General features: G+C 39.5%; 7 protein-coding genes across 8 annotated transcripts in view; 2 read left to right on the top strand and 5 right to left on the bottom strand.

Moving 5' to 3' along the window:
• The window catches only part of LOC307250394 (ankyrin repeat and SOCS box protein 13-like), a 4,607-nt gene extending 3,802 nt beyond the window's left edge, over nt 1-805 (top strand). Inside the window, exon 6 of the mRNA XM_080027465.1 lies at nt 1-805. This exon is cut by the window's left edge and continues 453 nt beyond it. The gene's annotated coding sequence lies outside the window, so the exon portion shown is untranslated.
• Nucleotides 806-4,351: 3,546 nt separating this feature from the next.
• Nucleotides 4,352-13,606, bottom strand: LOC307250238 (neuroepithelial cell-transforming gene 1 protein-like). The gene is made up of 12 exons (XM_080027264.1): nt 13,406-13,606; nt 11,747-11,813; nt 11,410-11,469; nt 10,703-10,810; nt 10,338-10,511; nt 10,153-10,215; nt 9,957-10,053; nt 9,772-9,848; nt 9,414-9,671; nt 9,095-9,265; nt 8,812-8,998; nt 4,352-5,267 (listed from the first exon to the last, which is right to left on the bottom strand). The coding sequence occupies exons 1-12, from the start codon at nt 13,525-13,527 to the stop codon at nt 4,918-4,920; spliced, it is 1,734 nt and encodes a 577-aa protein (XP_079883390.1). The 5' UTR covers nt 13,528-13,606; the 3' UTR covers nt 4,352-4,917.
• A 16,980-nt stretch (nt 13,607-30,586) lies between these two features.
• chchd3b (coiled-coil-helix-coiled-coil-helix domain containing 3b) lies at nt 30,587-38,921 on the bottom strand. 2 transcript variants are annotated; one of them, XM_080028662.1, is made up of 9 exons: nt 38,762-38,921; nt 35,152-37,351; nt 34,944-35,058; nt 34,353-34,533; nt 33,933-33,947; nt 33,614-33,697; nt 33,359-33,429; nt 32,985-33,120; nt 30,587-31,077 (listed from the first exon to the last, which is right to left on the bottom strand). In XM_080028662.1, exons 1-9 carry the CDS (start codon nt 38,837-38,839, stop codon nt 31,054-31,056), a joined length of 2,904 nt encoding a protein of 967 aa, XP_079884788.1. In that variant the 5' UTR covers nt 38,840-38,921; the 3' UTR covers nt 30,587-31,053. The 2 variants fall into 2 exon arrangements, with proteins under 2 accessions (XP_079884788.1, XP_079884789.1); XM_080028663.1 differs by lacking the exon at nt 33,933-33,947.
• A 1,226-nt stretch (nt 38,922-40,147) lies between these two features.
• slc35b4 (solute carrier family 35 member B4) lies at nt 40,148-44,286 on the bottom strand. The gene is made up of 10 exons (XM_080028245.1): nt 44,073-44,286; nt 43,135-43,248; nt 42,952-43,054; nt 42,822-42,871; nt 42,650-42,731; nt 42,482-42,542; nt 42,052-42,161; nt 41,889-41,964; nt 41,729-41,804; nt 40,148-41,333 (listed from the first exon to the last, which is right to left on the bottom strand). The coding sequence occupies exons 1-10, from the start codon at nt 44,147-44,149 to the stop codon at nt 41,084-41,086; spliced, it is 999 nt and encodes a 332-aa protein (XP_079884371.1). The 5' UTR covers nt 44,150-44,286; the 3' UTR covers nt 40,148-41,083.
• A 945-nt stretch (nt 44,287-45,231) lies between these two features.
• golt1bb (golgi transport 1Bb) lies at nt 45,232-48,293 on the top strand. Its single transcript, XM_080028656.1, has 5 exons — nt 45,232-45,354; nt 46,213-46,304; nt 46,405-46,583; nt 46,795-46,876; nt 47,859-48,293. The coding sequence occupies exons 1-5, from the start codon at nt 45,330-45,332 to the stop codon at nt 47,895-47,897; spliced, it is 417 nt and encodes a 138-aa protein (XP_079884782.1). The 5' UTR covers nt 45,232-45,329; the 3' UTR covers nt 47,898-48,293.
• A 4,583-nt stretch (nt 48,294-52,876) lies between these two features.
• Nucleotides 52,877-58,268, bottom strand: ldhbb (lactate dehydrogenase Bb). The gene is made up of 8 exons (XM_080027262.1): nt 58,186-58,268; nt 56,069-56,205; nt 55,525-55,642; nt 55,178-55,351; nt 54,881-55,054; nt 54,489-54,606; nt 53,818-53,941; nt 52,877-53,180 (listed from the first exon to the last, which is right to left on the bottom strand). The coding sequence occupies exons 2-8, from the start codon at nt 56,195-56,197 to the stop codon at nt 53,013-53,015; spliced, it is 1,005 nt and encodes a 334-aa protein (XP_079883388.1). The 5' UTR covers nt 56,198-56,205; nt 58,186-58,268; the 3' UTR covers nt 52,877-53,012.
• Nucleotides 58,269-59,506: 1,238 nt separating this feature from the next.
• On the bottom strand, nt 59,507-65,336 carry tmpob (thymopoietin b). Its single transcript, XM_080028244.1, has 6 exons — nt 64,752-65,336; nt 63,991-64,108; nt 62,481-62,636; nt 62,133-62,242; nt 61,942-62,042; nt 59,507-61,495 (listed from the first exon to the last, which is right to left on the bottom strand). The coding sequence occupies exons 1-6, from the start codon at nt 64,980-64,982 to the stop codon at nt 61,111-61,113; spliced, it is 1,101 nt and encodes a 366-aa protein (XP_079884370.1). The 5' UTR covers nt 64,983-65,336; the 3' UTR covers nt 59,507-61,110.
• Nucleotides 65,337-70,821: the final 5,485 nt, after the last annotated feature.

Genomic DNA, 70,821 nt, shown 5'->3' with positions numbered 1-70,821 from the left:
CGTAGAGTCAGCTTATCAAGTTGGTATGAAATCATCTTTATGGCAACCAAATAAGGGCGAAGTCCACATTTTACTCTCTTCTTTTTTACCCCTAGTTTGATATAGCAACTTCTTAAACAGCAACTAAATAAATCAAATTCGGCTGCTTCTTCATGTTGCAGCAGTAACTTTTTTTTTTTTGTAAGACGAATGGTTTAAAAGAGGTGAGACACCGACCACACCTGTGTCGGGCACCTCATTCCTAGAGGTTTTGGCAACACTACAGATCATTTCACAAAAAGGCTTCCAAAAATGAGTACAAAAGGTTTCAAAATAACAAATAAACTACAAACTAAACGAAAAAGCTTAAGTTGCTGGAGAAAACAAACATTTAACTTTGAGTGGTCAAAATTATATGTAACCACAGCTTCTACTCCAGGTTGTGACTTGGCTGGACTCACCGGCTGCCATTCTAACATGCAATTAATAGGTGGCACAAACCACGCCCCCTGCCATCTAATTATTCAATTATCATAATAACACAACAACTACACATTGTCAACAATTATTACACTTTTAACTAAAGAACGGCTGTAACAGTAAGTCTGTGTCACTAACTGAAAGTCGGACTTGAAATATATAAACATGGTCAACAACAGCTGGTCTTGTTCATCATGATCAAGTAAGTGTGAATGTAAGTGTGATTTGATTTCTAGGATCATATTACTGTATTTATTTGTATATAGTATATATATTGAAAGTATTTATTTTTAATGTAAATTTGTATATAATACAGATGGTTTAAAATTTGTGTAAATAAAGAGACCCCTACTTCAATATAAAAATGAACAATTCTTAATTGTTTTCTGTACTACTTAAATCAACTTAAGAGGCCATTTAGTCTGACTTTGAAAACCAATCTAAATGGAAAACGTTCATCTCCTACTATAATGATGTATCATTATCATAGCATACTGTACGAGCTCAACAAAACATGTTTTAAGAGTATGCTAATTGATTTTCATAACGCATTTAAAAGAATGGACACCGCCCTGGAACATTTCAAATAAAAAACTGTTGTATTAAGTTGAAATGATGAGACAAAAATCTAATGAAAGATAACCAAGAAACATAGAATGAAAGGAACCAGTTGAAGATTAGATGAGAGCAGCCACAACCCAAAATGAAAATGAGACACGCCCATGCTCAGATAATAACTTCACCCATTCAGTCTGACTTGTACTAAAACAAGTTTGAACATGAGCTTCTTCTACAGAGCATGTAACATGTCTGATTTTGCTCGGTAATTAGGTCAACAGAAACATGTTGTACAAGATATTATGTGAAGATGCACTGTATTGTGTGTTATCTGCATAATTCAAGTTATGCATCCTTGTTTACAGTCCACAATTTAAATTGTATGGTGGGTATTCTTTCCCGGATGTTTTGACAAATTATAACAACCTTTAGGCCATCAAACAATACATTAAGGACAAAGCTTTTGTTTTCCTATCTAACAAGATATATCAAACTGCTGGAGCGATACATCTCTAAAGACCACATTATTGTTGGAGCAGAAGTAATCAGCCAATTTTACAATAACCAAAACTAGAGGAAAACATCAATTTCTTTTGGGTGATGGACAATGTTACATAAAAAAAACTTGCTTGGTTCAGTGAAAGAGTATGAAGATCTACTTAAAATGTTAAAAAAGTATTCAAAATACACAACTAATTAAATTTCGCAACATGGCCATTTTGGACAGCCATGCTCGGTTTTGTTAAAGGCATTTGTAAATTAAAAAAGTTAAATAAAAATAGATGCCAACAACTATTTTGAGTTTTTAAATTACAACATCTGAAAAAAGATTGAAATCCTACTCCCCATGTGCAATTTCCTGTATTTATACAATACAAATGATTAATTTGAGGCAATTTAGTTTTTTGTTTACTAATTCAAATGCAAAAATTATCAAATTCAATAAAAAATGCTCGACACCCACTGTAGCTGTCAAATGGAGTGGATATAACATTACATTATGTTTCCCTATTGACTTTTACAATGGTTGGATTCATTCAAACTAAAACTTTAGAATGTCTTGAATCAGTAGGGTGTTCACTATACTGTAGCAATACATTTAATTCCATTGAGCTGTTTACCGACAAGAATAATCAGAAGCATTGGTGAATAGATAAAGGAGACAAGTCCCAAATGGTTGTAAATTAACCTTTTAAAACTGCCAGAAAGACGGCATGGACACCCAACATTGCCAGCCATGAAGTACAGTGTCTGTGTTCAGTAGATATTTTGAGGAACACGGTTTCAGCGAGGTTGTCGGTGGTGGCAAACCGTGAGCTATAAATAGTCGAGGTTAAACAACTGACACTGTACTTAGTCAAATTGGTGGATGTGGCTTTACTAGTAAAAATTCTGGTTGTCCACTCAAAGATAGAATTATGATAAAGGTACTTCCTCTTTGAACAGTTTTATTTCGGTTCCTTCAGTAAGTTGTTTTTCGTCATTAAAGACTGCATTCGTTTTGATGTCTTCATTGGTTTTAAATACTTTTTTCAGCATAAACAAGCCGGAAAAGTCGGTTTTGATAAATCATCTTCTCTTATCTGCAGTGCAGCCTGTCACCAAAATGTTGATCATCGGCTTTAGTCTGTTTATACAAAACAAGCTTGAGAGCAGGGGCCTATTGCATAAAACTAGGATAAGGGATTAACCTAGGATATTTCGGTTATCCTGGCTTGCGTTAGCCATGATCCGGTTGCATAAAAGTGGAGGGACATAAATTACCCTGGAGATTTATCCTTTACGTTTAGCTGGTAAACTTATTCTGTTGCCTGATAGGCTCAGTCAGCTGTCACTCCGATCTGAAATCAAGGTGTTTAACAGTTATTCCAAGATCTTCTGTGTATTGCTTTATTTGCATTAGCCTGTTTTAAGGTACCACATAAAATCTGCATTGTCATTTAGTTAAATAGTCCTTCTTTTTTATTTATTTAACCTGAACCATTTATAATTAACTTAATTATAATTAGATTAAGATGCAATGATATAAATTATAATAATTGATGTTCAATATTGCAGGCTATATTTATACAATTGATTATCGATGGCAGATGACGTTGCAAGTGTGGGTCAAATAAATTCACTTTGTACTTATCACTATATCGAGGTGCATCTGAAACAAAATTCAATATCAATGAAAAATTCCTTTTTTCTGTAATTGAATTCAAACAGTGAAACTTAAATATATTCTAGAAATTCATTACACATGAAGTGAAATTAATCTAGAATAAACATACTTTTCAGAAGGTCGACATTTCTGTATTATAAATCCTTTTTCTGATTGGTTGTATGTAACATTCTAATATTTTGAGATACTGGATTTTTTATTCCATGATCAATCAATCATCCCAAAAAAAGGCCTGACATATTTCACTTTGTGTAATGAATCTATGAAAGTTTAACTTTTTGAATGGACTTTCCATGATATTACATTTTTTAGATGCACCTGCAGACTGCTCACTGTCAACCATTTTATCATAAAACAATGCAGGGACATCAAGAACAGTTTGCAGAGAATACATCTCCTGTATGAAATGAACTGCCCCCTCACTTACGGTTTAAACTAGCAAGGCATTGTGGGAAAATGGGCCGTCTTTTCCATTTTTCCATCAGTAAATCTGTGTTCGATCTTTGGGTCTACTTCTGAAAGCTGTGGGCTGGCACTTAACAGAATTACTTACACCTGGCTTGACAAAGCAGCCCCTTTACATCCTGGATTGGCGTTTATGCAACTGACTAATCCAAAGTGCCCAGGCTAGACTTTGTCAAGGCTGGCTTTATCAATCATCCTGGATGTCTTTATTCCACTTTTATGCAATAGGCCCCAGATATTTGAGCCATTGTTTACCTTCATGTAAATCTGGCTTTGCAGGTGTAAAAGCAGCAACGTTAATGCAAATAATTCCGTATCCCCTGCTTCAGTATTTAAAGTCTTTCAGACCAAAAACGAGCTTTACTAGAGGACTTGTATATCAAGAAGTCTTTTTTTAACACACAAAGCAGAAAAGAGCAACCTTCATGAGTTTCTCAGCATTTGTTATCTCGACAAATGTTGCAACCGACTGTTGAACAGCTCTGTCAACAGTAAAAAGGAAGTGACTCAGGGACTCAATGTTCAACTGAGAGGACATCAGTGTGTTGTGAAATTCAGTCACGCAGTAAATTCAGTCAGGAGTCATTAAAAAGTACAAACTAGATGTTTTATTTTTTTTCTCCAATTAACAACTTTACACTGAATACATCTAGATTGGAATTGTTTCCCTTAAATATTTTTTTTTTAACCTTATCATGTTCTTACTTATGTTCTTCTCATTATCTTACACCTAAATCGCAAAAATTTTACACTTGTCTCACATGACAGCTTCCTGCTTATTCACATTGGAGGCCAACGCAATTTCTCAGTCTCTTGATCCCTTATCTTGGCACAGATAACACACACAACTGACATTTGCACCACATGATTTCTATAACACAGAAACGTAAAAAAAAAAACTGAGAGAGATTTAAATGTGTCGACACTGGAATGAGTGGTAAACAGTAACTTAGGTAGACACATAAAACCCCCATTCCACACACATTTAACTGGGGTAAACATTCATTTCAGTTACACTGTCACATGTCACTTTTTTTTGTAAACTAGTTACACTTGTTAACGACTAAAATTTGATATACAATTGGACGGAAATTATTGGATGGTTTTCTTTTCAGTGCAGCTACAAAGACTAAACAAAAGTACAAAAATAGTGGTTGGTTAAATGAAAGCTCACTGATAGACACTGACAGACACATGTGACATGGACAAAACAGGACAATGTTTAGCGTACATGTGACTGAGAGGAACCATTGTATCCGGTTACATGTTTAGACTCCAGTTTCCTTCCTCTTTTTTGTGCCTTGTAACTTCTGGTCCAGTCTGGTTTTGGAGAGTGTCTGAGGCCTGAGTCTAGGGCCAGAGGTGGGCGGACAGTTCTCGTCTGTCTCCTTTTCATCGGCCTTAGCTGATGAATCGACCTTGGCTGATACATCGGTGGAGAGACGCTTGGCTAGGACGGTTTCTTCCAGCTGAACTCTGGGTGGAGCCTCCTGCTGTTGGGACATGGCAGTACGTAGACAGTTGAGCCACTGCTGCTTGTGGTAGACATCGTTGACATGCAGTGTATGGGACTGGCCATGGGATGGATCCAGAGAGCTCACACGAAAGACATTCTTAGCTATAAGGGCACAGAAAGACAGGAAATACAGTCAACTTGATTTTTCAAGCAGTCTGGGAGAAATCTGGGACTAATTCAACATTTAACATTTTTAGCTTTTTGCCTCATTCCCCGGCTCAAGAAAAGACGACAGAAACCGTTCCTGTAACTGTGCATGCATTTTTGCTGAAGAAATGGCCAAATATACTAGCCTGGAAATCCATACCCTGATATCTTGAACGATAGAGGGTCTGGCCACGATCAATAGTAATTTCCAACTCAAGGGGCGGCTCCTACTCGTGCATTTCAAATGCCACTGCACGCAGTTGGATAGCACTACAACCAATCAGAGCGATGCACAAGGTGACGTAAACCCCATTTGTTTAGCGAACAGCTGTTAAACTGTTAAATTAAACGTTTGCCGTTGTCGGTCGGCAAAACAGAACATTCCACTTACTTGCTAATGAATGATTTGAGTGCCGTCTTCCAAATCGTTAAGGGTCGAGGCCAAAGCAGTCTCAAACTCACACAACATATCCGCAGCCATCTTTGATGTTTACTATCACGGCTTCGACGTCGCATGCACGTCACTGTCGTCATCCGGTTACGTCCTCCCCAGAGTACCATATAAAAGGGCTCTGGCGCGCCCATATTAGATAGAACCAATTGAAACGTGAGACCCAGATTTCTGGTCTTCTTGATAAAGCTTCAACGGAGCGTGGCCAGACCAACAGGCGCAGCAAATTTAATTTGCCAGCGCCTAGTGGCAGGTCTGGGAATGCCAGGCTACAAATATACAGTATATATATTTATTTATACACGTTATGTAATTTAAGAATTAAATACACACATGACTATAACGGGCACTTCCTGGTGACCTTCTAGTATGTATTTCGTTTTTAAATGACATAACGTGTAAAAAGAATATATAGAACACAACATAACGTGGCAAATAAACCAAGTCCCAACAAGCCCACAGGAGCGTTTAGAGCTGTTGTAAAGTTTATCTTTTGCCCTGCTCCCCTTAACTGCCAGTGTTTGAGCTAAGCTTACCTGGATGAGGGACCTTTGCCCAGTTCTATAGCAAAAATGTACGCAAAGTTACAGGAACGGTTTCTGTCACCTTTTCTTGAGCAGGAGAGTGAGGCAAAAAACAAAACATTTTAAATGTTGAATTATTCCTTTAAATGGTTCCCCATAGCATCAATATTGTGAACTCTGATAGTTTCAGGGCCCTGAAAACTAGGGTAACTCACTGCCATAACTCTCCTACAGTTGGGAGTGTAACCAACAAACTGTTTGCTAACAAGTTGTCAAACCTTTAGAGATATGCATGAGTTTTGTGTTGACAGCATGGTTCTGCTGCCCACAAAACGAGAGGCACCTATTTGCGGACCCATGGGGGAGCGGAGCTCCACCGGAAACATGAAACCTTCTTCTTCGTTTTGTTTTACTGGCGGCGATCACCTAGCGGTGAATAATACCAAGACACAGTTTCCACCGGCTATGGTGCTAGTAGAGAGTAAAATAAGTCAGTTTGTTAAGGGTCCCAAGTGGCCAGGACGGTGGTAAAAAGTAGATGTTGTCCGAAATCTGTCTCTTTAATTCACAATTCTCACAAGTAGCTCCATCACATACAAATATAAATTCTTATAAATAAAACACAAAAAGTGCCACCACATTAAAATAAACCACTAATTTTAATAAGTGGGGAGTGAAAGACATTAACGTCTGACACATAAGGTGACAGTTTCCATTGTAGATCCTGATTGATGTATTACCAGATCCCTTGTCCTCTAGTGATCACAGTTTTAATTATTATATAATTTCTATATTCATATTAGGCTATTTAATGAGGCTCGTCTCTGACTTTTTGATCACGCAAGTGAACAGTAACGATCGCGTGCAGCCGCAGAATTACATTTCAACCTGACATAAATAGCCTATGTTCAGTCGCACAGACGTTAAAAAAACTTGTGTTAATAAATAAATAAATAATGAGATACTTACAATACAATAGGTTTATTAATCGGAATGTAGAGCATGTTCACGATGTGTAAGCTGGCCGCATATGAACGGCACGAGGGCTGAGAACTATGCTACTGATCAGATAAATGATCGATCAAACGTAAAATCATCAGGAAATGATAAAAACATCCCAAAGGAGATTTCTATGGAGTGATTTTTTAAAGTAAACTGTACAGGGTCATGTTGTGGCAGTGACACTCTTTCTTCAGTCGGAGCTGCAGCGTAAAGTGAAAACAAACTCAGAGTAGGTAAAATCACCTATCCAGCAGGTTAGACCCACGGCGTATGTTGCCGCAGTAAACCAGCTACCTGAAATAGGCCCCTGGCCACTTGGCCGCCAGTAAAACAAAACGAAGAATAAGGTAGCGTATTTCCGGTGGAGCAGGTTTCGTGTTTCCAGTGGAGCTCCGCTTCCCCATGGGTCTGCAAATAGGCACTCTTGTAGCCTGGCATTTCCAGACCTGCCACTAGGCGCTGGCAAATAAAATTTGCTGCGCCTGGTGGTCTGGCCACGCTCCGTTGAAGCTTTATCAAGAAGACCAGAAATCTGGGTCTCACGTTTCAATTGGTCCTATCTAATATGGGCGCGCCAGAGCCCTTTATATGGCACTCTGGGGAGGACGTAACCGGATGACGACAGTGACGTGCATGCGACATCGAAGTCGTGATAGTAAACATCAAAGATGGCTGCGGATATGTTGTGTGAGTTTGAGACTGCTTTGGCCTCGACCCTTAACGATTTGGAAGACGGCACTCAAATCTTTCATTAGCAAGTAAGTGGAATGTTCTGTTTTGCCGACCGACAATGGCAAACATTTAATTTAACAGTTTAACAGCTGTTCGCTAAACGAACGGGGCTTACGTCACCTTGTGCATCGCTCTGATTGGTTGTAGTGCTATCCAACTGCGTGCAGTGGCATTTGAAATGCACGAGTAGGAGCCGCCCCTTGAGTTGGAAATTACTATTGATCGTGGCCAGACCCTCTATCGTTCAAGATATCAGGGTATGGATTTCCAGGCTAGCACTCTTGCACAAAACGCCATAAAAATCAGGCAATGCAGGTTCAACAGTAATTTAAGTTGACTGCGGCATGGCCATGGATCTGATAAAAGAAGGTCTGGCCCATCTTCATTGCCCTATTAGTCTTACATTTTGTTAATGCCTTGTCTTTATAATTAAAAATGTTTAAGAAATATAGCCTATTTACATTGTACATTCTGTTTTGTGATGATTGATAATTTACATATACAGCTGGATAGATCAGTAGATAACACCACTGACTTTGATAAGGTTCGATAAAAAAGTCAGACAATAGAAAAATCTCCAGAGCCTGACGTGAGGTCTTCAAATCGCTTTACCTGACCAACAGTCCAAAAAACCCAAAACCCATCAAATTTCCAATGATATAAAAAGCGAGAAAAGCAGCAAATCTTCACATCCGAGAAGCTGAAATAAGAAAATGTTGGGCGTCTTTGGTGGTTAAAGAAAAAAGGAGAAAGAGAGAGAAAACTGAGCCACTGCAGCGTTTCCGCCCACCTTTCTCTCCATTGTTGAATGCCCCTCTGAAGGACCCTCCCATGCGGATCTCCCCGTCCTGCAGGTCCTCTAGAGCCAAGTCCCGAACTGGGATGGGCTGTCGATACACCTGGAAGCAGCTCCTGTCGTTCCGGGTCACCGGTCGAGTCAGAACCAAGAGCTCGGAGAAGAGGAACACGTGCAGTCGCTGTGGGGGAAACACACATTTTATAACCATGCAAACGACATGTAGATACTAAAAGTGTGGATGGTCATAATAAGTAAGAGTAATACAAATTCTCACCGAGCCACTCTTTGTCCGCAGCTCACCATGACAAAGCAGAGTCTTACAGTCGTCTATGAGAGGATCCCGCTGCTTATCGTCCAGATACTCCAGCTTGTCTATGTAATACTGACACTCAGACTCCCCTTTTCTCACATTGATATCAGACAGAATCTCCTGGATTATAGTGATCTGGATGATTAAAGAAAGACTTATCAGTTGCCTAATTGAAAAAAAACACACACTTAATAATATGTTACACAGTAGCCGTGTTATTTATCGGAGCCACAGCTAAATATAAGCAACAGGTCCTATGAGCTATGTAATGTGGATAACATACAGCTCTCTCCAGACAGGGCACGTCTGGGTGATCAGGAGGACTGTGTCTGAGGATCTCTCGCAGCAGCAGTGGGTATTTCACCAGGCGTGAGCGTGGAATGTCTAGGAAGCTCCACAGGTCCAGCTTCCTGCTAAAGGGCGACTCCAGGCAGCGCTGCAGGAAGTCCTGGACACGCTTATCTTGCTTTTTCTGGTCCAGCAGGGCTTTGGCTGCGAGCTGGTTGCTGCAGTAGCCTTTGTAAGCGTTCAGACCAGGCAGCTATAAGCACACAGTTACAACGGTTACAATCGTTTCACTTGCTGAAATTTCAAGATAATGGGTGGAAGATAAACATCGACATGATCACTACCACACATACCCAGTCTATAACCATCTGTCCAATCTGAGCTACCGTCCCATTGGGGCCAGTTCCCTCCGTCAGTTTGATCAATAAGTCTGCAAAATAAAAAGCACATAAAGGTCAAATACCCTTCTTGGGAAGCACATATATCAATTTACTTAGCCTACTAGTATTAGAGCAGAAAATGAAAATCAGTAATGTACCCTCATGTAAAGGGATGTAAGCATCCAGGTCCCCAAATATGTGAGTTAGTTCCTCCTCCGTCATGATGGAGAGTTTAAGCATCGGATCATGGTACGCCTAAATGTAGGGGAAAAGCAGCATTGTGAGCACACTTACATTGGGAGCATAAAAGTTTTGTTTGCTTGTATAATTTTTTTTAAATAAAAACGCTCAAACCTTTCGTGCCATTTGGAGGTCTTCAATGAGATCCTGCTCTCCTCTGTAAAGTTCATGAATTGCCTGGGGAAAAAAATATATTAAAGACACCAGAGAAAGTAAATGGTTCTGTTCCCTGTACTTTTGAGATGACTGTGCTCTAGACTTCAAAAAGGAAAAGAAAAAAAAGACTGAAACTGGCTCACCTCTTGTCTCTTGATCTCTTTGGTGGAGAAGGTGCTCTTCTGATGGACGTCCAGTGTCTCCGACCACAGCATGCTGTTCCTGCGTTTAGTGGGGGTGGGACCTGATAACCTGCCATTACCACCGGCTTTGAGGGACATCCCCGGTGATTTGCTATCACCACGTAATGACATCGACTAATGGAGACAAAAACATTTATTTTAGTGTCAAACCAAAATTCTATTAATTACATTTTCAATGTGTAAAAATAAAAAAATAAAAATCTAATTGAATTTTACACAGAAAAATGTCTTTATGCTGGCCAGCAAACGAAAGATTTCTACATGGCAGATTTTGAGAGTGTGGGACTCAGGAGTGAAGGATTTACCTGGATGGTCTGACCGAAGCGCCGCACCGCTCCATTCTTTGATGGAGACATCAAGTTGACAAGGGATGAAACTTTGGCAAGCGGCCTCACACGCTTGGTACTGGGTTCCTGGGAATCAAGAACATTAACTGTCTTTAGTTCTACTTGATGGTACTGTTAACTGAAGCTGTGGAAATATACCTCAAATTATACTTTATTGTTTAGTACAAGGTTTTTGATTACACAAAACTTTTACCAACTCATTTTGTCCAAAACCTGATTTAAAATAAATAAATCTACATTTTTCTTTTTTTTCTTCAATTGAATATATGTTATGAAGCACTGCTTTTGTTTTATTGGGATTTATATACTGCTTATAAACCGCTCTCAATGTGTCTGGAAAAACTCAGCTTTCAAAGATTAAAAATGACATTTATTTAAAGTTAAAAGTTATTTCAAGTGTATTTAAACCACTTTCCCAGAGACTCATGTTGAGGAATGATGCAGCTCAGATTTTCTTTCCCCATTAACATTTTCTCAGACAGACACTTGTGCCAGTGTAAGGGAAAGCGGGATTATCCTGAGCTCACGTCACACAGGGGGGGGGGGTGCTCTCTCAACTGCCCGCAGTGAGCAACCTGACTCATGTTCAAGGATTAAAGTTTTTTGTTTGCCACGTTCAAGGGTGCCAACTGCCAAGCTTGACAGGAAGCTGCACTGGCTCTCACCTTGAGGTCGAAGCTGGACAGACTGACTGTGTCATCCTCCTTCTCCTTGCGCTTTCTCTTCTGCAGTGAACAAGAAAACACACTGGTTACTTTCACTAGTCACATAACATCCCATTAGCAGCAACAACCCTAATGATCACAAATAATCCATAATATGGAATGACATACAACAGAGACACCTGCAGAGTTCTGCGCACACGTAAACCAAAGACAAATTTCAATCTTTTACACACAAAAAGGTAGACAATAAAGTATTTCCTATTCAATTCTAGGCTTAATTTATTTTAGGTCATAATTGTGAATCATCAAAAGTTATATACTTTCAACATGTACTCACTAGACTGAAGTCCCACGGAGTCCCAGGTGTGAGAAAGGTGAAGGAGCTGCCTCTTTGCAGTGGAGGTCTGCAGGAAATAAGAAGAATGGTTAAACTGAGCACAAGAAAAACAAGGGTATATACAAGTGACAGCGTAGAATATTTTATATGTGTCTATGTGGTAAGAAATATTATTCCGGAGATGTATATTTGTGTCTTCTATTGTAACAAAGGGACATATTTTTAGCGGCTGAAACACACCATATTCAGCAACGCAAAAACAACTGAACTTCACTTGAATTAAGGAAAAATAACAGCTTGGTTTATTGTAGTTTATGCCAGGGGTCAATAAAATGTATCAAGGAACAGACAAAGAATCATTGTGTTTACAGGAAATGCATTTCAGCTCTGTTAATATGACGGATGTATGGCAAACATTGGATGACGACGAAGGGATCTTAACATTTAAAACCATAAAAGGAGCTGGACCGCTCTAAGCTGCTACTGCAGAAGAAAAAATTTCAGTTATGGTGACAAAACAATGTAGCTACAGAAAGTTACAATGCTTTCTCTTAGTGAGTGACAGCCAGAAGGGGTTGTCAAGGGCAAGGTCTGCTGAACAAACTGCTACACCACCAACGTCCTGTAATCCTACCTTCAAGTGATGTTGGAAATAACAATCATTTAAATTGAGAGTGAATCAGTCAATATTATAACAAAGTAAGTGATGAAAGGTTGCATTTTTTTGCAAGGCAAGTCATTGAGATGGGATTTGTGGTGGGCAAAAAGTGTGTCAATGTGTCATCAGATAAATAATTATAAGCTAATAACAATGTTGATTAAAATATTTAGATATAATACTTTACACCTTTTTAATAATAAGTTACTACAAACTGGGAATGCAGTGATTTTTGAAGCCAAAACAAATATTGACCATTTCCTCAATCCTTTCTGCGGATAACAAACACAGGTGCAGTACAGGTTTAACCATGAAAACAGGCCTCTCAAATGGCATCTCAAAAGACCATATCCATCCAGTATCTGGAGTAGGCCTATACTTTATACAGAAGTGGTAAAGATGATATCTGTAGACAAAACATAACCAATTTGGACAGAAATTATTGGTGTATATAACTTATACTAGAGTAGATTCCAGTGCTGAATTGAATACTACATCTTACATTGAAAGATAATCAGTTGTTTGAGCCATTATTGATCAAATGTTGTCTTAAATGTGTTTGTATTTAGTTTGTATTATTAAATTGCATGATTTGGGTTTTCTTTGTCCAATTCTGTAAAAATAAATAAATGTTGTTGTGTTGATGTTTATTCTGTAATACATTTAGTATATGTTATGTTATACACTCAGTTATACACATTCAGTTAAATTTATTATCTGCTATACATTTAGTTACATTTACTTTTCCTTCTATTTCCCCCAAACGCATAAAAGTGAATACATTGTACAAATCGAGGTCACAAAACCCGAAATTCTGTCTTTCAAGGTGCACGTGAACGCACCGTTTGCCAGTTAGGATACAAAAACTACCCGTCATACCCGATAACGACGAACATTTAAAAATGTGCAAGAAGAACCTTTTTATAAAACTAACAGAGCGTCCACTTATATAAATAAGTATAAATTATAGTAGCAGGGTTTATTGAATATGATGAACTTACTTCTTGGAGTTATTTCTCCGCAGGGTTAGAGGAGAGATGGTGGACGTCCTCGATGACAACCTGCGCAGTTTTTGCTTTGCGTTTCCCACCGTCATTCCACTAACGTCTTCATTTTCTTCCATTTCGCCCCTTTGTTGTTTAAATCGGCTATTACGAGACGTATTTATGGCTCAGCGAGCCAAAATACGAAGCCTAGACGTATAAAAATGGTGCCCCGTGTGTACAAAGAAAGGCAGGAGATAGATGACAACAGAACGCAGAACACACACCACGGCGGAAGTTTGAATATGGCGGATTCTTAGAAATGGACCAATCAGGAGAGGGCTCGGAGCTCCGTTGCTAGGATTCTGTGAAGTGGGAGGGGCGAGGGAGACTACAAGAGGACTTTGAATGTAACTTATTTTATACCAGCGGGAAATAATGATAAATAAAAAATATGTAATGAAACAAATAATGATCTTAAATAATGTAATAACATTATTATTATTATTATTATTATTATTATTATTATTATTATTATTATTATTATTATTATTATTATTATTATTATTATTATTATTATTATATAATAATAATAATAATAATAATACAATTACCATATTATTTATTAAATACTGGGGAGGAATAAATAAAATGTACCCATTTGAAATCGATAGGCTTCTTGATACACTTGTGGTTGGGTTATACCTTCTTTTTTTGCACGAAATTGAGAATAATGTATCATTTATTTTAACAGACTCAACTTGAATAAGTTTCATGTTCTCAAGACAGATAATATGCAATACAAAGAGTCATTTATTAGGCATGTAAATATTATCATAAATGCACACCAGGATGCCTGCTTGTAACTACTCTCATGCTTAGAGCTTTCAATATACTCAGATAAATTATTTTCAGTACAGTGTAAAGGCAATGTATGTCAAATTTCAAATACTGTGTGAAAATTATGATGTCATTAAATCCTTCCAATTTCCTTTGCTGTCATCAAAATGACATATAATCTTACAATAAGAATGGTGATATGCAATACACTACATAAGATCACGATCAGATTTATCAGATTCTCTCTGAGCCTCTCTGACCATCCCCTATATGGGACAATATAAACTCTATGGACTCTACAGCTCTGTCGTTCATGAGCACATCATCCCCAGTGGGGCCATCCCTCCCACCTTAATCAACATATCTGTAAGAAATATGGAGCCTTATGTCTTCATAAAGTCAGGGTGGAAAGGCCATTTTTGAAATTGTTCCTTGTGAACTGTAGTGAGCAATAATTGTGACAATCTGGTTGGATGGGATAAAAATAATCCTACAAACACATGCATATATTTGGCAAAACAATCACACCTCAAGGTCCCTTTATAGCTTTTTGGCTTATAAATGACATGTTGGAAGATTTTCTGCTCAAGTTGACATAATGTGGTCCTCAAAGATACTTACCAGTGTTTTATTTGCTCATACAACAGAATATCAGTCTGATGACAAAGATTGCATGTCTCATAGGAAGATGCAGAATGGTGCAGTTCAATTATTTATTATGATTAAATGAAGATACAGGCAGGTAGACAAATAGCAAGCAAGTCATACAGGCAGGTCCAGCTCCAGGTGACAGTCACTCAAAGTAACAAACACAAGACAAAATGAGAGTGTAGCTGCAGGAAGTAACTGAAGGTAATGCATACTGTGACAATGTTGTATTTCCAAGAACTGACGTGGGTTAAATGAGACATGTTCATTCAATTCAGCCAGTTCCATTAATTCCAGCCCTAGCTAGAACACCTTGAGTTCTCCGAAAAAATAATGCAGCCATCTTCAGTTGACAGATTAAAAATGATTGTAACAAAAGACACCAGGGACACAAAAACATAGCTGCACTGAAATGCTTTATTTTGAAGAAGTTATTTTATCCGTCACAAGTGCTGTGATATTTATCAAGGACACACCAAATACCTTAATGTAAGTTTACATTAAGGCCTCTGTACAGGAAAACTTACATATTTTACATTAATACCCAAAATGCATAACATTTTAACTGTTAAATCATCATGTTAAATGTAACCTGTGTGAGCCAATGGGGATACATAGGAAGGGGAAACTATCTAAGAACAAAGACAGCAGCTGTGACTGGTAAGACTGAATGCAAGTGAAGCAGGAGAGTACAGTAACTTAAACAAACAAACATGACCTACTTACTGGTATCACAAGAACATCTCATGTTTCCGTTTATTCATGACCCGCGTCTGTATGCCGATAGTCCACATCCCAGAACACTGATTTCATATGGTGCTAGAGACTGGGTACAAACATCTACGTCACCAAATGAAATCAGTTTCTGAGTGCAGTCTTTTACTTGGCAAGGCCTCTTAGTAGCAAAGACCACTTTAAAACATGCAATACAACAAGACATGTTGGATACTGAGGATATATCATGATAGTGTGCAATAAGAAGTGGGCAGTCTCATGATGTAGGCCATGTCAATAGTAGTTTGAAGTTGTCCTGTGTTTGCTCCTCTCACTGCACCATGGCTCAATCTGCGAAACGAACAGCAGAGGGAGCGGTGACACTGGAAACTAGTGGCCCAACCTAGAAACTCTAAAGTGATTGTTATGAAGTTTAAAAGGATATTTTTGTTGGGTCAGTGTCGGAATAGCTTGGAAGCCCTCCACCCACCTGGGCCTCGAGGCAACACCGCAGCCGTCTGCTGGAGATAAAACTCATCACAAAAAAAACAACAGTAAAATCACTATAAGGATTTCATACTGATATTGTATTGCATCAAGATATTTCTGGGAATAAAAGGACATTTGACTAATTATAGGTTCTTTATATTTAGATGAGAACCACTCTCATGGAACATCTAACAGTGGGTTAGCTTAGTTTAGCATTAACACTAGCTAGCCACACACCTGTCTGGAGGTTATAAAATCCACCTACTATTGAATTTAAAGTTCATGTTAAATCTATTTTTTTTTTAATACACAAGAGGTGTTTTAATTGGGAATTATGGCTTGGCACAAAACCCCCTAAAAATAGTTTAAGATTTATGTTACATAGCCTGTTATTAAAGATTAACAGGTGCTGAAAGAAGAATGTTGTAACCTTTGGATAAGGCCAGGCTAGCTGTTTCCCTGCTTCCAGTCTTTATGCTAAGCTAAACTAACTGCTGATAATGGGAATCAGCCTGGTTCAGTCTGACAGGAACAAAATCCACCTACCCCATCTGAAGTTCACTAAAACCAGTTTTGAAGCTCCTCTAACACTTGGTGGAAAAAAAGAACAAGCATATTTCTTCTCATATCAAACATTCATGGATATAAGTTACTGGAGGGATTTATCATTCATCATCTTACAAGGAAAAATCCTCCGCTCAGCTTATGTTAAGGTAAAACAAAGAAAAAAAATAGAAATGTACAGAAAAACAACAGGTGTTGAAGCTGATAATAAAAAATGTGTTATGGTTGAATAATCAGGTCTGAGCTATATAAATAACTCTTGACATCGAATGTGTAACATAAAGGTGTCAGGTCTAGTTGGTCTAATAATAATGCTTCCACCATAGCTATGACTCTATGCTTTTTTCCCAGATGGCTTTGTTTGAACAAGAGTTGAAGGGGTTTAAAGGTTTATCATATGACACACTGATCATCTCACATCCTCTTCTGCTTCCTTCCTTCCCCTCCCCTCCACATTCACCGGCCAAATCTCATTTAAATATCTATGAATAAAAAAATGTGCAGACAAAAACAAAATCGTATTGGTTCATACATGTTTTCATTCAAGGTAAAGATATGTTGCAGTGCAATCACAAAAAAAGTCTGGATAAGTTAAGAGAAAGGATATAAATATTTGATGGTAAATGCTGCATAACCAAACTTGGATGATGACTGTGCCATGGCTAAACAAGTGAGGCATCCAAAGAAACTGTATTAATCCCTTCTTTTTTCTTCTGGAGTCATCAATCACCCAGTGAGTCAGTCGGTCATCGCTCGGATATAAGGAATAGAAGTCAGTAGAGGCTTCGTGGACCAGGAGGGTATGATGATACGATTGTTACTTCCTGAATATAGACTGTGTCTCTCACTGCTGCTTGATGTTCATATCTGACTGAAAGCTCTTCACCGTGCCTAAGTGAGTTCACACCTAGGGCAAGCGCAGGAATCATCCTCAACAGCAGAAGGTAAGTATTTAATGCCCCTATCCTCTACAACGGCACTTTAACACTGCTGAAAATCAGGAAAATGACTGGTGTATAATTCTAAGATAACTCCGTCCCAATAGGAAGTGGTTTTGTGACATGCAGATGCATATTAGCATCATATAAGAGGTCCTGTTTCCTTCAGTTTAAAGGAGTAGTTCAACTTTGTGGGACATTTTCAGTTACTTATACTTATTAACTGCTGAGAGATCTAATAAGATACAATCTTAATCTTATAAATTAAATCGGTTAAACATAAGGGTATGCCCAGCAGTCAGTTAGCTCAGCTTGGCATTAAGAAGAAGCTTGGAAACAGATAGTAATAGCTAGCCTGGGTCTTTTTAAAGGCAATGTGCAGTTCTCAAACTAATAAATGATATCTTAGTTATTTAATCCATACAAAATCAAAGTGTAAAAACGACAAGCTGTATTTGTAAGTGAACTTCAGAGGTACTGCGAGGTGGATTTTGTTACCATTGGACAAAGGCAGGTAAGTCGTTTCCCTCTGTTTCCTCTCCTCATGCTATAGGCTAAGCTAACTGGCTGCTGGTTTGCTTTAGGATAAGTTTTACAGGAACTATCGATGCTGTTGGGATCATAATGGAGGAACGATGCAGGAATCTTATCCCCAAATGGTCTCAAACTATACACTGAACTGAAGATAAGTCAATCCACTTTCCTGCATACACACCGTCTGATGATGTCAACTGATGTGTGCGTCATGTGCCCAGGCAACAACTCTGCTTCCTTCACTTAAAGCAATCAACCTTGTGACAGATGAGTCATTAAAAAGAATTTCCTGGGATGCACAAACAAACACCAATGGACGGCAAAACACATAGCTGTGTTCGCAAGGTGACAGTGACGAAGATGAGTGGATAGGAGAAACAGACATTTAAATTAGTTTTGACAACATGTAGAAAGAAATGTCTCCACATTTGATGTTGGAGTATTAGAGGATTTTAAAGACATGCCAATCTGCCGTTAATTAGTCTGGACCTTCATCGCTTTGGCTTGATCAGTGATTGTTGAGGCAAGAAGACTTTGTCACATGAAGGATTTAAACTACTGAATGAGGTTTGCAGGGAGAGCATTCTGTAGCTGTAAATACCCGCACCAATGCAGGACAGGATACAAGTTGTCACCTGACACTCACATAACATCTGGATATGAGAGCAAGAGAGCAACTATAGACAACAAAGCGCCCAATTGAGTCACACATATAGCCAAGATAATTTTGTATGTTGTGCCAGGAAAATCAATCCCACACATTTATTAAGTGGCATTAAATTAATCTGTGCCTTTCACTCTAAAAGGTAATGCTATCATTAATTTGAGATCACTAGATTGTAATTTAGAGACCAAACCTCCATGCTGGATCTCCTTCTGGAAACATTACAGATTTATTTCATTACACCATCCACACAAACTCGTTCATCTCGTTCAGCGGTTCACTTTTTCAGTAAATGCTATTCACATTTAAAGCAGGAACAAGATTTTTTTCAAAACATGATTTAAAAAAATGTGTTGCTCGGGGCGTGGCTACAGGTGACTGAATGTGGTTGAAACGTAGACTGAAAGTGAAACTGCCACTTCACTTCACCCTTAACAACATACAAATATACCATTGGACACAAGTTGAGAAAACAGTAGGACTCTAAGTCAAACAGCATTTTGATCAACCAATAAATAAATGAACACACATGTGAGCACAGTGACAAACACACTAACCTGTTGCAAGTGATCTGCCAGTACTGTACAATGTATTATTTCCTCCTTGGAGATATTTTCACAATTGTTGCTCCGATTGAAAGCTGATCCCGTCCCATGCTGTGCTGAAGTGCACTGTATTTATCTGTGCTGTAGCTGCTGTGCTGTAGTCCTCAGGGGTTGTCTTCTCTCCTTTGAAGTGTGTGTGTATGGATGCACTGACAAGCAGAGGAGGTATGAGATGGAGATGCCAGGGAGAGCACAGTCCTCCCTCCCTCCCTCTCTCCCTCTCTCTCTCTCTCTCTCTCTCTCTCTGCTCTCTCTCTCTCTCTCTCTCTGCTCTTTACAGTCAGTGTGAGCTGTTCATCCGCTGCTGTCACACTGAGTCATTATTGCAACTGTGAGTCAACAGGGCTCCAAAGACATACAGCAGAAGGACTGCACTGTATTGATATCTATACTTACAGTGAGTTATAAAGATGTAAACAGAGAAGTTTTGTGAACAGTGAAGCTATTCTCGCAGGTTTCAGAAACCGGTTCTCGCAAGAAATGTACCCATACAGGAAATGAAATTCACATATAGCAGCAGCTCACTTTCCCTCACAAAACACACACACACAAGCATTACAAAGCCAGCATGACTAAGCATCTTTCCTTTAGCCAACAAAACCAAGCAATTAGTCCAATTACACACAAACCCATACACATAACCCTTCACATTTATTTTCTCTGGAGAAACTCCTCAACACTAAAAAATAACACATGGTAGTATTAAGGGAGCGGATTACACTATTGACATCCTTCAAATTGGCATAACTGAGCATCGTGTAGAGAAAACATCAGCTTTGTTAAACAATTCAATTATTACCAGTAACAACACGGCTTTAACAAAGTCTGTAACTTCCTCCCTGTTTAAAAACCACACAAGCTGGGGATTTCCCCGGGCCGAGGAGGAAATAGTATCCGTGTGGTGATGGCAGGTGAGAGGGCACGACTCACAGAGCAGGAATCCCAACCCACATTCCTCTGGTGTGACGGGAAACAGAATAATTGTGCCTTTGTCGAGCACCAAAGGCATAGCACACTCAAACACATGCATAAAGAAAGCCCAGCCCCCAATCACCCATCATCCAGCACGTGCTTCCTTTTTCCCAGTATCCGTTCCTATATGGTGAGTCAGCTGACCACAGGATGACTTGCTCCCTCTCCTCCTTTCATCTGTCCATTCTGAAGATGCCAGAGGAAGTGGCTGTGAAGGCTGAGTCACACATCAACTCCTCGAAACAGGTTTCACCCACCAAAACTCCCCTCCTCATCATCACTACAACAACATCCTGCTGTCCTCCATCCAGCATCCTCCTACAGTGCTGCATGCACCTGCCATCTCTCTCCTTCACTGACCTCCGCTCCTACCCTTCTCTCTTTTGTTTTTCAAGCATTGTTCTTGCTGTGCGTAAATCCACAGCCGCAGCATCAAAAGGAATGCCTGTGTAGATGTTCATAGCCAGCCTACGCCCACCGCACACAACATCCTGACCAGACTCTCACGATCCCTAATCCCCATCAGAGGATGACTCTGCTATAAAGACAGAGAAGAGACTAGAACATATCTCTCCTCTCTCGACTAGGATGCACTCAGCTTTTCTCCCTCTTCTTCTTCTCTCTCTTCTTTTCTCTAACAACCAGCAAAAAGACATGGGCTATTTCAAGAATGTTTTCAGTGCAGTGCTTTGCTGTCATTACTCAGCCAGCTGATGCAGTCTGCCCCAAATCTACACCTACATCAAGACAGAGGGAGCATAAAGCAGAAGCATTTAAAAATCCAAGTTCAGCTCAATGGAAAGTTTGACATTTTTGAAAAACAGGACAAATTAATGTAGGATGTTGGCTCATCAGAGATGAGATGGGTTAGAGAGGGTAATAATTTAGGAAATATGAGATATCTATCTGGTATGCGTATATACCCAATACAAAACAATCGAGACATGATTACTGTATGTATCTGTGCATTACAATTAGATTTATTTGCACCTTCTGTGTATCTGACCAATGCCCTGTGGGCTTGTTTAGGTTATATCCCGTCAGGTGTCACTTGCACCCTCGGGTTCAGGAGGCAACAAGGTGACAAAACCAACAAAACAGGCAGCGTTATGTAATAATTCTACTTGAGAAGTCGGCAGGCTTTAGACGCGTCCTTGGTAACAATCACTATAGCACCACCAAGGAAAGGGCCGGATTCCATAACGACAAAGTCATTTGCCTTCCAAGGGCAGCTAAAGGCAGCAAATGGAAACCAACAGCATACAGTACATACAGTACAGGTGGTGCTTTGAGGCTTGAATCTGTATGCTTCAGTTACTGAAGTTGTTAGCTGAATACTACTACTACTACTACTACTACTACTACTACTAATAATAATAATAATAATATATTTGATTTATATAGCGCTTTTCTCGCACTCAAAGCGCTTTACATAGGAGCACAACAGTAAACAAACAAAAGGAAAATGTAAAGTTGATGGGCCTTGGGATCCAGGGATCCAGGTTCTATTCATGAAAGGAAGTATTTCACCATTAGTTGTGATGTGATGCTGGCCAGTACTCTTTATCTAAGTGTAATGTGAATCACTTTTGTGATAGACCTATTTGTAAAAACCCAGTGGGTCATAAGGTAACAGTTATGTGGTCTATATTTCTAATCATCACAAATATTACTGTGAGAATTCAGAATGTCTTGTTGTTTTGATTCAAAACTGCTCAATCAGATGCACAAAGGTATCATTCAAATCTGTTGTGCAAAATGTCGAATTTCCCTTCTGAACAATTTCTTACTGAAAGGGAAGATAAATATCTTTTAAAAGTTGTTTTCAGGCCAGCAATCAGGAATGAAGACACAGGTATGTCATCCTCTGCACATTTCCCAGAGAATCCAAACTATTTGGGAGAATGTTAAGTATGTTAGAAACCTTCAATATAAGACAAATGAACACAACCGATTCTCTTTGTTTGCTATGTATAAAGCTGATCAACATGAACTACCAAAGCAAAGGATCGTCAAGATGGAAGTGTCAAATATCAGGTCGTCTCTTCTGACTACTAGCCAGATGAAGGCCTTGGCTGCCGGCTTACCTTCTGTCCAGTGTGGGCCTAGAAGAGATGACGAGCCTTTTGACCAAATGTGGCATAAGGAGAAGTTTGATGTGAAGCGATTGAGCACACCTTCCAGACTGAGCCTAATCCCATCCTTACCTGGAGCGGTCAACAGAAGAAGGATGAATAGGAGGAAGAGGCCTCACCAGGTGCCAAGCGGCGGCCACTTGCTGCTGGTGACACCGGTCCACCCGGATGAGATCGACATACAGGCGCTGGCCAACACCGAGAATCACTTCAACTTCATGGAGCTCGAGGGGAGGAAGTTTGTGAGAGTCACATGCTCCATTCACTCACCTGATGGAAGGCGGCGTCAGTGTAAATGGAGAGTGTCCGACTACAATCTGGAGGGTCACTTGATCTTGTCTGTGATCTGTACCTTGACAATGGACATGGAAATATACAGCAGTGAAGAGAGACAGCTATCAGACCAGGAAGAGATAGAGCAGGCAGAGCAGGAAGAGAGAGGGGAGCCACCTGAGCAAGGAGAGGAGAATCTCCTTGAAGGAGCCAGAACATTTGATATTTAAGTTATAATTAAACCTGTATTATAGTCTATAGATGCATGATTGCTTTTGGTCTCTTGGACAGAGCAGTAAATACAAAAATTATATTTTAAATTAATGGTGAACATCTTTGCAAACAGTTTATTAAAAGAGTAGCATCAGCAGTAATTTGGAATCCTGTTTTTAAATCTCAATATTCACTTGTATTTGAGACATTTCCCACACAAGACTAACTCTAACAGTCTAACATGTCTGGGGATCACCAAAGTCGATCGAATTCATCATTTCGGGAAGAGTAACCGTTGTGCAAAGTTTCAATGCTATCCATCAAAAGGTTGTTGAGATAGTTTTGTCACGACCACAGAAGTCTACCAATAGATAGACATTGCCAACACAATATACAAAAATATTGACAATACAGCTTTCAGTTAAATGTGTCTAAGAATTGTTTCTGTGGTGGCAGATATTGCATATGATATCTCTGGACTCAAATGTTGGAATGCTTATTAATGCAATAGGAAACATTGTTTTTATCTTGTATAGACTTATAAGTGTAATGAGATATATTGCATGTTGTTTAATTGTAAACTAATTGTAAACTGAAATGTAGATTCCTCAAATGCGTATCCAACAAACCACTCAGACGGGCCACACCTCTTCTATTGTACTATGCTCAGAACTCCCCCTGTTGTATCTTCAAACTGTCCCCCCTCACATGACTGGCCAAATTGAGAGCATTGCATTGTTGTTATGGTGAACTGAAGCCATTGTTGTATCTTAAACCTGTCTGCCTCCCAACCTGTCTCCCCCTCCTTTCACCCACCCAGTTTTACCTGTCTACCTGTCTCCCCCTCCTTTCCCCCACCCAGCTTACCTGTCTCCTACCTTCCCCCACCCTTGCCTGTCCCTCCAACTCAGATCAACCTGACCCCTCCCATGTTTACAATAACAATGTGGGTATATTTGAACTGTCTGCCTCTCAGCCTGTCACTCCTCCAAAACCACTGTTAGACGCCCCCCCCCCCCCCCCCCCCTGGGGAGCAAATGTTCCTTAAATAGTTGACGATTTCAGGAACAAGTTGTCAGTCTTTGCTACATACTACATGTGTTGGAACTAGTGACCACCCCGCGGAGTTTCTTGCTATTGATTGAAAATAAACCTTTTGCTTCTACAACGTATCACTGTGCTTGTCTTTCTCACCACATTTCTTTAAAGTCAAACTATGAATCAAAAAAATAATTAATCAATAAACCTGTCAGGCAATTATCAATCCATAAAACCTGCGAGATGACAAGAACCAACCCAAGGCAACAAACAAACGTTTCTCAAAAAGCTGGGAGTGCACAAAGGACCTTTTTTCCATGTTTGCATTTTGGCAGTAGATGTTTGAGCTCCATAGATCACACACACAGAAACACAAATGCTCTTTTTCAAAAGGCATGAGTGTACTCAACCGCAATTAAATGATGTTGAACACATACGGTACCGCTCTTGTGCATGATCACAAAAAGCCACGGACATAACTGGTTAGTTTGGCCGCTGCTTCCTCTGTGGCTAACTTGCCGTCACGTCTGGTCAGCAAACCATAGCTTCACTTCTGTTTTTTTCCCTTTTTCTTTTTCTGCATTTTCTTGGTTGGCAAGTGGATGAGGCTATGAGAGGCGGATGCTCTGAACAAAACACTTTAGCCTTAATACGTTTTACACACACACACACACACACACACACACACACACACACACACACACACACACACACACACACACACACACACACACACACACACACACACACACACACACACACACACACACACACACACACACATGGAAACACTCACTTCCTCTTCCTATCGACCAGTAGACCAACATGTTGTGTTGCTAAAATTAAATGAGACAAACACTCACGTTAACAGAGACGTAAGTGAGTCCTCGATTTAGCTGCGCTGTGGTTTCACCAGAAAGACACGAATATTTTTTTATGTAGGCTAAAAGAAAAATGCGATCTATTTGTAAAATAAGATAAAGATTCAGCTTCCCAAAAGTAAATGCAGTAGGGTAGTTACTGCCAACACATCAATGCATCAAATAATCAAATAATTCAACATGCCAACCTGAATGCTGCAAAGACTCTTATTTGCATGCAAAATGGAAAGAGACCACCCACTCAGGTCATGCAGCTGTTTGAGGAATGATGAATTGTCTCTAATAAATAAGAGGGAATACCATCCTTCCATTATAGACTAGCAGGAGGGGCCCTCAGATTTCCAGGTACCCCTACCCGAGGTAGAACAAACCTCAACAATGATTTTTTTTATCTTTAGAATGTCCTGTTCATGAAATTGATTCTTGAGCACTTTTATCTTTGGGCGAAATATGTTTTTTTGGTTATTCTTTAGAACTACCCCAGTCCCTCAAAAAGAGCCAAATTAGGCCATTCCGAATAGGGGATATGTGACAAAAAAGCCCATAACTTGGGAATGCTCACTCTTTTCTTCATCAGATTTGCTGAGGTACTAACCAGGTGTCTGTCCCACATCACCAACAAGTTAGAATGTAATTTACCAAAACATTTATTGAAATAGAGTCCTGTATACAGAGCTTTAGTTTAGGCGGAAATGGTACTTTTGTGGTGATAGGAAAAGAGGGTTCCTTTACTTTTCTCTCAAATATCACCAAAACATAAATCCCTGCCAAATATACCATTTATGTGTTGTCTAGGATGCTATTGAACAATAACCAGTGGTTGTATGAAGATATATATTACAGTTCAATTTCTAATGAGATTTTTCTAGAAGTACTCCTCCACTGAAATAGCCATATTAGGACATTCCGAATAGCCTATAGTCCAGCAGATATGTGAATGCATTGTGCTTTTTATGATACAAACATGAGCTTTAGCACACTGTTAGAGCATGCCCTAAGGAAGATTTCTGGCTATAGGGCCATCGCCAATTTTTCCTATGGCCCCCACGGCGGCCATTTAAAAAAATGTACTTATAGTACCAGTAGCTTGGGTTGTAGAGCACCTAGGATCTTGATTATGGTGTCTAATCCTACATTTTCAAGGATGGAAAAGGCAGTGGTGCTATTTAAAACATGCTAGAAAGTACCCAACTTCATATATCTGGCATTCAAGGAACACAATTGTGGTAAAACCTTCAAATATTAGCGGAGTTATGCATATTTTCATGAATTACATAATCAGTTCATGAGTTGTATGCTGACCTTATATTGTAAGCATACAACATACAACTAAAGTAAATATCTTTTTCAAAGCCTGAACAATACATCAGTTTAGCCTGTTTGATAGGTTGCTATTTTATCCGTGTAACCCTCTCTGAGTAAGTCAACATTGCTCTAGGTTCCAAAGGAGCTAAGTGATATAAACAGTTACCACAATGAAAGTGCCAGGCAAGGTAAGTTGCAAGCAGTAACTTTTACTCACATAAAGTTGTAGGTCACACCCAAAACACATATGCATATACTGTTCATTATTTGAAAATAAAAACATGGGCCATTTAAAATAAACAAGTGTTGTCAATAGTCCTTTTAGTCTGTGTGTTTTGTGATCACTTCCGGTTAATCAATCACTGTCAGTGGTTCTCTGTTAAACTGTCTGTAACTGGTCCTGTGACAGTTCTTAGAAAGGATGTGTGCAGCAGTCCAATGGATGTGTGAATCCTGGCGACTGGTGTGGCCCTACCACATGTGGAGTATTTCATGGGTCGGTTCCTCGTCCTGGAAGGATCACACTGGGAGGCTCGCCATGAATGGAGAGGGATCTTCACAGTGGATCTCACTCTGTGTAAATGTTATACAATAATCATAGTGAAGCGTAACAACATTGTTAACACCAAGAATTACACAATGTAGCGTATACTTCCCTTTTTCTATGACCAAGCCAAAACCGTTCGCCATGATTCACCATTCTATGAATGTGGTGAAGAAGGCAGTGGAGATTCTGAATCCTGCTCAGGTACCAATCATCACTCTGGATCAACCTCTGTATGCAGTGGCAAAACAAATCCAGTGGACTTGGCCTTCAGCTCATGGTGAAGATAACTTTATTGTGATGTTTGGTGGGTTCCACATTGAGATGGCAGCAGTCAAGGTACTTGGCGTCATCTTGGAAGGTAGCGTGTGGACAGGAGCACTTGTGCAAGCTGGAGTTGCTACAACAGGGACAGCAGATTACTTTCTGAAATCCTGTCAATCCTGCCAATCAAAGAACACATCAAAAGGAACAGCCTCCCTTTATTCAGCCGGCCTCCAGTCCGAGAGAAGTCCAGGACCTTACAACAGCTCTCATCCCTGAAGAGTGACTGCTCCCTGTTCTCTAGGCTTTATATTGTATCCCAGATATGTGATGGAAGTCTGGATGAGTTTCTTTTAGCTCGAAAAACCAGGCATGTCCACTGGCATTGTCACAAATGGGCAAGCTAAGAACTGGAACCAAGTCAGACTTGGTGGGCTGTTTGGCAAACCTGATTTCATCACAAGAGAACAAATCCAACCCCATTGTACAGGTCAACATACTTGATGGGGCTCGTAAACATGCTACGACTTGGTGCTGCTGAGACCTTTTCTAAATATTCACAGAAGGTGTTCTCACCATACATCCTGTCTAAGCTGGAGCATGTCAGCAGAGTGGATGTTGTATGGGATCAATATTTTCCTGACAGTTTAAAGGCGGAAACAAGCAGCAAGATAGATGCCAGGAAGGAGAACAGTTCAGCCTTATTGTTGTCAATGCGCAAAAACTCTGGCCATTTTCTAGGAATGGCACTTGACGGCTCAACTCTTCTACGAACTCCCTGAAGGGCCTGACAGACCTCAACACTGAAAAACAAGTGATTAGCACCCATCATGCTGAAGTCCTCTGCACTCAGCCTCGAGATGTAGAAGTTCTTGCACTATGCACACATGAGAAGGCAGATACCCGCATACTACTGCACCTTGGAGATGCTGTGAAGGAAGGGTATAACAGTGTATCAATATGCACAGTTGACACAGATGTGTTAGTACTGGTAGTGACTGCAGCCCACTCTCTCAACATCAATGAGCTGTGGGTTGCCTTTGGAGCTGGAAAGAGTTTTCGGCATGTAGCAGCACACAAGATGGCAACGGCACTAGGTCCAGAACGATGTATCGCCTTACCGGGGTTCCATGCCTTTACTGGATGTGACACAGTGTCATCTTTTGGTGGCAGGGGTAAGAAAAATGTGTGGGATACATGGAGGAGCTTTGAAGAAGCCTTCTGTGCATTTGCTGCCACACCTGACTCCATAGACAACTGGATGGAGCCTCTGGAGTGATTTGTTGTATTGCTATATGGCCACACCAGCAGCCAGTAATCTGTCTATCAGGCAAGAAAGCAGCTCTTCACCCAGAAAGGGATATCAATTGAGGGACTTCCAACACAAGCAGCACTGATGCAACACAAAAAGAGAGCTGCCTACTAAGCTGTTCACTGTTGGGGACATATGATGGTTTCAGCCCCTCAACTCCCATCACCAATGGGGGTGGAAGTGGAAGGCCACAGGCAGATGGGAATTTCACTGGGCCGCACTACCAGGATCGATACAGGCCTGTTATAAACTCCTCTGCTGTGGATGCAAAAAGGGGTGCAGTGGACATTGCAAATGTGTCAAGGCAGCACTTCCGTGCACTTTGCCCCTGTGGTGGACTGTGTTTTCAGAAATAATTATAAATGTGTTGATGGTTTTATTGTTATTTAATTCCCTGAATGCCAGATGTGTGCGTATGTAGTTTAGCATGTTGTAAATAGTACCACTGCATTCCTCATTCTTGTACAAGTAGAATTAGGCCAATTTTGTATGTTCAAATGATTTATATGCATATGTGTTTTGGGTGTGACCTACAACTTTATGTGAGTAAAAGTTACTGCTTGCAACTTACCTTGCCTGGCACTTTCATTGTGGTAACTGTTTATATCACTTAGCTCCTTCGGAACCTAGAGCAATGTTGACTTACTCAGAGAGGGTTACACGGATAAAATAGCAACCTATCAAACAGGCTAAACTGATGTATTGTTCAGGCTTTGAAAAAGATATTTACTTTAGTTGTATGTTGTATGCTTACAATATAAGGTCAGCATACAACTCATGAACTGATTATGTAATTCATGAAAATATGCATAACTCCGCTAATATTTGAAGGTTTTACCACAATTGTGTTCCCTGAATGCCAGATATATGAAGTTGGGTACTTTCTAGCATGTTTTAAATAGCACCACTGCCTTGTCCATCCTTGAAAATGTGGGATTAGACACCATAATCAAGATCCTAGGTGCTCTACAACCCAAGCTACTGGTACTATAAGTAAATTTTTTTTAAATGGCCGCCGTGGGGGCCATAGGAAAAATTGGCGATGGCCCTATAGCCAGAAATCTTCCTTAGGGCATGCTCTAACAGTGTGCTAAAGCTCATGTTTGTATCATAAAAAGCACAATGCATTCACATATCTGCTGGACTATAGGCTATTCGGAATGTCCTAATATGGCTATTTCAGTGGAGGAGTACTTCTAGAAAAATCTCATTAGAAATTGAACTGTAATATATATCTTCATACAACCACTGGTTATTGTTCAATAGCATCCTAGACAATACATAAATGGTATATTTGGCAGGGATTTATGTTTTGGTGATATTTGAGAGAAAAGTAAAGGAACCCTCTTTTCCTATCACCACAAAAGTACCATTTCCGCCTAAACTAAAGCTCTGTATACAGGACTCTATTTCAATAAATGTTTTGGTAAATTACATTCTAACTTGTTGGTGATGTGGGACAGACACCTGGTTAGTACCTCAGCAAATCTGATGAAGAAAAGAGTGAGCATTCCCAAGTTATGGGCTTTTTTGTCACATATCCCCTATTCGGAATGGCCTAATTTGGCTCTTTTTGAGGGACTGGGGTAGTTCTAAAGAATAACCAAAAAAACATATTTCGCCCAAAGATAAAAGTGCTCAAGAATCAATTTCATGAACAGGACATTCTAAAGATAAAAAAAATCATTGTTGAGGTTTGTTCTACCTCGGGTAGGGGTATCTCGAAAACTAAAGCCTTTTTTGAGCACTTGCTGCTAGACTATTAGTGAATGACTGCTGTAGATTGGTCTGGCTTTGCGAGACTAGTGAATGAAGCAGGAACTTTGGAAAGCAGCAGACTGTGGTTACAGGTGGAGCGCCCTCTACTGGCTACTACCAGTGTTCGTCTGTGACACTGGTGCACATATTAGCAGCAAAGTACTGATTATGTAGATTGATATGATACAATCTACTCTAACAGTGTACAACCGAATAATATTTTGTATGACTACGTAACTATACTCAATGTTTGTCTATACAATTATTATGTAGCCTAGTATTTATGTAAAACATTTATCTAGTAAATAATGCAATAAAACAGTATAATACAATGATAGGACATAATATAGCATAGGGTGGAATGCATGAATATAGTTTTGCATTGTACACTGTATAGTACATTAAAATAGGATAAGATATACAATTTAATTAAGTAAAATATATTAAGTAGGCATGTGTGTTTGTGATTTATTGGTGGGGCTTGTAAATTATACACATCATGTAGTTCAACAAAAAAGTTTATTGAGACTTTTGTTTTTTGCATGCAGCAGAAATAACCCCTGAAATAATTTATATACAGTACAATAATCTAAAATACGTACAGGTCTTTGTTGACTTCACACTCTTATTAAACACTTCTTTCGTGCATCTGATAATAAGCAATCATAACTTACAAGGCACACATACATAATGATCAGCATCTCATTCAGTAAATACTCGTGACAAAACTTAAATCTTCTGCTCCTTCGTTAGGTATGGCCTAAATTACAAAGACGATCTATCTGTTGTTGATTTTTTATGTTGTTGTTGTGGCACAATTGGTTTGAACATGATCCCAAGAACCGAGACTTTACAAAACGGCACCCAAGCAAAAGACCAAGCTGCTAATGTTTGTGACACCAGAAGAGTCAGTCTGAGAAGATATCTGCACAGAAGGCGGAAGATGATTCTCTTGCAAAAGTTGTGTCGATGTCATTAACCTCCAGTGCTCACTTTATTCTGTGGATTAAGGGGAAGAAATGGTTGACAATCAAAACCAATAATAGTGGCAGAGGTTAGAAATCCTACTGGGTGTTTAAAACAAAAGGTACATTTTAGGGCCCGACCGATATGGATTTTTGGGTGTCGATGCCGATTATTTTCTGAGAAAAATTACGATAACGATTAAATCGGCCCATCATTATTTTTTTTTAAATCCCATAAATATATATTGAAAAAATTTACTTTTTTGAACCCTTAAATATATATAAATACTTGTTACTGTCAATAGGGGTACAGGAACTTTTTATTTATTGAAATATGCATTATCTAAATACAAATAAAGTGTTACAAATATGTCTAAAGTGACATGACACATTTTTTAACTCAGACATTAAGCATTTTATGTAACTGCACCCAACCCTCTGATACTCCCTCCCTCCAAACATCAGCATCTCAGACTAAATAAACTCATTCAAAAGTCAACTCAAAACTCACCTCTTTAAGAAAGCATAATTACACCGGACTCCAAACCTTATCTTTAATTTGTCTGTATTTTGTTTTCTTTTTCTATAAGTATAATTTTCTATATATTTGATGTAAAGTGTCTTTGAATTACCTCCAATAAAGCACTATATAAATTCTATATAATAACTATAGTAATATCAACTACAATTAACAGTCAAGAGATGACCAATGACTCTGCTATTGGTATCAGGGGGAACTGTCAAGTTTGAATTAATCCAATGTATTACAACACCCCTGCTGCTGCTGTTAATATGCTATAAGCAGGGCTGTACAGTGCGACAGTTCTGATCGCATTTGCTACTGGAATTGATCACGTGCGATGATGAATACAAGTCCACTCGCACTAGTGCTAATGAGCAGATGCACAACACTGCTTAGAGGGCTCTTCAATAACTATCTCCAAATGCGGGTAAATGTAGTCTTTGGCTGGTGAAAGATGTGCGCTCTGGATCTGTGCTTGTGCGGCGATATAACCGGAAGGAGACGGCTCTTTACATTACCGCAGTTAAGTTAGCGCGTGTGCAAGCAGAACATTTCCTGTGCGCCTTCACATTAAAAGCCTGTTACTAGCCAAACATGAGTTGACTTTTATTCTGAAGCCGGTAAAACAGGAAGTTAGCGCTTCAGCTTGCAGTGCTCTAGCTACAAAGGCAACTCATTCAGGTGCAGAGAGTTTGAAATAAGCCACTGAAGAACTACTCTCAGCACATTCACAACAACCAATTTAATTTATCCTAAATTTTACCAATATGTATACTTATTCATTTAACAAGCTATGTTTAATGTTTTAAAGTTTGGTTTTAATTAACAGAAGGACATTTTCTATTTTTGTTATTATTATTAATATAATAATTATATATACAAAAAAATATATAGATACAGATATTATTTTTATATTCTTATGGGGAGAAATAATTCTGAATCAGCAAAAAATTGCAATTGGCAGGTTAGATTCTTTTGTCTAAATTGCAATCAGTGCAACCCTATTAATTTTTCTACAATTATTACTGCACACACTAGGATATAATATTAATTGTGAATCTCAAATTAGACCAAGATGACAGCCTCAAAGGTAATTAGAGCGAAATGCAAGGGTTAAGGTTATGCAAGTTTTCGAACATACTTTCTGTGCTACCAAATTTATTTTTGTGCTACTGATTTTTTTGGCTTGCTAGCACCAGTGCTACCACCTAAAAAAATAAGCGTACAGCCCTGGCTATAAGGCTACCTCCGGGGCAGCAATGCATCTTACTCAACATGATTGCTGGAATTTTTTTGAAAAAAAATCGGCGGCCATTTTGCCGATGCCGATTTTTCGGAGATGTGCTATAATCGGCCGATTAAATCGGCCGGCCGATATATCGGTCGGGCCTTAGTGCATTTCACCGATCGAGTCGTACCTTCTTGGCGTTGTCAACACACTGCATATAGGCCGAGGCAATGCTGGAGCAGGACAGAGTCTTTCCCGCATTCTCCCTGTAGCATTTTAAAATCTGACCCTGCAAGTCGCCACACACTGGCTGGATATCAAAACGCCTGAGAGAGAGAGAAAAACAACATCATCCAATTCCAAATATCAAATTTGATTTTGGTTTGGTAAGTAATACCACATTCAAACTGGCCTTTTATCTCTTCATAATCTATGTCAAGTTCTTCCCAATCCGATCCATTCGAAACATGTTTGTATATAATTAAGGCAAGATTATTAATAAGAAAAAGTTAAATGAGGCAAATAATTTATGCATTTCTACAAACACAATGATTCTGAACTTACGCAAATCGGCTGTGGGTCTCTTCTTTGCCCTTCTGGAAGCTTTCTGCAGACACTTTGTAAAACTGAGAACACTGAAAAACACGGTATAATCCAGGTCAAACATCACAGATGATATCCGTAAAGACTTTTTAACCTTGATTACTTATTCAGTAAGTCATAATGAATCCTAACTGTTCGAGAAAAACTGCGGGATTTGATTTAATTAATTGTAAATTACAGTCTGTGCTAACGGTGTGTGAGGAAAATGTTGCCCACCTTTGATTCAAGTTTGGTGATGTGTTCCTTGTAGATAGCGTCTCGTTTCTTCAAGTGTTTCTCCTTCTCCTCCAGTTGATGAGCCTGTGTGAATTTAAAATGTTTACAATGGTCACACATATAAAACCAGCAAGCCTATGTTCATTCCAATACTACCTTTTATAATTTGATATGTTGTAGATTGAGACACACCATTATACATGGCTTTTTTCTCATCAATAATTAAAATGAAATAACAGCAATACCCAGCTGTTTAAAGCGGCGATTAGAACAGGATGAAAGAGTGAGTCATGCAAGTACAAATTCTTTCCGCTCTTACCTTCAGCTCCATCCACTGAAACAACACAAGAGGGCAAGAAAGAAAAAGAGGCACATTAAGAGAAGGAAAGACTTTTATATTTTACAAGAGATCCCGACACATACCATTGTTTTATTCAAATGTTTAGATTATTAAACCTATTATTATGTTATTGATTATTATCACTATTATTATTTACAATAATTTTAGTATCAAAATGTATTCTCTTTATTTAATTATTTGAACTTTTTAGTTAAATAGATATCATTTATCTTCTTCTTTTTACTCTCTTATCAAGCCAATTCCCCTTGTTTAATTATTTTGTGTTAGTGTCTGCTTTTAATACCACTATGTTTTGTTTCCTTGGTTGTTGTCCCACATGTTTGTTCTATGTTGTACATTATCACAAATGGAAAAAAAGCATGTTTTCCTTGTCCTTACATAAAGCTGCACCATGAGCTTCTCGTCCTCTGTCTTCATTCGCTCCTGTGTGATGGCTTCGGTCAGTTTCTCCAAGTAAGACGGCTTCTCCGCATCCAGCGTCTTCTTCACCAGCTCATCCACCTGAGCCTGAGCCGCTGCTTTAGCGTCTGCTTGAGCCTGAGCTCTCATCTCATCCAGCCTTCACACACACACACACACACGCACACGCACACGCACACGCACACGCACACGCACACGCACACACACACACACACACACGCACACACGCACACACGCACACACGCACACACACACACACACACACGCACGCACGCACACACACGCACGCACGCACACACACACACGCACACACACACACACACACTTTCTATTTAGTGCGAGATGCTTCTCTCATACATTTCATCAGAACAAATTTCAGGAATTCATCAACTGCAATTTTGGTAACGTGTTACCAGCAACCAAGGCACAAACATTTACTTTAAAGTTGACAATAAACCCCCCTCATCTTTAGTTTATATAATCAAAACAGACACATATGCACACCAAATGAGATATAAAAAAGAAAAGTTCACAGTGATTTGATCTTACTGTCGCTGCAGCTCCTGCCTTTTCAGGTTGATCTCCTCCTCCAGACTTGTCTGCATCTCCTCTTTGATCTTGTGCCTCAACTCTATCTCCAACTCTTCAGGAGAAAGGGGTGAAGCTGCACAGAAACAGTTTCATTTATGAATAGTAAAAAAAAAAAAGAACAGGGAATTTAGTTACATTTTAAGCTGTTGCTACACATAATGCTCACCTGCTGTGGGTGAAGGCACTGAGGCGACGGCAGGTGCTTCCTCCTTAACAACAGACGGCAGAGACAGTGTGATGATGGGCTCTTCGGCGGGAGGAGCTTGTTCGGCGGGAGGTGGAGGTGATGCCAGAGGCTCCACGAAGGGTTCACTTATTACAGGGGCGTCAGCGGGCATCACAGCCAGCTCCACACAGTGACACGGCAGGGAGGGCTCTTCAAACATCAGCTCCGCAGCGTGAGGAGGTACTGCCACGGTCTCCGGTGAAGAAAGAACTGGTTCCCATTGAGGTGGAGAATCCGCAGCTGGAACCACGACCTCAGGCACTTCTTTTTCAGTAGCAGGTGGAGGTGGGACTACTACAGGCTCGACTACAGGCGTCTCCAGAGGGAAAACTAGAGCTTCAATAGGAGAAGGTGGAGGAGTCATTGGTTCATCCGGTGTAGATTCAACAGCGGGCGGCGGAGGCTGGATAGTTTCCACTGGTGGCGTGGACAGGACAACAGGTTCGAGAGGTTCAACAGCAGCAGGTTCAATAGTAGATGGAGTTGTGGGTGTCACAAGTTCAGAGGGCAGAGGTGGAGCTACAGCTGCTTCGGAGGAGGACTCCACAGGTGAAGTTAGGATGACAGGTTCGACTATGTGTTCAGACTCTACATGAATGAAGGATTGTAGAGGAGGTATGACTATTGGCTCCACTACAGCAGGGGGAGGAGGGGCAGGAAGAGAAGATTCAGGCTCCACGGTTGGGGGTAGGACCACAGCTTTGATGATTTGCTCTGTCAACGGCAGTGTAGTTGGGGTTTCTAGCTCTACATGAGGTGGGTTGACAGATTCCACAGAGGGTACTAGGACTAATGGCTCTACTACAGCAGGTGGAGGAGGTGCAGGACCAGTAGATTCAGGCTCAACAGGTAAGAGCACAGGTTCGATGATGTGCTCTACTATAGCAGATGGGGGAGGAGATTCAGGCTCCACTGGTGAAGGTAGGACAACAGGTTCGATGATAAGCTCTGTCATCTGTGGTGTAGTTGGGGTTTCTGGCTCTACATGAGGTGGGATGATAGATTCAACAGAGGATCTTAGGACTATTGGCTCTACTATAGCAGGTGCAGGAGGAGCAGGAGGTGGAGATTCAGGCTCTACTGGTGGAGATAGTAAAACAGGTTTGATGGTAACAGGCTCCACAATTTGTTCTGTAATCAGCGGTGTAGTGGGGATCTCTTGCTCCACATGAGGTGGAATGAAGGATTCTAGAGAAGGTAGGACTATAGGCTCCACTATAGCAGGTGGGGCAGGAGCAGGAAGAGAAGATTCAGGCTCCACGGTTGGTGGTAGGACAACAGGTTCGATGATAAGCTCTGTCATCTGTGGTGTAGTTGGGGTTTCTGGCTCTACATGAGGTGGGATGATAGATTCAACAGAGGATACTAGAGAGGATCCTAGGACTATTGGCTCTACTATAGCAGGTGCAGGAGGAGCAGGAGGTGGAGATTCAGGCTCCACTGGTGGAGGTAGTAAAACAGGTTTGATGGTAACAGGCTCCACAATTTGCTCTGTAATCAGCGGTGTAGTTGGGATTTCTATCTCTACATGAGGTGGGACGACAGATTTAACAACAGAGGGTACTAGGACTATTGGCTCCACTATAGCAGGTGGGGGAGGAGCAGGAGGTGCAGATTCGGGCTCCACAGGTAGAGGTAGGGCGACATGTTCTACCATAATAGGCTCCACAATGTGCTCTGAAATCGGTGGTGTATTTGATGTTTCCGGCACATGAGTTGGGATGAATGGTTCTATGGGAGGTAGGACTACTGGCTCCAATACAATTTCAGGTATCACAGGAGGTTCTACTTGAGGAGAAGGTGGAGGTGGAGAAGGGGCAGGGTCGCTAAGAGGCAGAGTTTTGGGCTCAGCAGTCGGAGGCTCAACAGACGTCTGAAGAGGGAGGGAGTGGAACTTCACAGGAGGAGGAGGGAGGAGTTTTACAGGTTCCACTGATGGAGGTGCTTCAATAGGAGGTAAAGGGGGGAAGAATGAAGGAGGAGGAACCAGAAGAGGTATCAAGTGTTCCACAAAGGGAGCAGGGACTGGAGTGGGTTCTTCTTGTTGCGTTTCAGGTGGAGGAGAATTTTCATGCTGTGGCACATGAAGACTGACGACCTTCGACGGCTCTCTCATCCGGTTGATGACTTTGTCCGACAGCTGAAGAACAAAGAGTATTCGTATCGTTATTCAGTTATTCAATACTGCAGCGGTTGAGGAAGTGTTCAGATTTCTTTTTATAAATCAGAATATATTAGTTCTTAACTCATGGTCATGGAGCTACATTTCTCATTGTATCTCCCTATAAGTGCATTTTTTTATATTTAATTCTTAATTGTTTTTCACAGCAAAATTTGTGTTTCCAGCTCCAAAATAAAACATAGTGAGAAAGAAAAGTTCACCGTGATTTGTTCTTACTGTTGCTGCAGCTCATGACATTTTCATAACATCCTGTGATTACTCTTGGACGCATGTCAAGTAGCAGAAGCAGATTTAAACGGCTGAAGTAATTCTTAACTCAGTCCTCAGTTTTTTTATTATTTTCCTCATTTTCATTGAAGAACCTTTTGCTCTCTAAATTAATGTGAGAAAAGTCACAGCTTAACATTGCAAAATTAGATGTGAAATGATCACAGAGAAGCTTAAAATCGATTCAGCTGTTTTGATGAATTCTTTAAAAATCTTTCTGCATCAAAATCTCAACGTGTTTTTCTCCAATACATTTAAATTCAATCATTAATCATTCAATTCATTATCTCGACCTCCACTTTGGGTCAACTGCTGTTGTTTTTAAATGTGCTACAGCTACATAAATAATGTAACTTGACGAGAAGACGACCATGTGAAGAACAGGAATCCTTTATTATTTAAAATGTGAGCCACTGAATGGAGCTCTTGCTTTTTTTATATGATTAAATAAATACGTATTTATTTCAGGAGCATAGATAGTAATAATAAACGGTATCACTATTGCAAAATGTGCATTTTATGAATGCCTAACAATGGTCTTTAATTATTGTACTGTTCGTTAATTGTTGCCTTTATTCTATTCTTTAATTACATTTTTTGTTGCAAATTCCTGTGAGCATTGCCACTTTAATTTTGCTATACATCCTGCAAGTGTAGCCTCTATTCTTACATCTTGACGTTGCATTAAGTCAATTGATTAACTTTTTAGGATTGTTGTAGAAGAGTTCATTCACAAACTTAAGCTCCTTTTGTTATTTAGTTTGTCAAGTTTATTATTTAGAAAATGTAATAGATATGTTCAAGATATAGGCCTAGTGGATAATTTAAGTAAAGTGTGCATCTTATTTTAAAAGTATTTAGGCTGTTTTCCCTCATATTTTTCATGTGACACCCGACCATTTTCTATACTTAACATCACGGACTTTGTGCACAGTGACATCAAACATGGAGGAGTTGGGGGTGGGGGATCAATACTGTACATATGACAGAATATGAGTGGATTTAATTTAAACTCTGCACAGGTTAAAAGGGAGAGAGAAAACCCATGCACTCTGCAGCAGTCTCTTTCTGACTTTCTCCCTGTAGCTCACAGTCACTCACCCTGATGCCCTTCACAAAAGTAACTCCTCCACCTTCACCATCGTCACGAGACAGGTGGCTGCTGCTGTTTCCCCCCATCCACGCTGCTACAGTCAGGTGCGCGCTAAAATGTGTGTATTCTTCTTTTTTTAATCCACTACAAACCTACATGTGTTTCACAGCTGCAACAATAGTGATCTGCCCTTCCCAGTGCAGACTGCGAACAACAGCTGCTGCTATTGGACGCTCCCTAACAACGTCTCTCTTGATTGGTCAAGAGGTCTCAGAGTCAGTGAAATGTGAGAGAACATCGTGTCCCATGCAGGCAGGTTAAATAATGTATAAAAAATAAATAACATAAACAATAAATAAAAAGTCTCTGCTACTTCTTTTTATGATTAGCATATTATTTGAGAGGACCCTGCAGCTACGGAGACTATATTTGTCAGTGGGGGACTGTAAGTAAAAGTAGGCTATATTTGCTCTCCAGTATTGCGCAATTTGGAGGTAGGCCTACTTCTCGAGGTATTCACTTTACACTACATCTACTTCATCACACTTTAAAGGCAAATAAAGCATATTTTAATCCACTACATTTACTAAAATAAACGAAAACAGTATGAAGCGTATGTATGATGCATTATTATAGGTTATAACTTATTGATTAACCTACCCTGGGAAGGTCAAAGTGTTTGGTGTGCAGCCCTGTTTTGCTGATCATTGGTTCTGTGAGTCCATTCTCCTCTGAGCATTTGCTTTATTATTTTTAGGGACAATTTCGAAATGAGAGTGTAAGTTATTGGAGGATGAGGACAATAGTCAAGCTGTTCATTATCCCACATGTAGTTAACCTTGTAGAGACACCAGGAGAATGTGCTTGTTGCCACCACCTCTATTTATGATGGTGAAGCTGTAAAACATGTTTAGTGTTTGACTCAAATTCTAACTCCATGATCTTTTTATTAGTTTAAAGAAGTGGAGTATGATTTAAATTTGTAAATGTATTATTATTATGAATAACATAGTTACCAAACTCTTCTTCTTTTAGTCAGTGGTTTAGTTAATTCATAAGAACAATGAGCCAAATATAATCCTGGAAGTAAAAATGAACAAGGGGATCTAATAAAATCTATGATTCTAAAATGATCGATTCCGCATACTTTTGCCTCTGGTACTTGTAAGTGTATTTTGCTACTACTTTTATACTTTTAATTAGAATGCTAGACTTGTACTTGTTTAAATTGACATATTACTACTATTTATTTTAGTTTTATGTTGAGTAGCTACATCTTATGTTGCTGATTTGTATTTTATTTAATTAAAGTTTGCTGAGGGTGTGAAGATTTATTAACATAAGACACCTGAGACAATTTGACACATGAAAAGACAATTACAGCCAATGTATGATCTCCATAAACCCTTGCTCTGTATCTGAAATCCTCCCAAAACATGAAGTATTCTCCCCATTCAGCATCACATTATTGTGTTCAGTGTACTGATGAAGGTAAGCATCAGCTTTTACATTAGCTGTCACCTTTAGAAAATAAATACAACATTACAAACAAATAAAGTTGCAGCATGATGCTAATGAGGTACTAATGGTGAAGAAAGGGGCTGTTGATATTTCAGTCTGTAATTTATATTATCAACAAATTACATTTAAAAGACCAAAACCTAAAATTAATTGATCCCGATTGTCTGTCTAAAAGAAGTGCTCCTAACTAGTGTAACAGTTCTGAATTAATCAGCAGCTGAAAATAGTCCCCAACAGATTGCACAATGTATTCCTGTATGCAAAACAAACTAGTGTCTGCTGTTTGTGGCCACATGGGGGCAGCAGAAACAAGCTGAGAACACAACACTGACATATCTAACATACTGTATTGCAACTTTAAAACGAGAGCAGTGAGAGTGAATCATAACTTGTAAAATTGTTATGATAAATGCTACAAAGCTCAAATGAAGACCAGAATAAAGAAATACGTCTGAGAGAGGTGGGGCCATAGAGTCTGATAAGTTGTTATGTGAATAATTAATAATAAATATGAATTATTGTTTTAAAGGACTAAATGGCCTTTGGGCTGAGTGTCAAAAGACATGTATTTAGATACGGACTATAACATTGTAGATTCCTGGTCTTTTCCATGGATTTATTGACAGTAAAGAAAACCTTAAATATCATCAGCTTAATGTGTTTGAGGGAGATGGGGTTTACAACGAAAGTATGACCACCAAATGACAAAACTGTATAAAATTGCTGCAGGACAGTCCACCGGAAACTCAGTGCAACAGAGTGGCTGTTTATCTAGCGAACACCAGTCCTTTTCTATTTGTTTTTCTTCTTTACTCCGCCTTCTTCTGTTTGACAGCGGGTCCTCTCAGAGCCGCCCAGACGCTGCTCAAAACCTCGGTGTACAGCAGAGTGCCCACAAAGACCACTGCCGTGCCCACCCAGTGCCAGGTGCTGAAGGGGTTTTGGAAGTAAAGGATGGAGAAGATGAGGCTGAGAAACTTCCTCAGGGTCACCACCAGAGTGACGGTCAGCGAGGTGCACTCCGTGGTCAGGATGAACACGCCGCGAATACAAACGTACCTGAAGAAACTGTTAAAGTCTGTAACAAGAGTGTGAGACGATAGAAAGAACATTCTGTAATTTAAACTTAACTTAAAGCACAGCTAGTGATATCAATAGTTGTGTTGCTATGAAAGTTTCTTGGTGGAATATTTGCAGGTATTTTCTTTATACTTTTGACAAAGATGCCGATAAGATTTCAAAGCAACGCGTTTCATTAACTTTTCAAAGCATACTATAGTACAGTGTTTTTCCATAATGAATTATTCCATATTAATTCTACTTATTGATTTAAACAAATAATAAATTCTATATAACTTTAGAATATATTAACACTTGACACACACAGCAGTGCATAAGCTTTTCCCTTGTGGAGGCACCATTGAACAACACTTTGATTTAGTTTAACAGGATACTGGGTGATGACGTTGATCAGCAGGTAGATCCACATTATCGGAACAGTCAGTCCAACCTGGGGAATTTCTACAGGAGCTGAAAAAAACGAAGATTATATTTTAATATCTGCTGGTACAGATACTGGATGTAAATTGAATCGGATAAATCGCTGGAACTCACTGCTCTGACTGAAGTAAACACCATGGTTGTAGATGTCTGAGGCGAGAAGCAGGAAGCCGGGCAGTGGCAGGCAGTGCTGCAGAGACAGAAGACAAGCAGACTCTTACTCACTCCACTCCCCTAATGTACTTTTGGACATGCTGGATACGATAAGAGAACTCACATTGTAGAAGAGGGCCTCTTTGGAGTGTTTTCCATACTGCTTGTAGAGCGTCTCCTGGAAAATGCCCATCCTCGCCGACATCAGCAGAGCAAAGGTCAACATTGCAATACCTAAACGGACAGAAATCAACAAGACTTTGTGTTAATGATGCTGGTTGTTGGTGTCAATCAGCAGAAAGTTTGTTGAACATTAATCAAACAAAAACACTATCTAAAAAATTAGAATAGTGCTGCACAGCTACACTATAATGTAATATAACATATAACACTGTGGTAGACAGCTGAACAGTAAAATGTATTAAGTGCAAAGTAAACAGGTTGTGTGGTAAATATAATAATAATACTGTAGGTTGAAAAATGCATACACATAAATATACTGCAACTGTGCAAGTACTGATGGTAGAGAAGTGTAGTAGTAAATATAAAGTCACCTATAAGCCAGCGCACCAAGGTGTAAAAGCCTTGCTCCTCCGATCCTTCACTGGCCACATTCTGCAGAAAACAAAAAAGAGACTAAATGCATAAAAGCTTGTCGAGGGGGAGATCACAGGTTTTGTTATAAATTCATTATAATGCCACATGTTCTGCAGAGGACTCACCACTTGTCTAGCAGACATAACGGTGCAGATGAAGATACCAGCTGTAACTAAAGCTATAGACAAATATTTACTTGCTGAATGCCTGCAGAGAGAAAGAGACACAAATTACAGATTTTTGATGCAGACACGACTTGGACACCTATTACCATTGCCTGGAGAGAGCAGCTTTTACCTTTTCTTCAGGATGATTATTCCCATGATCATATTAGCGATGAGGGATCCCTGCAAAGAGACGAGAGCACAGAGATCAGACTCAGGGTAAGGGGACTATGAGGGAGAATTAGGAAAGCAACAATCCTCACTGATCTGAAGATCATGTGTAGTGGCATGGCAATGTTGAAGTTGAGAGCGTAGTTGTTGATCACGCTGACTGCGAAGAACATGGTCACCATGATCACATAGTTTCTGGAAAAAAATAAATGGTTTATTTCAACGTCTTTCCTGCTGTACAAAGTACAAATCTTGAGTTTTTTTTCTTCATTTACCTTATGGGGATGGCCGGTTTTTTCCTCCCAAAATTAGATTCAAAGATTAAACCTTCTAATCCGATGAAAAGGAACTGAGCGAAGGTCACTATGTTGCCGCATCCTGGGAACTCCCTGAAGAACAAAACAACAGGCGAGAGAATGAAATCAGACAGGAGAATACCCAGATTTAAATAGCATGTGGATCAGAAAATAATTTGCTGTAAATTATGTTATGCTGATGTTTTCACACAATAACACGGCAACACAGATGCATCGTTTCCTACAGCTTATTGATTTCAAATTAAAACAATGAAACCCACTCAGTATGTAGATGAACAAAAATGTGATATTCCAACAATAACCTTTAAAAAAATACTAAACACTTTATTCTAATTAACATGCATGGATTGTGTTAACTATAGATGCAAACATTGCATATTTACAGTATTTATTAAACATATTGGCCAAAAAATTATTTAAGGGCTCTGGTGTCATTTCATTCAAAGTACCAGTGTGCGTCACATCCTGAACTTATAATAACACCTTTGGGACTTAAATTCGTATCGCTCTCTGGAACAGTTAGGCTAAAATAAAAACTGTCACAGATTTCAACATTAGTAACATTGATTAGGCTGCTCTTTGTGTTTCAGTATATCTGTAAGATTTAAGTGTAACTGAAGCTCGTGAACAGTAAAAACAAGTTCGAGCACGAAAAAGCTGCTCATGAAGAACTTTCAACCTCTGAGGACGTGCAAATGGTTCACTCATAGATAGTGGATTCACTGCACAGAACTAACCCCCAAATCGTATTTGTGCATTGGAACCTTTCCATGATTGGAACCGATTGGAACACATTCTCGTGAGGTCTTAAGTCAAGATAAAAATGAGCTGCAGCTTTGAAAACTTTCATGTAGTAAAGTAAATGACATGGGCTCATTTACAAGTTTATCACTGACCTTACAAGCAGCTCCAGAGACACAACATTGCTACAGCATCCGATAAAAACCAGACCAATGGCGAAAGCTGTGCCCATCTTGGTTAAATGCGTAAAAATAAATAAAAATAAACGTGTCACTCGATACAGCGCGTTTCTGATGGGTGCATATTGGCTTAATTTAGCTGCAGTTGGTGGTTTTTTGAAGGAGGTCTCCTGCTTCCACAACACTCCTGTTGGAGCCGAACACGTATTTGACAGTCCGCTTTGCCTCAGCACAGTGGGATTATGGGAGATGTGGTTCATTTCTGGCAGAAAAGGAGGGGAAAATGTACGCATGGCTTTAACAGTCTGAGTATTTATTACAAGAATACGACTAAAATGTGTTTATTGTCAGATAATTAATAGCATGCGTAACCATTAAATAAATCAGGGGCAAATAGATTAAATTCACGAGACAGCTGCGCAATCACTGCGCAGTCGTGACGCACAGACACGTTCGAACCATTGCGCATGCGCAGATCAGTGTTTTCTGTAAAACAAACGAGGAGCTGTCACTCCTAGTTTTTATTTTTACTTTGTATATTTACATTTTATATACTATCTATGATATTTACATATTAGGCCTATATTAATTCAATTAATTACTATTGTGTATTATATGTTTACGTGCAGGTCTGTATGTTTATTGTATCACACAAAGTTCACACTTCCTTGTATGTGTGAACTTATGTAACGGGTGTGCAATTTCACCCTGGTTACACTTACATGGCAATAACTGATTCTGATAGGCCTACATAAACAAACAAGCAACACTTTAATGTTTGTAGCTTTATTATAACTTTTGAGTGTTGGCGGTTGGGAAGTTTATTACATTATTGTGCAGCCTACACTATGGCCTACCTACAAATATGCTTTTGTTTTATTTGTGAATTCTTTTCAATTATTTGTAAATCTTGTAAACGTAGTGCAAGAAAAGTAGCATACAATAGGAGAATACACGTGTAACTTAAATAGTATACAATAAAAGCTTTTTGTTTTGGGAGGAACAGAAACATGGTTGAAGGTTGTACCAACATCTAAATAGGCTACATAGACGATCTTTGGTGGTAGTCTTACGTACGTACGTGTTTGCGTGGCCTGGGCCGACGTGGCCGCGTAACCGCTAGCTGTAGGCTACCCCTGTACAGCATCATTTAAGGCTAACGGCGGCTGGAGCGGTGGGTTTGAGTCTATAAAAGCTTTGTTGGAACGGATAAATCCCCCAGCTGCCGCCACCATGATTTCACTCACGGATTCACAAAGTAAGACATATTCATGTTGCATCGCTGTTCTTTTATCTTTGTGTCGTTTCTGTGTGAAACCCGGTTCGGTACAGAATGTATGGTTAGCAGCTCAAACGCCATTGGCTGGGACCGCGGTGACGTCAAGCAGATGTATTAAATGAATTACACATTTATCTAGTAATAATTGTTAATTACCTAAATAAGCACATTTTAAAAGCTGTCGGGGTATTTAGTTTCAAAATGTTAGACTGAATAAAATATGTTGTAACATAGAAATGTAAGGTCTGATAATTTGCATTTTCATTCATTGCCTATACTATATCATTTTAAGTAATTGTTTGAAATTGGAATTGCTTCTATAACAATCAGCCTGTTTATAGATAACATCTTCTTTTAAGTCTTATGTGATTCTATATTGTGATGCTGTGAAATATTAATAATAGAAGCAGTTTATTGATTCAATGCAATGGCTTCTGATTGTGGGCCAACACACATTACAGATCAAGGTATGGATGCTAAGATAAACTAAAAGATCCAACATCGTCAGTAATTTATACAAAAAAAACTTAATTGTTTATTTTACTCATGCAAAGCTTTAACATGTAAAACCAAAAACACTGAATGGAAACTGCTCATTTGCAATCCACATAATAATATATTCCATGTTATTTTAATACATCCTCTCTTATTTTAATGGTATTTTACTGTGTTTTAATTATGATTAATTATTGTGTTTTTCAGTAACTCCATCTTGCAGTCTTTATTGTCATCCTGTCATTCTTTCTTTTGGTTTTACGTACCGTGGTTCTGTCTGCACTCTGCAGCGGCTCATTTTCTTAACTACACTTTGTTTTTTTGTTTCCTTCAAATCCACAGAGATTGGGATGGGGCTGACGGGGTTCGGTGTGTTTTTCCTTTTCTTTGGGATGGTGCTGTTCTTTGATAAAGCTCTCCTCGCCATTGGAAATGTGAGTTGATCCATAAGACTGTTTGTAGAATGTGTGACCGGCGGCCTAACATCTCCCTCCTATGAACTGCACACTGTCTGTTGTCTTGCCTTTGGTACAGATTCTGTTCGTGTGCGGCCTCTCCTTCGTCATCGGCCTGGAGCGAACGTTCAGGTTTTTCTTCCAGAGACACAAAGTGAAAGCCACCAGCTTCTTCCTGGGAGGAGTGTTGGTGGTGCTGATCGGCTGGCCTATCATTGGAGTCGTTCTAGAGATCTACGGTTTCTTCCTCTTATTCAGGTCAGCACACACTCACTCACTCACTCACTCACTCACTCACTCACTCACTCACTCACTCACTCACTCACTCACTCACTCACGCACGCACGCACGCACGCACGCACGCACGCACACACACACACACACACACACACACACACAGAAAACTCTCTCTTTCCGGAATGAATTTGAATGTTTAGGTCTCACTCCGTTCTCTCTCTCTTTTTAACAGAGGATTCTTCCCGGTGGCGGTGGGCTTCATCAGGCGAATCCCTGTGCTCGGCTCTCTGCTCAGCTTACCAGGGATCAGAACAGTGAGTACATCATGACATGACGGCTGATGAAATGCAAATTGAGCGCCCCAATAAATGACTGCCGACTTAAAATAGCTTGACCTGGCTAATTCATCAAATGGAATATTCAGTCACCTTTTTTCTGTTCCTGTTATTTTATGTGTTAATGCTGTTTGGGAAGTTTTTTGACTGCAGTCAGGTTTTGCTGCCACATGGTATATTTGTATAAAATGTCTCACAGTGCTTGTTTCTTTTATAACAAGTTTCCAAGATCTGGAGATATTCAGTTTACGCTTATATTTGACAAAAAAAAACTACAATAAATCAATGCATTTGGTTAATGCTTAAAGACTAGTAATATAATTCAATATCAAATTAGTTGTCAATTAATCCTTCCATCTATTGACCAATCGTTGCAGCTCTACTTATTTTATTTAAAAGATTTCCCCTTTGAATCTCAAATCTCAGTTGTCTGAGTTTCCCTAGGGACCTGAATGCACCAACTTCTCAAAATTACAATTTGCAAAAGTGACCTAAGGTGATCAAGTGATTTCAACTCAGTTCAAGTCTCTGCAAGTAAAAAACTAAAACCAATGTCAACGTAGTTATGAACGGCTCAAACTGGCAGAAATACCTAAAATACTCTAAACCAGTTTTTCTAGATTTGTTGTTTGCATTGAAGTAGATTAGCTGATGAGGTGCAGTTAAAAGCTCTGGAATAAGCTTGAAATAGATGTGAGATCTTTCTCAAGTCATGAAGACCTTCAGATTCCAGGATCAGAAACATTATTCCCTTTATGTAGGTTTCTGGTGTCGTACTGTAGTTATTCAGCTTACAGTATTTTCCACATTTGACAAATATAGTGTTTTTTTTCTATTTGTAAAACTTCAGTTTCTAAAGATTGTTTTGTGTAAATGAACCTACCTCATAACAGAAGTTTCTTCTCTGAGCTATGTACCAAGTTGGTCACACTAACTGGATTTCTCTCTGATTTTCTTTCAGCTGGTGGATAAAATTGGTGAGAGCAACACGATGGTATAACATCGGGCTGTTTCTGAATCGGAGGACTGTTTCAGTATTTATCATAGTTTCTAAATAGTTACTGTATATTTTTGGTCATTGCTACTCCAAACACAAGGACCTCAGTGTATCTGTGGAAGATTCACTGTCATCATGATGTTTTTTGTAATTACTAAATGCCACTTGGAAAACGTTACCAGATAATTTTATATTATTATTTTAAAAAGCTGGAAGCAGGTCTCCCATTTATTGTCATTCCAGCCTGATATGTATGGACTGATAACGTGGGACCACTGTATTAACCAAGCGGAGGGTTGGGGCTCCTCCAGATCGTGTGCCTGAACAGTCACCAAGAAGAGTCTGAAGTGCTACTTCAATTTTGTACATTATCGAAAAAAATTAATGATAAATGTTACTTGGGCAAAGAAACCTGAACTGTTGTGGAAAGGGTTTCAGAGGTTTTGTTACGAAGATGTTTTACTGTAACCTTTGTAAGTGCATACTTGAAATAAAGTATGTATTTTTTAAAAGCTGTTTTTTTATTTTCTTATTGCAGAGATCAGTTTTATAAGCCACCTATGGATGATAAGTTAGTTTAATTACCCTGGATTCAAATGCTAAATGTAAATTATATCTACCGTCTGACAATGATATTTGACAGAATATACTCATATACTAACATACTCACCCAGCCTTTTTTGCTTGTGGAAATACCTTTTAAAGGGCAAGTACAACCCATTTTCCCTTGCCAAAAAGAGATTGCAGTTACTTACGTGTGACTAAAAGGTAATTTGTGCCTCCAAATTATTTTGAAAACAATACCCGTTTAATTATTATTTCAAAACTTGCATAAATCATAAACATAATGATATTACCACTTTATTTGTTTATCTTGTTTCAGTAGAAGTAGTAGTAGTAGTCTATGCAGAGTCCCACAGCTGGTACATATTTGAAAGTGCTGTTGTCTTGCATATGTATCCTATAGACATATATTTCTAACATGCAACATACATAATATATGTGGATAACACACAGTCAGATCAACATGATGATAAAATAATTATATACAGTGCTGCTTGAAAGTATGTGAACCCCTTGAGTTTTTTGGAATTTTATTTATTTTAATCATTATTATCATTATTATACATGGACCATGACCTGCAGGCTGATTCCTCCATATGCATGAGGCTGGTTTCTGTGGGCAAGAATAGTAATGACAATAAGTCACTGTCATTGAAATCGAGTAGAGATAGTCATTGGGTTGCTGTGCATGCCAATTTGTAAATATTTTCATTTTTACTATCTGGTTCATTTTAAGTTTGCATTCATTGCAAAGATATTGCAAAAAATAAATAATAATAATTCTAGCAGGGTCCCCTAAGGTGAAGATTGAGAATGAAATGGACAAATAGGATCAGTGAAAGGGTCTTATGATTACTTTTGCTAAACAGATTACCATCCTTCCGTTAGAGAGACTGCAATCAGTCATGAGATATTAAATTAGTACCATTTGGCTATTACAAGAAAGGGCTATTATTATTATTATTATTATTATTATTATTAATAATAATAATAATAATAATAATACAAAATTATTAAAATAGCAAAGGGTTATATTGCTATGCTAAAATGTGCTATTTGTCCGTTTTTCACCATGTCAATTACCTTTCCAATTGAATCCTGGCGTGAAATTTATACAAAAAAGTGTGTCGGAGTGTTTCCCCTCTTCACCAACCTCTGACCCCGCGGCAGGTGTTTACACCCACGTGCTCACTGACACGCTGTCATCACATCAGATTCATTCATAAAAAAAAAAAACTCGCTAGTGACGACATTGCGGGGTGACCCTGTGAATAGTCCACTGCTGCTGTCTATGCTCGTGTTAGATATACTTGAAAGTTTTTTTGTTCTAATATGTGTTTGTGATTAATGAGCAGCGACAACTTGAACACCACCTGTCACTCTTGACAGTTTGAGAAGTTCGAGCCGTAATTAAACCACCTGTCACCATCAGTGAGTGACGCTGCATAATGAGGCGCTTTGCTTTGTTGTTTTTAAGGCGACTGAAAAACACAGAGGAGGAAGCAAACATTTAAAGAGCAACTGCAAACTACAGGAGAGCACAACATATATAATAAAAGGTAAGCAAGATTATCATTTTTATTTTTCGTAATATCTGTAGTAGTTTTGTCATTGTTTGCATTATTATACTATAATTCAGAGATAAATACATCCTTTTAGGCTTTTAGATTGACTGTCATGATTAAAATGTGCATATTACTTGAAGAAGGCCATTTTGCATTAATAAGCAGTATGTTAAAATTAAATTATCAGTTTGTAACTCACCATAAGTTAGTTATTAATAGCCTTTTCTTGTTGTCATCAAGAAATGGATGTTGATGAAAAAACAAACAATTTATGAAATATGTCTTCATAAATGAAGTTATAATTGTTGACCAAAACATACATAGGCCTACATTAATAAACACTTTAAAATCTGTATATCTGCTAACAACTACATTCTATTTAAACCATATATCAAATAGTGGGGATATTACATTTATTTTGTTCTATTATTATTACTAGCAATAGTTTTTATTTTGAATAAAAACTATTTGTTATGTTATTACAGAGTTCCACCATGTCTCTAATAGTGACGCTGCTTGTGGTGACCTTGGTAAGCCAGTGTTGGAGCACACCACAGGTGGGTCCAAGTACATTTTTCTCATGTTGAAGCTGAATTTACATGACTCGTTAAGAATTATGAGTTAAAACCGATAACTTTTCACTTTTGCAGCGGAGAAACTGGTCTCCTCAGGCTATATTATATCTAAAAGGAGCACGTAAGAATCAACAGTTCTGTAGATTTGCCCATTTTTAAACTGTTTTGTTGAATTAAGAGAAAAACATTGTTGAATGTTGGTGTTTTTACAGAAGGACACCGCTCAGTTTTAGCGCGCACCGGTAGAGAGGAACAAGACACTTTCCATTTAGGTGGGTACAGCTATGTTCTGCTTGTACTACTTATCTAATATTGACTGATATGGCTTAATATGTTATAACTACTTTATAAATGGATAATTCATGCTTTGTGAATAATTGTTTGAATGTATATAAGACATTATTGAGAACAACTTCTGGGTTTTCAGTGTGAAAAATCTCTGACGCTGCAGACCATCTGGACCAAAATCCATTTATTACCATTTTAACTGCAGATTTAAGATTATTGTAAAGAAAATGTAAATACATCTTTTCTATTGCAGTATACTTAATAACTTAGGGTTTATTTAAGTGAAAAAAACCCACAATCCTATATACATGAATCTATGATAGATAGATAATTGTACAGAAAATGTGCTAAAGTGTAGTTTATTAATGTTGCAGAATTGATCGTTTTAAACTTGAGATTTGATTGAATGTCTTGATTATTATTGCCACACATGAAAAAAGGATATTTCACAGCACAACATATTTTTCTGTTGAAAGGCTTGTTAGCTTTAGCTAAACTATTCTTCACTGCTATATGTTTGTATTTTTTATATTTCTGGGACAGAAATGTTGTGAAATCGTAGTGCTGCGTCGTTTTCTCTTAACAAATATATTTTATTTCTTTGAAGGGACTCATAAAGGGAGCAATGACGGACGAGGATCGTCTTTTTCATTTGTTCTGATGGAGCTTCTGCAGCGAGCTCTAAAAGAAGGTAAACCCCTGAAAGTGATCAGCAACAGCTCCGTCTGACCATCATCTGATTGTTTGAAATCTATTTTCTTCCTCATGTGAAGGCAATCCAGATAGTTACCGAGACAAATGAGAGCTGGATTTGAACTCTTTGTAAAGTTTATTTTTCATTATTTCTGCATTTTTTGTCATTTATGATGTTTTTCTATTTGTGCTGCTGTTTGCGTATACTTATGCTGTACAAATTAAATATCCTCTTCTTGTCTATGTGATATAATTTAATGTTTACTGCTGGACTGAAGTGTTTACAGATTCTTCTCCTTTTTGAGAATCCAGTGTCTAATAGATAGAATTGGAGGGAATTCCTTTAACAACCCTTAGACTTCTTAAAAACTGCATCAGCTCGAGGCGACAATTAAAGTAATTCACACAACACAGTGATTCGACACCATACTAAACACCATTCAGCCTCCCATCAGCACACTGTCTACAGCGAGGTCACTGAGAGAGGTGTCCCACTGAGCTTTACCGGAGATGGCAGACTGAACCAGACATGACAAGGTCAAGCAAAGGTGACCAGCTGGAAGAGTAAAGGTTTTAATCCTGTCAGAATCAAGAGTTAGTTTATCTTGATCATTTTCCGTAAAAGTAAGAGATCTTCACTGTGCGTTCATCACTGACTAGAGGTCTTACGGGGAATAATCCAGTTTAAAGAGCTTTAAAGAAAAAAACAGCCAAACAAAGAATTTAAATCCTGTCATATGTTAAATAAAGAAAAGAAGGAAGATTTAGCAGAAGTAATATGAAATGACTTGACCAGATATGTTTTATCATGTGCATAATTCCTCTATCTGTGCAAGAAATGCCCTTACACAATGCAAAATCATGGGCCACACATATTAAACCAATGGCTTGATATCTTAATCAATAATCATGTTTCTACTAATTAAAGGGCTCATCTAAATAAAAAAGACTTGAACTACATCTACAAGCAGGGATTTATTCGTTGACATATATTAATGACTCCTATGATTTTTATGTGTCTTTGGTTGCAGCTAACAAATTTAAACAGCAGCAATACATAAAATACATGTAATTAGTAATAACTGATCACATGCACTTCCTGTTCAAGCAGCGACAAACTTGCTTTATTACACAATCAAAGCAACATTACATGAGTGGTCCCACACTGCAACACACAGCCGAAGATTAATGAGTCAAGGCAGCATTTCTCACTCAGTTGATGTCACATTTGGGCTCTGTGGTGAGCAGAACCAACCAACTGACGGCTTAATCTGAAAGGATTTAACTCCCACTGGCCTGTGGATCTACAGAGGGCTGAGGGCTGACGGTGTGGGAGGGTGGAGCTGTCTGGTATGTAGTGACTGCAGAATGTGTGTATACTGTGGGTGAGGAGCAGTCGGGAAGGTACAGCTGTGGCGCCCCCTGCTGTTGGGTTAGACATCCTGCAGGTCTCTCTGGATGTCCCACAGCGTGTTGGCACTGGCCTGCAGTTGGCCCACCTCTTCATCCGTCAGAGTCATGTTGACCACGCTGGCCACGCCCCCGCTGTTCAGCACGCAGGGCAGACTCAGATACACCTGGTCACCAATGCCATACATGCCCTGCACGGTCACACCATGAAAAACAAGCACTACTGTCAGTGTGAGAAGAACATTTTATTATTATTATGCTTATATTTGAAACGAATGAACACAAAAAATTATTATTTTCAAATTACACAATTTAAAGGTAAATTAAAAGACATGAAATTAAAGTCATTACTAATTTAATTGTTTAAAATGTGATACCCATTGAACAAAATCACTTTATTTACATATTATATATCTAGGAGATATATTAAACTGATGACTGACTGTGGTCTAAAAAGGGACTTAAGTAAAGGTTTGTCACTCAGCGGTCAATGTAAATTGAAAAAAAAAATGGGGTTGAGGAAGTAAAACTAGAATTTTACATTTTTAATAAGATAACACTCTACAACATGTAATCAGTTTCAATCATAATCAGTCTCAGATAAAAAAAATCCTTTAACAATCTAATATGCGCATGAAAAATTCTACTTTATACAAATAATAACCATCTTTGCTCAAATGCCCCAAAGTTATTTGGTGTACTTAACTGTTTGAGATGACGCTACATAGCAACATAACTTTTGCAGTCAATACGGTTTGATTTTATGTACAAACTAGATGTGCGTATATGTGACTTTAAGACACAGCTGGTCTTAAGCAGTGCCTTTACCTGCACCATGGTGGAAACAGGATGGATCCTGTTCATGTTCCTCATGAGGCTCTCGGTCAGGTCAGCTACACTCAGACCGATGGCCCAGTTAGTGTAACCCTTCAGTCTGATCACCTCGTAGGCACTGAGAGACACAACACACAGCTTCAGACAACAGTACAACAGAAAGAGGTTGTTTTGGGGCTGCTAATTGTTTGGATAGATGTTAGTTTAGTTGTGATGAAGCAGATCATAAAATAAAATGATAAAAAAACACAAAAAACTCTTTCTGTTCATGACTGCTGCTTTTGTCCTGAATTGATGAAAGAGAGAGATAAGTGTGTTGAATGAATATTTTAAATTCGAGTTTTCAAAAAATAACACTAACCTGTGTTGATACCAATACATTACTTATTAATAAGAGGCATTATGGAAGTATTCAAAATCCAATAATATAAAGTTTATTTAATGTGTAATACCACTGAGGCAGATTTCTAGCTCTTTACTGGAACAAGATCCAATAAATTTTACTCCAATACATATTTCAAATTATTATTATTTGAGGTCTAATGGTGTGACCTGATTTGAGATTATTGAAATGTTTGCAATCAATTACAGACACAAAAATAAGAAATGATCAGCCTAAAAGCAATGTATTAGTCAAGAAACATCCAAGGCGAGATCTGGCCTACCTGTCCACCACCATCTTGTGGGTTTCCTTCCAGTTCTCCTCGTCAGCGTCTGTGCCGATGTCCGGGTTTAAGGTTTGCAGGTTGACCCCGGCCACGTTTGTCCCGCTCCATACAGGCACTAAAAAAACACACACACACACACACACACACACACACACACACACACACACACACACACACACACACACACACACACACACACACACACACACACACACACACACACACACACACACACACACACACACACACACACACACACACACACACACACACACACACACACACACACACACACACACACACACACACACACACACACACAATCAACCTTCCAGTCCCATGCTTCACATTTAATTTTGTTTATTCAGATATTCCACAAAATCCCTCACCGCTGGTGTCTCCGTGCTCTCCCAGGATCCAGCCGTTGAAGCTGCTGGAGTGGATTCCAAGTTTGTCGGCCATCAGGAAGCGGAACCGAGCCGAGTCCAAGTTGGTGCCGCTGCCGATGACGCGGTGCTTGGGAAGGCCGCTCAGTTTCCAGGTAACATACGTCAGCACGTCAACTGTTGAAGAGTGAGTGTTGATTCAATTAGAAGGCAAATGTTGTTTTTGTCTGTGTGAGTGAGTGACATGCAGACAGAAGGAGGAGAATGTGTGTGTGTGAGTGTGTGTGTGTGACGGTATACCTGGGTTGGAAACCACGATGATGATGCATTCAGGGCTGTGCTTGACGATCTGAGGGATGATGTGCTTGAAGATGTTGACGTTTCTCTGGACGAGGTTCAGCCGGCTCTCTCCCTCCTGCTGGCGGACTCCCGCTGTCACCACCACGATGCGGGAGTTGGCTGTCACCGAGTAGTCTGAGATTGGACCAGAGATTTAAATTTCAACAGAACTGCCAAGACTTACTATACGCTGCTTTCAATGACAATAATGGTTCGTTCACATTCCCAATGCTTGCCACTTAAGTTGCAACTTGTAAATACCGGAATTGTTGAGTTTCTTGCTGGCATGTCCGAGGTATTAAACTTGCCTTTGTCTGCAACTATTTTAGCGGTTTTGAGGAAGAGGCTGCCGTGCTGCAGGTCCATCATCTCTCCTTTCAGCTTGTCCTCCATCACGTCCACCAGGGCCAGCTCATCAGCCAGCTCCTGCACACATCATCAGGGACGTTTAGGACAACACTGCTTCCCCTCATGTAAGAGCGTATGGCTCAGTCTCTCAACTTTCTCAAACTCAATTCTGATTAAAACAAAATGTGCATATAATTAGTGGATGGGTAAATGGTTTATATTCTCACTGTGGAGTCACTTATTCTGTTATGAATCTACCCCAATTCCATCTGAAGAAGAATAGCCAGAATGAAATGCTTAAGTAGGAAACATTTCCCTTTTTGTGTCAAATACATTTTTCCGCCATTATTTCAGTATACCTTTACAAGGACAGTGAATGGATAACAGCCGGATCAGACACCAGGAGATAAGTAATCCGGTGTCAGTCTAGGAGGATTCTGGGTATTACTCCATCCTTTTACAGGCTGAAGGTAATCTGAGTGAAACCAGGGAGGGTGCTCTTACCCTGAGCAGGATGCTGACAGCACAAGCCATGCCAACCTGGCCCACGCCCACCACTGTCACTTTGTTCCTAGGGGGCTCAGGAGGACCACTGAACAGCGGGGTCATCAGCTTCTGCAGGATCGAGGCCATTTTCAGAGCTAAGGAGTGTAACAATGAGAAAGGGGGAACAGAAAAGTGATACTGATCAGGAAAGGTGTTTTATGTAGAGGAGGGACAAACACTATACTATATACAGACACAACCGAATGCATGGCCTCCATAAAGCAGGCTGCGTGCTCCAACTTCATAAATACTGCATTCGAGACATAGCGTGTAGAGTGTAGAGGCATTACAAACTAAGTCTGACATTCATCTTAGCAGCACTAATGGAAGCTTCTCTGACTTGTTAGACAAATACAAGTTATCAAGAAAACACGAAAAGACTCAGGTCCAGCTCACACATTATCCCTCTGCAGGGTTCACCTTGAAAAGACACGCAGCCAGACACAAAAATAGCAGCAATACTTGCTTTGTTCGGCGATGCTCCGGGCTGTGAGGTATAAATACCAACATGTAATCAGCATGGCAAACTGAATGGATAACTAAGGTGCCTTCTCCCAGATCTGCCTACCCCCTGCATCCACAACAGCTATACCACAGTCACTGTCTGCAGCGACAGCACGGAGCACATGTGACTCAGGGCCCGGATGGGGAGCTGTGAGCCAAACAGAGCTCCTCTCCCTCCACCCTCCTCCCCAAATGGAGGACAGAGCAGGACTATAATCGGATGCCGAACTTGACTGAAGTACTGCAGACTGTTAAAGGAGTTACAGTAATCCCTTAACGCTGCCTCCATCTGCTGCACCTAAACTACAGATAAACATTCGGCACGTATCTAGTACTTTGTCTATAAAGAATTGTACCACTTTACTTCTAATATTAACTATGTAAGAAATATTTTCAAGTTAAATTACCTAAATACTCTCTTTAAGGTGTTGTTTATTACGGCTAAAATATTGATATTAATATGTTTTTACTTCTTGCTAAAGATTGTACTAATACTGTACATGAGGCCTTACATTGTGTACAACACTTTGTCTGGGCCAGAGATAACTGTTTAAAATTTAAACATGGTTTTTGGATTCTAAATTAGATTATGAAACAGGATGTTAGTGAACCAATCCTGAAATAAATCATGTCATCGTTAATCAAGAAATCTTGAGAAATGAACCCCTTTGTCATGTCTTAAGAAGGATAAATACTCATTGAGAGTGAACTTGTAAAAGTGTCCATTCACTAGCCAGACGGACCGAAACTGGATTACCAAGAGGAAGCATTGAAAAGCACGTAAACACAAGGTGGCTTATCTTGCAAGGTCACAAGGGGGGGTGACTTGTAATTATGCAAAATAAAAACCTGGTCGGTACCTGCATGATCAAGAGACATGTCAGCTATCACATATTATATACCACAATTGTAGAGAAGGCAGCTATGTAACAAACTCTCAAAAGTTTGATGTGAATGAGAAGGGTTAAATCACCCTTGAACTGCAACACAGACATGTGGTGCATGCAGATGCTGCATGCAGATGAGATGACTGCTATACTACAGGGACAATACATTGTGTAAAACATTCAACTTTTATAATCGTTTTTCAAGATGTCGTAACCACTTTTGTATCTTTTATCTGGGTAATATTTTGATGAAGTCCCAGATTAAACTATATTCCAAGGAAACCACCTACTCAAACTATCTTTTTATTTTCCCAGAATGACTGCTATCCGTAATTCATAGGTACATTTACTGTATTTAGCTTTGGTACATATTCACACTTGAAGCTGTCACAGCACTGATAAAAATACTGTATGTAGACCCACACATACTGTATGTGGTGAATAATAACATTACTAAAACACATTTATTTCGGTATTCAACAGGCTCCGAAACCTAAAATCCTCACAAGGGCCACAGAGAGCATGATGATCAGGAAGAAGAAACATACTAAACACATTCAGCTGTTCTCACTTTATAAAGAAAATGTTGGACAAAATGTTCCCACAGTCGAACGAGTGCACCACAAAACACTAACTTGCAGTATTTCAAATTTCCACATAGCAAAATAAATCATGGCTGTTCACCTGTTGTCTTGAGGGTCCGGTTACTTTGAATGTAACTCCTTGTCCTTTCCCCAACACTACAGTGAGACTTGGTGTGCTGTACTTTGTGCCTGCTCCTCTTCCTGCTGTTCTGTCAGGCTGCAGCCTACTGGATTTAATTGACTAAGCCTCTCCATCCCCTACAAAGTATGTTTGGCACTCGAAGGGACACCTCAGTCAACTGGTACATTACTTCACCTACAACCGCAGTTAAATAATACAATTAAATAAGAAATAAAGATGGTTCCACATACGACTCAAAGAAAGTTTATTAATGACAAGAATCAATATTATGATGATCATCATCATGCCTTGTGTGCAAACCCACAGTAAAAATATCAAATTTATTTTCATACTCTATGTTAGACTGCATCTGGAATTGCAAATAAATGCTTGCTTTATCCAGTAAAGGCCCACTGCAGAGTTTTGGCTGAGCTAACATGAAAATGACTTCAGTGTTTCCATCTGCAGAGCCAGGGAGCTGCTCCAGAAAAGTTGGATTTAGGCAATGTTAACAGTTTTTTTTTTAAGTTCAGAAATGTACTCACCCTTGGATTTCGAGCATCCTGAGGACACCGACTGCTGAGCTTCATTTCTTAGTCAAGTACAGACAGCTCTAGAGCCAGCAGGGGGAAACACAAGCTCAGAGCACGATTACTAAAAGGGAATAACAGTATAATAACCAGACAAGTTCAGACATTGGATATGCTGTGGATAGCCATAAATGAGTCCGATACCCTGTGTATCAGAGGATTTTGTAAAAATAATAATAAAAAAATAAAAATAATATATATATAGATATATATATCTATATATATATATATATATATATTTACAGTATATATATGAAATCACTGTAATTTTATAGTGTTTATTTGCCTCTTTCAAAAATATTAATGCTTATAATATCCACTCCACCTGGAGGAAACTGCACAAAGACAGACACCTGGCCAGTTAACGCAAAACAGAAAACGAAATCTGTAGAAAGGTGATTTCAGTGTTAACAATTTGTTTACTACTTAAAGTTCACAAGCCATTTCTACATTTAAAACCAAAAGAAAGATAATTAATTCGCCAGTGAGTGGGTCGACTAAGTCATGTTACGTTCTGTTGGCTTAAGCTTATGTTAGGAGGACAAAAGCTGATGTTTTTCAAACATTCTTTTCAAGATGTTTGATTTTCTCCCAGAAGCTACATTCAAGCGTGTTGGATAAATTGTTTAAAACATGCAAATATTATACTGCCATAGCCCTCGAAAAGATGCAGAGTCCAACAGAAGACAAAGGAAACAATATGTGGCAAGAACAAAGTTTATTTTATGATACACTGCCTACATCATTATCATAAATAAACAGATTAAAAATCCTTACCCACATAACCCCTGTCATGTCTGTCCATTGTGGGAGAGCTGCCTGATGATTAATCACTTGTTTAAGTCAGAAAAAGTCAAATTAAGATACAGTATCACTTGCATGTATTACATATTGCTTTCAATTGTTACCTTAAAATGTGCTATAAAAAGTTGAAGACGCCACTTTAGAAAAATATCAAAATAGAAACTAAGATGCCCCAGAAATCTTGACACCCCCAACATCACCTCCAGTGAATGCATCCTCCCTCGCAGACCCCCATTCAGAGTAACCTACTGTGTCTTAATCGTGGTAATTTGCACAGGCAGAAGTATTCAAAAGTTCTGAAGAGAATAAATTGATAAACTGCTAAGAGGATTCACATCCTTGTGTCATCTTTGCAGATATTCCACGTCTGGACACATGCAGTCGGTGAGGTGGGCTATGTGGGTGCACTGGATCAGCCAATCCTGCAGATAGGACTGAAGGATCAGAAATCTCATTTAAAAACAAAGAAAAAGAAAAAAGAACAAGCACAACAGAGCACTAAAACCCAAAGCATGTAAACTCAAATGGGCACACTGGCATAGCTGGAAAATCAATAAACTATGATCAAAAGCCGTTTCCTTGAGGAGTTATTGTCGATTTGATGGTAGATAATCTATTTTATATATAAACTGAAAAGATAGATAAGATCCAAAAAGAAGACTTTCATCCTCATTCCATTGACATTAAAAATCATTATTACATTTACAATACAGAGTAACCAGAATTATTATTTAAGTCATAATCATGGAGCCCAATATACAATGAGTCAAGCAGTGATCAGCCAAATAATAATAAAATAAGATTATTCTTTTTACCTAAACCTGAAAGTGGGCGGATTTTCCTCATGCAGTGATGTGACCTGATTACACTGTGTGTGTTTGTCTCCTCACAGCACTGACCACATTTAAAAGTTTGAGCTGAATTGACCTGAGCACCATTAGAAATAATGAATCACTGTCTCTACCTAACTCTAAAGCTACGGAGCAAAATTTGAAATTCATACAGTAAAATATGGAAACATTCTGGTATAAGAAGTTGCACTGCTTTGTGCTTGAGAAAGGGAGGGCACTACGTGCTACTAGTGTCCAGGCACTTCACCATCAGAAAAACACCTGACACAGAGATAACAAACTACAGTATGACCTTCAAAAACTACAACCATGCACGGATAAATGGACTTCTCCACTCTGCAGTTGTTTCTACGTACAAGGGCTAAATACGCACAAAACACAAACAAACAATTCACAGATTAAGATCAACATCACAATGAGTCTCTTTGACTGCCACAAAACAGTGTCTTCCAGATAGCTACTGTTTCTTCTCGTGGGAGTGGGAGGAAAAGTTGGAGTCGGGAGAGGAGAAAGTTTATCGTTCCAATTAAATCAGTGTCCTTTGTCCAACCATGTAGGTAAAAAGAAGAGGAGAGCCCGGTTTACTGCTTAAGTTGTGGTGTGCTGCGGCAAGCGACAGAGAGGTGGCGTGGGCGTGGCGAGAGACTGCATAGGGTCTTTTACTTGCCGGCGCTCTGTGTGGCACCGCTGCTGCCGATGCCCAGGTAGGTGGCTGCGTTGTTGACCGCGCCCTGAACGGGGATGACCACGCTGTCCACCAGGCCCTTCAGAGTGTTGAGTTGGTCGGCGTCCAGCTTCTGGTAGGCGTACAACAGAGAAGCACACACCACAACAAGGAGCAGGAGCTTGAACAGCACAGACAGGAAGCCTCGTCGGGCCGGTGTGCTGCTGGAAGAGGCAGCGCTGCCCACTCTGGAGAAGGACTCAGAGGAAGTGTGGCTCTCGGTGGTGACGCTGTGCTGCAAACGGGACTCGTCCAGCCAGTATTCACTTGGCTTTAGTGGTCTACCAGCCGCGCCTCGGATCGGACGTCTGCAGCTCGCACTAAGTAGGGAGACAAGAACATTTTACTTTAATGCAAGGCACACACACAAAAAAAACGTGCACTTGCTAGATGTAATTGCACTTTGAGCTTCCTAGGCAGTAAAGAGTTTTCCTAGTTGTGATGGAGACAGCAGTCACATCTCAAGCCAAAGACTAACCCCAAAGGATATTCAAATATTCTCTCTGTTCAAAATTTTTTTTGGGCTTTGAATGTGACAGCTACCTCAAGATACAACTGCTTAGTAAGCATGTGACATGGGTTGAAAGCTTGAAAGAAAAGGCTCGTAAGTGAACTTAAGAAAAAAGGGATTCCAAGGTCAAGGATGTCAAACTTTTTTTCTTCAAATTGAATATTTCGCAGAACCCAATTCTTGTGCAAGACTGTGAGTGAGCATCTTAAACATCTTTTTAAATGGCAGTCAGTAAAAGTGATGATGAACCGTTACCTGATGCCTGTCGGTGTGCTTATTTCATTGGCAAGGATATCTTCAACAACGCTCTCACTGGCCTTTTTGGGGGTTTCTTCGACTATTATTTCCTCCACCACCTGTTGATGTTATTTAAAATCATACAATATTCATACAAACTTAGAATATACTCCTAGCGCTACGTTTGGAAATGAGAAAATGTGTCTGACCTTGGTTTGCCGTCTGCTGCTGGTTCTGACGGTAACTGGAGCTTTCCCTCTGCTCCTCACAGGCTTCTCCACCACAGGGACCGGCTCTGGTTCAGGGGCAGCAATCTCCTCTGAAAACACACATGATGTAAAGAAAACAGTGAGAAACGGCAATGTCAGTGAAGTGATGTGTGTTTTCCCAACACTGAATCAGGGATCTGTTACAAGAAGCAGGTCGACCAAGTTGTCTGGATAATTTTTGCTGAATAAAAGAAAACATGCCGTCATACTCAGGCCTTGTTATTTGTCTTGGGAAAGTAATGTGAAAGCTGAAAAAAAGATTGTGAGCCATGTGCGGTCAGCGCTTACCGTCTTCCTTGTCACTGTACTGGTCAGAATTTGTGTTTCCATTCTGGTTACTGTCGGCCTTGGGGAGAGCTGTGACGTCAGTCGGAGCTTCAGGTTCAGCTGGAGGCTGGTCCAAAAGCTTCTGCAGCTTCTTCTCATACACCTTACGGGTGGAGGCTGAATAAAATGACAAATAAATTGTTCTTTTACTAAAGACGGATGTGCACGCAATAGTTGGCGGTGACACTTAGCCTAGTAGAGAGCTCTTCCGGTACAATTTGATGCATAAAACCTTGCTGTAACCGAAAATGGATGCAACTAACGTTCATGAAGCGGTTGGTGAGCTTAGGGTAACAAGTATTGTAAATGACAAGCTTTCTGTCCTCTTCTTTCAGCGCGTTGAACTCGTGAAAACAGAAGACATGCTGTTAGTGACTGCACCACTGCAGGGCTTTGAAGTAGCTGTGTCCGCAGATGTTAGACATACTTCAAAATAAAAGTCAACTCACGTTTGTCCAGTGAAATGCTATTAACGTGAAGCCAGTGAAATGATTTTAATGTGAAGCCGTAGCCTCAATGCTCTTTTTATTTGAACAGTAACTTAACTGTTGCGCACTGATCTATAGATAGAGTTTTTTAATGTAGAAACTGCTATATCCCTGACATTACAGTCTGTGACACAAGTTTATTTTACAGCACAAATCTTTCCCCAGCCAAATTGTCGGGTGGTCTCAACAACTTACTAATTGCTTAAATGGTAAATGGACTTGACTTATATAGCGCTTTCTAGCCGATTTTCTCAGCCCCAAAGCGCTTTACATATCTTACCACATTCACCCATTCATACACACACTCATACACTGATGGTAGAAGCTGCCATGCAAGGCGCTCTCTGAACCATCGGGAGCAATTTGGGGTTCAGTGTCTTGCTCAGGGACACTTCGACATGTGGCGGGGAGACGGGGGATCGAACCTCCGACCCTGCACTCCAGAGTCGATCTCCCTACCGACTTCGCCACTGCCGCTTAGACTAAATTGGCGAGTGTTATATTTGAGCCCTGCACGACACTCTCCGCTGATCGCAGTGTTGGTGCCGCAGAGACACCGCGCATGTTGTCTTCTAACTTTTTAACTTGCGTGTCGTCATTTTGACAGCAAATGTAATAGACTACGCATGTGTGAAGTGGAGCAGTGACGTCAGCGTTACCAGCGAAACTGGTTTCGCCAGTTTACAAGATACCAAAACAGTTGGGGTCTCACAAGATTCCACCCTGGAAGGCGGCATCAGAAGTTTGCGGGTTCAAGCCTGTTTGCTGTTGTCATGTGAATAATAGGCTGCATCCGCAAAAGTATGTTTGCCGATGCACAGTTTCGGTTTTTAGTGTAAATGGGGTCTAAGTAACAGAATTTTAACCAGAAATGTTTATGTAAAACAAGCAAAATCGATATTTAGAACTCAAATATCAACATTGAGCCCCACAAAACTGACCAACGAATGTTAAAAATGTGACACAGGCCTCCAGGAACTCACAAACAATGGGTCCTGAGTCCACACCGTGTTGTGCCAGCTGTTGTTTTAAATCTTCATCGGAGAGATCGGTCACCTCCACCTCCTCTGTGCGGGGCTTGTCTGTCTTTTTGGTCGCTTTCTGCAAATAGATTTAAGTTACTTATCATACAGCAACAGGGATCCAACTTTAAGATAGTTTTAATGCAACTTAGAATGAAATTAAAGACCATTTTTACAATAAAGAAAACTGCAGAGATACAAGACGTGAATAACTTTGGGTAAGGGACACTTTTGTATAAAACATGACTTCTTTGGAACAGTGAAAAAGTTCTACCACCGTCACTTCAAATGTTGGAAAACATGCAATTTTTTATTTTATTTTAGGTCATTCTAGATACATAACTAAAGCTCAATAATAACAAACATGTGTCACTTAAATTTCAAAGTAACCATATTGTATCATCACGTGAAGATCAGTGTTGTTAACTGAGAGGCATTTGTAAATTGTATTTTTTTTAAACGCTATCAATTATCTGGAGTTATTACAACGTCAAACAATGATTACATCTTACTTCCAAGTATGGGCATCCTTAAGACTTTTTAAAGATATAAACCCTTTAAAGGCCTTATTTTAACACTATTTAATGCAATGCCTTTTTTGACTTAAGGATGTGTAAGAGCAGCCTTCACTTGTTCAGAAAAACACCGCACCCACAAAGAAAAAAATCCCTCGTCACTTTCTTTCAACTTTGACAGAATAATAATTGGGAAAAGAAACGTACTCTTCCAGATCGGCTCTTGTTGGACACCACGGGAGTAGGCATCTCGTCGTCGCTGGAGAAAGTGTCTGCAGGCGGAATCTGGTCGTTGAGCACGGTCAGATTCTTCAGATACAGCTGCACATACACTTCTTTCTTGTGCTCTCCGCTCGGAAGCGCCACATTGTTGGCTGTGAGCTCATTCTTCAGCTTATCTTTCGTGAGCACCGACGGGTCTTCGAGGAATTCTGCCATGTCTAACCTTATTTTACCTATCGTTAACTTTCTATTCCCTTAATGCCGCCTTTACCTAACGGAAATGAGCGCGTTCACTCAGCACTACAAACAACAACACCGGGAACGTGACTGAATAGCGCTGTTGTCAAACACGACTGGCGCCTATTTCAGCTAGCAGGTCAGAAACGGCTTCCTCAAATAAACGCACAGTTGCGCTTTTTAGCCTAAAATCTAAAATACTCACAGGAAGCAACGATTTTTCCAAAGCAGATACACACACGTGCTAAAAATGAAATCAATGCAACAAACTAAATTAGTTGGCTGAAATATGACTGATTTAGCTTAGCTTCTAACCGGTCCACTTGCTTCTGTCTGTCGCGGTCGAAACAGGGCCAAAAAACATCCGGCTCCGCTATTGGATGGAAGGGCCCAGTAAGCTTCGCTGTGATTGGCTCGCTATGAATGGCATTCGGGCAGGCCGCCGTCACAAAGAAACCTCAAGCTGAGTTTGGGATCACAGTTTTGCACACATCTTGCACACGATTATGATTTGAATTCACTGATGTGTTTGACCATATTGTTTTTAATGTCAAAACAAATGCCAGTTTAGAGTCATATCGAGTTATGAATAAACTGTCTAAATGGCGATTTGCAAAGCTGGCGTTTATACAAAGTTTATCATGTTTGTCGCACGAATCAATGGTTATCATCCCAATTAAAGATATGTGTAACAATAACTACAACTACGAGTCACCAATGCCGGGTTATTACATAGGCCTACTGGGTAAGTGAGCGGATGTTATGCCATTTAGGTGAAATCTGTCTCAGTAACAGAAGAGGGCAGCATGAGTCACATTATTCAAAGAAACCCCAAAACATGGTTTTGTCCTATTTGAGGTTTCGTGTCCAATATCAAGCCAGCAAACTATATCCTAGAAGCACAGAAATGTTTACGTTTTTTTATGGTTAAACTTGAGAAAGAGGGGGATAGAGACAGAAGGAGAATTAAGTGGACATCTAGGCCATTAAACATGATAATACAATGTAGGCCTAGATAGGCTATAGGCTATAGGCCTACTACAATGAAGAAGAAAAAAAGAGATTTACATTTTTTATGTTGTTGAAGATGGTTCAGTGATTTGTGGTTGCATGAAGCTGGAACATCACATGCAGAGCATCAAAAGCTTCATCAAGATCACCATTCATTTTAACCTTGACCTCGGAGCAGAGCTGTGTTTCTGCACTGAGGATCTGCACAGATAGGAAATTAGTGTCTGATCAGACACCCTCTTTGTGTCAAGAGTAAAGAGAAAATTAAGGCTACAAAAGGGACAAAACAGTAAAGAATAAAAACAAATTACTTGTCTCCCTCAACCTTATACTATTCAGGCCCTCAACACATGAACTGCTTCTCACCTTGGCAATCAGGGGGATTTGCTGCTTTGGTCTGTTTTATGTTATTTCAGATTGAATTAGGGTTTTTGGGCGCTTCAACAAACCTCAACTTGGGCTGCCTGCGGGAAACCGTGATGGACATTTGTGTAGATGCCTGATAATCAGATTGAATTTTCATTTAGTTTAATTTATTGAATCACTGAGCAAATGACATACTTGAATCAATTCTTGGTCTGGAGCTAGGCAACATTTTTCAGCACTTTTGGACATCTTATAGACTAAATTATAATTTGTAACAAATAACTGAAATTAATAATGGACATATTTGCAAGTTGCAGCCGTACACACTCGCCCACAGACATGGCAGTGTTTGACCACCTCTCACTCTCCTGTGAAGCCTCCCCACCTCCTTCCGTGGCAACAGTGGTTTGAGGTGGCACTATGTGGCTCTCCACCTGTCCTTCAGACCTGCCTCTCGGGGGGCTTTCTGGGATGCTTCTGCAGAAACCAAGCAATTGATCCCCACCTCACGTTCCAAACCACACGAAAGTACAGCACTTCAAGTATAGTTCAGCTTTTCCATAGTGCATTTGCCAATACAGTGAAGGCATAAAAATGTGGGGCCCTTGAGAAACACCTCTTAAGCTTTCTTTGTATGTAATTTATACAGAAAATAAGGCATGGGCCAAAAATCATAGAGAGTGCCTCTTTAAGCATAACAGTCATGGCCTCTGAAAAATGATCAAAGCCCACTCTTTTCTCGTCAACATTCACATTTTCAGAATGAGTTCATTTAAAGTGGAATTGCTCCACCTGATGTAGAGAATAAATGAATCAACTGGAAGGAGAATGCCAAAAAAAAATGTTGTTGGAAAATAAAGGCTATTGACAACTGAGTTATTGAATGTTATATTGTTTTTGGAAAAGACAACACATCTCAAACAGTGGATGTCTGCTCACTTAGATTTTTTTTGCACATTCTCTTCAGCCGAGTTTATCTTGGATTTTGAGCATTTCTAATTCCCAATTGAGCTAACCACAGAAGTAGCTTAGGAAAAGTCAACCTTTACCACCCAGTGAATTTCTGATCCAATTCCACTGACACAACCAAACACATGCTTGTGCAATAAATAAAAGTGAATAATTTTAAGCACAATGTATGATCTCAGTCCTGTTATCTTGTTGGCATCGAACTGTTGTTAGTACAAGTTTAACATCTTGACCCAACAGTGCACAGTAGTATATATACAATTTATTTCATAAAAGTTTATTTTGATTTGAAAAAAATATAAAACAGATTTAAGCTTTCTACACAACCAGAGCATTTTGTTGTACCATCCAAAACAAACAAAAAAAAGTCACTTTTCCTGCACTAATCTATCACAACAATCTCTAATCCTCAGAGGATGTTATGACTCATGCCAAACTAATTAAGATCAAGTCCTGGGCAGTTTCCTGTGAAAAAAGGAGGGTAGGATGCGGGCAGCTGGGTTAGTTTACTTCACAGGAGCTGAGATTTGTGTGTCCTGGCCTGGAAACAGCCACCTTGTAGAGCTCACACAGTATATTTTCATCTGTTGACAATCCAAACTTTACTTACAGGACACATGCTTAGTTGTAGACATTTCTGTCAGAAGGAAAAATGAGACTCCCACCTTGACCCTCGTTAATGCCCATTTGGCCACTTGCCTGTTTGTATCGTAAGTATGCCTTCATGTATTTGCATTATTTTTATGATTCGGGCTTTTCCCGTTTTATTTGGACATTGAGTACAGAGACATACTTGCTCATGTCCTCACTGAACTGAAGGAAAACTAAGTGTGTGTAAACTTTAATGTAGTGAATAAAGTGAGGCACCCATGGGAGGCCATGTTGGATCATTGGGGGGAAATGTATGCACGCAATCCATCTCCTCAAAATGTATTGCACTGACATAAAGACAAAGACAAATTTGATCTGTTAGAGCCACTGCAAGTCCCATTTCTGCAGTAGTTGGTGAGGTGACCACCACAAATGCACTAATTGAGATATTTAATTCACTTCACACACATTTCTAGATATCATAGACATTGTGTGCACAGCTAAAGTGGCTATAATCAATATTTTATTATTAACAATGTAATAAATGATTGTGTAATTTCGAAGGGTTTGTCTAATAAAGACAAAGCCACTCACTGCCATTCGTTGTTAATTAAATTAATCATCAACACAAACTGCCTTAAATAAACTAAGATTTTTCAAAACAGATTTTGTTTGAACATGGAAATAAAGCAGGCAAATATTGAGCATACTTGACAGAAAAGCGAACAGCCTCCCACACCATGGCCTCAGTCTCAGATTGAGCACCACTGACCCTAAAATGATAAATAATGCTTTCTGCGACTTATAAAGGAATTTGTATCAGTCTGAACAAAATGAAAATGCACATAGCGTTTCAAGGCTCCAATTTCTAAACTCGGGGTACAAGAAGCTTGCAGGTCACTTCACCTCCAACACTTGAAGCCTTCTTTAATTCTTAAAAAAGACAAATGTCCATAAAGTTGCACTTCTTATAGACTCATCTCACTGCTTAATGTTGACCTCAAAGTTCTATCCAAAGTCCAGACAACCCGTTTAGAAAACTGCCTGCCTCACTTGATTAAAGAAGATCAAACGGGCTTTATTGAAGGTCATAACTCCTGCAATAATATTTGAAGATTACTTAATATTTTTTCAATTATGTCAACAGCAAAATATTGATGGTCTTTAGATTTCTTTAGACGCAGAAAAGGGCCTTCAAACGGGTCTAAAAGCCTTTTCTGTATGCAACCTTGGAAATTAGATCAAGGTGTTGATTTTATTAAATGGGTGAAGGTTCTTTATAATGGCCCGATGGTCATAACCAATGGGGTGAGGTCAGGACATTTTGAGATTTTGAGAGGGAGCAGGCCCCACTGTCCCCACTGCTATTTGTGTTGGTGATGAGCCCTTGGTTGAGGCAATACGATGTGACCCTGCAATATCCGGACTAGCTGTTGGCCAGAGATCACACAACATTTTGTTATATGCTGATGACATCTCATTATTCATAATTTATCCTGCTGTTTCGGTTCATCATCTAAAGCCTTGTTTCCAATGGCCAGTGCGGCTTGGATCGATTCAGCTCAGTTACGCTAGATCTGGCTTGCGTTTCCACCTCCAACACTAACACCCTTTTGGTAGGGGGCTAATGCCAGACGGCGAGAGCCGCGGCTAGAATATGGGTCAGAATAAATTATTTTTTGTCTTTCTGCTCGATCTTTAAGCAATTGTTTGCTAACAAGTTACTAAACTAAACCTCATGAGGCAAAATGAATGTTGGGTTTTTACTGCTCGTTTCTGCTGCCCCCAAGTGGCCAATAAAGTCAGTTAATGCAGGTTAAAGGAGATGTGCTAGTGAGCTACTGTGCACCATACTCAATCACCAGCCTTGCCCAAACAGAAATGTATCCATTGTCCCGAAGCACAGACTCACCCATGAAACGGCCTTAAGGAACTCATTACAACTCTACACTTCACCCACTCAGGGAAATTTCCTTTCGCCAACATAACCATAAATTGAAAATTTTCTTAGTTAAGAGACAATGACATGCAGTTCAATATATGTCAAAACACTCATCTCATCTGTAAGATTTCACAAACCACATATTTGTCTAACTCATAGTTCATCACCAGGTAAGTCTTTATTTTTATGTGTCAGACACGGCTGAACCGAATGGCCGGTGGCTCGCGACTAAAAGAAAGGACAACCTCCCACAGGTGACTGCCAGACTCTTGAGTTAACAGGAAAGAAATATTTCCGTGCTTAACTTGGCTGAAGCTCCCAACAGACCTACCTCTGCTTAGTTTTTCTGTCCACATGGCTGAACACTGGTACCGGACCGGAATGGGAAGAGCCAAAGACTAAAAAACCTCCTGTGATGTGTCGGTTGTGACACCGCCATGCCCCTCAACTGTTTCCTCTCTCCCAGATGTCTAGGCACTGTGCTCACAGGCCTCTCGATCTATATATACTAGGGCTGTCAAACGATTAAAAAATGTAATCAGATTAATCACAGGATTCTGTGGATTAATCACGATTAATTTTACCATTCGAAATATGCCCGAAAAATTCAAATTTCCTCTGTATATTGTTGTATGAACGGAAAGATAAAGGACAGAAGGTGGATATGTACATTTAAAATTAGTATGTTTATTAATTGAAAATCCAAATGATGGTTTTAATACTGAAAATACATTTAAATCAAACTCAAATATATAGGCCTACCTACCAAACCATAATTCAATTGGTCTGTCTCTTTACTATGTCTTTGGGCAAATATAGGATAGGCTAGAATGGCATTTATTTGGTGAATCTATAGGTTGTGCATTCTTGAATACAACTTGATTACAGTCCGCAGTGTGTGTGTGTGTGTGTGCGTGCGTGCGTGCGTTTGTACGCGCA

Source organism: Ammodytes marinus (assembly GCF_949987685.1).
Source record: "Ammodytes marinus genome assembly, chromosome: 5".
Taxonomy (NCBI): Eukaryota; Metazoa; Chordata; class Actinopteri; order Uranoscopiformes; family Ammodytidae; genus Ammodytes; species Ammodytes marinus.
Note: the sequence above shows the minus strand (reverse complement) of the source record. Positions and strands in the feature narration are given on the sequence as shown.

Excerpts from the sequence above, each read along its gene's own strand:
- golt1bb (XM_080028656.1), top strand. The coding sequence starts at position 45,330 with ATGATTTCACTCACGGATTCACAAA. Across the intron at positions 46,305-46,404 it reads CTCTCCTCGCCATTGGAAAT|ATTCTGTTCGTGTGCGGCCT; the intron begins GTGAGTTGATCC and ends CCTTTGGTACAG. Across the intron at positions 46,877-47,858 it reads GCTTACCAGGGATCAGAACA|CTGGTGGATAAAATTGGTGA; the intron begins GTGAGTACATCA and ends ATTTTCTTTCAG.
- tmpob (XM_080028244.1), bottom strand. The coding sequence starts at position 64,982 with ATGGCAGAATTCCTCGAAGACCCGTCGGTGCTCACGAAAGATAAGCTG. Across the intron at positions 64,109-64,751 it reads ACAAGAGCCGATCTGGAAGA|AAAGCGACCAAAAAGACAGA; the intron begins GTACGTTTCTTT and ends ATCTATTTGCAG. Across the intron at positions 62,637-63,990 it reads GGACTCAGGACCCATTGTTT|CCTCCACCCGTAAGGTGTAT; the intron begins GTGAGTTCCTGG and ends CATTTTATTCAG.
- ldhbb (XM_080027262.1), bottom strand. The coding sequence starts at position 56,197 with ATGGCCTCGATCCTGCAGAAGCTGATGACCCCGCTGTTCAGTGGTCCT. Across the intron at positions 55,643-56,068 it reads CTGTCAGCATCCTGCTCAGG|GAGCTGGCTGATGAGCTGGC; the intron begins GTAAGAGCACCC and ends TGATGTGTGCAG. Across the intron at positions 53,942-54,488 it reads CACAAGATGGTGGTGGACAG|TGCCTACGAGGTGATCAGAC; the intron begins GTAGGCCAGATC and ends TGTGTCTCTCAG.
- chchd3b (XM_080028662.1), bottom strand. The coding sequence starts at position 38,839 with ATGGGGGGAAACAGCAGCAGCCACCTGTCTCGTGACGATGGTGAAGGT. Across the intron at positions 35,059-35,151 it reads AGTGCCTTCACCCACAGCAG|CTTCACCCCTTTCTCCTGAA; the intron begins GTGAGCATTATG and ends GTTTCTGTGCAG. Across the intron at positions 33,430-33,613 it reads TCACCAAACTTGAATCAAAG|TGTTCTCAGTTTTACAAAGT; the intron begins GTGGGCAACATT and ends CGTGTTTTTCAG.
- LOC307250238 (XM_080027264.1), bottom strand. The coding sequence starts at position 13,527 with ATGGAAGAAAATGAAGACGTTAGTGGAATGACGGTGGGAAACGCAAAG. Across the intron at positions 10,811-11,409 it reads TGTCCAGCTTCGACCTCAAG|GAACCCAGTACCAAGCGTGT; the intron begins GTGAGAGCCAGT and ends CTTGATTCCCAG. Across the intron at positions 10,512-10,702 it reads GCTTCGGTCAGACCATCCAG|TCGATGTCATTACGTGGTGA; the intron begins GTAAATCCTTCA and ends TGTCTCCATTAG.
- slc35b4 (XM_080028245.1), bottom strand. The coding sequence starts at position 44,149 with ATGGGCACAGCTTTCGCCATTGGTCTGGTTTTTATCGGATGCTGTAGC. Across the intron at positions 43,055-43,134 it reads AAACCGGCCATCCCCATAAG|AAACTATGTGATCATGGTGA; the intron begins GTAAATGAAGAA and ends ATTTTTTTCCAG. Across the intron at positions 41,805-41,888 it reads TGTTTACTTCAGTCAGAGCA|CTCCTGTAGAAATTCCCCAG; the intron begins GTGAGTTCCAGC and ends CGTTTTTTTCAG.